Below are 71,172 nucleotides of genomic sequence, written 5' to 3' on the forward strand. Positions count from 1 at the left end.
TAAGCTGGGTCAATTAAAAGGTGTTTCACCAGGTGTACCAGGCCCACAGTAATTGTATCCAGGAGGGTGATTTTCACCCGAATATTTATTCTATGGTATCCCCGTTAACTTTGTTAGTGGAGCCTCGATATCACTGTCCACCTTTTTAACATAAAGGTAGTGAAGCCTCGATATCACTGTCCACCTTTTTAAAAGAAAGGTAAACGTCTCTGCTCCATATCGAAGACAAATAACTGTAATTGCTGCTCGTCCATTACCAGTTTGAACTCGAGTTGAATTTACGGACTTCTTTTATCACAACATCGCACACAATATGAAGAAACGATCGCATCAATGACCTAACTAAAAAAGATATTCACAGAAGCTTTCGGTAAAAGCAAAGATTTCCCGTCATTGTCTTTTCTGCACAAGCAACACCTAAACCGTTCAAGCGTGTCGTAGGCGTTAACGTTGCTATCGTTTATGCAATCATGAATCCTTTGCCATGCTATCGTTTCTCGCGCATGCCACAGATGCACACTTACCAACTGCTGTTTTGGTCCATTTACTTGGCAAATAAATACACAACATGGTCTTATTCTACCAAACCACGTGTTTGTGGCGTTTCAACTTACAAAAAGAGACAACGACCAATACACAGAGTAAGATTACATTTGGCCACTTAGAATTGACTGCGGTTTCGCTGCTGCTAAACGCACCTTACCATCATCCGCAAAAAATCGTCCTACCCTTTAAACCAATGAATCTCACCAGGTAGATCTCAATATGTGGTCGCATATGGACCGGAATCAAAGCATTGACACTGGTTTGCAGATTTCCTAACATGACTTCATGACACCGTACCTAATTTATTACTTTTCACTGGAACACCTGGAGTTGTTCAGGCTATCCATTGTCGACATTTATTTTTATTCGCGAATATATGCAGCTGATGATAATGACAAATGTTATGCTGTGATTCTTTCAGACAAGTCTCTGTTGTTGGAGAGTGCGGTGAACGAATGAAGGTGATTGATGTACCTATGGCAAATTCCTAGAAGAACATCCTCCCCCAAAAATGGAAAAAAACAACGGAAGAATAATTATATTCTTTGAAGAGATCCCGGTATTATTTTCAACAGCGGCTCCAGCAGATGAAAAGGTTGCGCCATTAGGGGCTGTCGGAACAGCAGCAGGAATGGCACTAAAAATGCAGTCGGTGGACGAACATAAAAGGAAAAGACCTTCGGTTTCCAGACATGAGTCGTCAAATACCATCTGTAAGGATGCAAATTTCTGTCGATCTATGAAGAGCACATTAACTTGGGCTAGAGAACAATTATTTAGATTTATGGGTACAGGTGCTTGTTAAATCGCTATACTGCAATGATTTATAATGTCTGTGTCGGGAGAGGAAGTGATTCATATTTAAGCCTTCAATTATTCAATCGTCAGACAGACTACATAAGGGAAGGTTAACTTAGATTTTATATCGGAACTGTCAGAGTTGAGTTTTCCAGAATCATTTGTTTGGAAATCTAGAAGTCAGGCTGACCGCAGTTTTGGCTCCTGTTTATAAAAGGCGGTAGATATATCTAATCCTGATTGGTAACGCTAAATAAGGGGCGAGGTTCCCACACGAAATTTCTTGGGTTTTATATGCCCCAATCGCCAAAAATTGAGTCAGTCTACGTTTTCCTGCAAGGGGAAAAATATATGAGGCACCGAGATTGAATTTGGAAGAAATTCTCTCGTAAAACATTTGTCAAAGGGAGCGGATGTCTGGAAAGTAAACGAACACAATGCTGGCGGTAGAAGCGAACAACGCTTAAAAGCACAAGGTATTAGCGTCAATCTTATGTAATACATTGATACCAATCGGCGGGGTATTTTATCAACTGGCAGCGGATATTAACATCAATAAAAAATTTCTTCCATACTTGTTGATGAATATCTGCGTTAAAGTGGCATTACCAAACCCTCGTATCAACTGTCATATAATTTTGTTAATGGTCAAGTAGAAATTGTCCTTTGGAACCACCCTGATGTATTGCTACCAACTCGTGTCAACTTGAATTCATCGCAAGTGCACGTGAAAACGTCGAAACGTTAACTTAGCAGCAGATACAAAACTTCTCGGGGATTGTTTCTGTAATGGCGAAGTGGCATTCACCGATGTATCCACTCTAGTTACATTCACCTTCGAATATTTTAAACCAACATTGACTTTACTGACAAAAGAAAGATCCAGACTGTTATTTAACATTTGTTCGGGCAGCATTTACTGGGCAAAGTAGATTTTTAGATATAAAAGGTGCAGGCGTAAATCGTGTTTTTAAATGAAAAGGGTGTCAACCACCAGAATAAGCAATCGCTGGAGATTTAAATATTTTCTGAGGCAGAGGATTTTTATCAATGTATGGCGATTATACGAGTAGAAAAGGCGAATTGGCTAGAAGTGCACGAGCGCAATGCGTCTGCGCATGATTTTGAGACCTGACAATGTCTCCCTGTCATGCAATTAATATATCCAATTGTATTATTAATAGAAGAACTGTGATGGACCTTCAATGTTATCGACGTGAAAAAAATAATCGAAGCCGAGAAACACTGCGAGATGAAATTACCAAGAGAAACGCGCTGATTATAAAATACAAAAACATTTGTTTGGTCGTATATGCTATTTGATGTCTTGCTGTGGCAACGACTGTTGGGCTTGGTGTGACTGGAATCTCAACATCAAACATCGAAGGTGCACCAATCGGAATTCGTGTGATTGCTATATCGATAGTAACTGGTGTTTCTTTTGGTGGTTGCAAATTAAATGTGATGAGACTGAATTCACGAGTACACGCCTACTCCGAAATGCTAGCAGCAGCACAAAGTAGTTCAATACGATCAGTAAACTATATTCAGTAGCGATATAGGGTAAAACAATCAGCGCGGATGAGTTTGAGTATGCTGGCAGAAATGGAAAATCAACGACAATTGCGAGCTCAAATTAGAAACAGAGAGAATATACAAACATAAAAGTCAAATTAAAACAATCTTCACTTGCACAGAAGCATGGTTTAACGATCGTTATTGCTGTTGTATAGCCAAGTTGCCTGGGCAATATCGATCGGTGCCTTATACAGCTTCAAAATACGTTGATGCATATTCATATCAAAGCATGTATTAATAGATTGCTATAAGTGCTCTTGGGGGGGGGGGGGGGCTCTTTTGGGTACTGTCATTCGTCGTAGACTCTACGTTCCCAATGACTGGATCACATACGTGGAAACTTAATCGCTGACCATGAATGGGTCGTAAATGGGCTAAAAAAGTCGTGGATGGTAAAAGCTATGACGGTGTCATAGACCCAACCGGGTCACTTTTGATATTACTCCATGGTACACAATATAATCAAAACATTTTCTTCATTCCCTTTAATTTGTCTGCCTACCAGTATTTATCTCTCTCTATTTCTTTCTCTTTCTCTTTTGAACATGTTACACAATGTGATCGAAATCCCTTCTACGTTGCCTTTAATCTCTGTCTCTGTCTGTCTGTCGGTCTCTCTCTCGTACCGTCAGGAACAAAAGACGTGCAAACCTATAGAGTAAGAGATAAAAAGATATTTAGCTGGATCAAACCTTGATCTGAAACTTACACGAAGTAATACAGAGGATGCCGAGTCCTTATGTTGTTATGTGTATACACCCCATGGCATTTTTCTACAGTGTCACACAATGTGTACACACTTCATCGGCTTTTGTACAGTGTCATACGATGTGTACATTTTCCATGGGATTTGTCTACAGTGTCATACAATGTGTAGACACTCCAACGGCTTTTTCTACATTGTCTCACGATGTGTACACTCTCCATGAGATTTTTCTTACAGTGTGAAACGATACTAATGCTTAAAAATCGCAATAGCTTCTCAAGATTAGAAGTCCGTACTGTAGGCGGCACTCAAATGGCTTTGTCTACATTGTATCACGATGTGTACACTCTCCATGGGACTTTTCTTACAATAAGACACGATACTAATGCTTGCAAATTGCAACAGCTTCTCAAGATTAGAAGGCCGTACTGTAGGCGGCACACGTACTGTAATATATTCAATGCTTTACAAGTTTACAGTCTATAATAAGGTTATAAAGCAGATCATTTTTAAATAGTAAAATGTTTTAAAGACTCCATGGTGTTTGATTTATGATCCTGTCTCGTCAGGAGCCCATTGATGTCTAATCAGGCACATCAGGAACCCACTGATGTCTAATCAGGTACATTCAACTAATTTATAAATCATTTCATTAGGAAATTCTATTATCGAGATATGCTTTCCTCTTCAAATATGACTCCAATATAATAATCTTACATATATGATTTCATGTAAGGTTTGAATTAAAATATTATAGGTTGAGGCATGTCTTTTAGATCAGGTTTGAAAGGAATATTTCATTTACATACCAAATGCGTACTGGGCAATTTCCACTTCTATCTTTACTTTAAAAGCTTCAGGGTACATTTATACAGATGAATGAGTCTGACATTTCAGGTAGAACATCCACGTCATTAACATCAATTGCACGCAGAAGAAATTCATATATTCATACATTTTTGTGTCGCCTAGGGTTTTATTTTTTTGGAGGCCGGTAAACATCCTGATCTGAATAATAATGTCAAATTTCTGAGATAACTTAGGTCTACACATTTTTATTGTATCAAACGCTAATAATATCTTACATATAAACACCCACATTTGTTTTTGTTTCTGTGTGTCCCGGCTGCCAAAGAAAATGTCGCGAGTTTGAAATTCGCGGCAGCATCCCACATTTATTAAATACTCTTTTGTATTTTTATGTTCAAACTTTCTTTTGAGGTCGCTCATCCAAAATTTGTTATTTTTTTTGAAAACTTCTTTTAATTTCCCGTCCTAGGAAGGGTAATTAACTAATTATTCGTTATATATTCCTCTGGCTCGATACGAATATTGTACTTTGGTTTCAAGGCATACGTTGGAAAATACACAATCGTAATTATTTATATAGTATTTTTGTTTACCAAAATAAAACTAAGTACTGTTGGTCGTATAATCAGCCCCCCCCCCTCACCTTTCTCTTATGGGTCAGTCAGCTTGTCAGTTGTTTAACCCCACTGGATCTCGCTCATGACTTACCAGATATAAATAACGTGAAAATCTATTGAATTTGATGTAGATGGAAACCTTGAACTGGAAGTTACACCAACTAACCACGAAAAAATCCCAGTATTTAAAATGACAAACATACACTTTCCATGGGATATTCCACAGTGTTACACATTTCCAATGATGCAAAGTTGCAGTAGCCCGTGGAGACGAATAAGTTGTACTGAATATTACGTTGTAATCAATTTTTTAGCTTTCTTGCTTTTCTTTAAAAATCTACAGTAAGGTTAAAGTATATCATTTAGAAATATTAAAATGTATGCAGGCCTCTGTGTATATATATATATATATATATATATATATATATATATATATATATATATATATATATATATATATATATATATATATATATATATATGGGGGGTGCGTGGCCTGGGCCTGACGTCCCGCTTGCCAAAGGAAAGTGAAGCGTCTCTCATAGCCTCTCCTTCCCAGGTGTAGTGATCGCCGCAGGACCACTGTCTCGCTCTGCGGGGCAGGAGGTTACTTGCATATGGCCTCTCCTACACTATTGTGTCCACAGCAGCACCTTCACGCGGTGCCCCCTGTTTTAACAGAGCCTGCTGTGTGGCGCGACCGAGTACCCGGCGGTATAACTGGGTGGGCAGACTGGGCTCATTAGCCTTGGCAGGCAACCTTTCTAAGAGAAGGGAAACTCTGACCCCAAACCCGGGCAGATGAAGCTCGTTAGCCTTGTCAGGCAGTTCATCTAGGAGAAGGAAACTCTGATTCAAAACCAACCAAGTCCCATCCATTGGATTATGGCTCCACTGCCTTGTGGATATCTTCGGGAGAAGGAAAGGCTACGGGAGTAAACCCAGACAGAAAATCAGGAGTGGAGCCCCTAAGGCGGCTGGGGGTCGACTACGACCTCCTTCCGGCAGCTCCTGCGTCCAAACTGGTGCCAAATATCATGCTCAGCATTCCTTTGGACCCCACCAGCAAGGACGAGAGGGGGATCCTGACGTCTGGGCAGCCCAGGATCTCCATATTCCACGCCCAGGCTTGCGCCCTGGAGAGGACACTCCAGTCTCGCTACTGAGTGAGGAAACAACACGGAAGCTGACAGTTTACGGGTTATAAGTCCCACCCGATTGGCGTAGGGAAGGGGCGCCACGGGTCAGCTTTGACGGTGGGAGGGATCATCGTGTCCCACTGGCCAACTATCGCCCGCCTCAAGCCGGGCAGCCCCCGGTCAATAAGGTGTTGACCCGCCATCGTCTGCCTGCTCCAGTGGGTGTCTGGAGCTCAGTGTGTTGTTCAGCATGACAAGCAGACGGTAATTCCACACCAGACAAAAGAAACAAGAAACCAATAAAGAAGACTCCAGCTCTTCGATTTGCAAGCTGGAATGTGCGCACCATGTGTACAGGCATCTCCGACGACCTCAGAGAAGTGGACGACACCAGAAAGACGGCCATCATCGATAGAGAACTCACCAGACTAAATATCAGCATAGCTGCCCTCCAGGAAACCAGGCTCGCCTCTAGTGGCTCCCTCAGAGAGGAAAACTACACCTTCTTCTGGAAGGGTCGAGAACCTGAGGAGCCCCGTCAGCACGGAGTGGGCTTTGCCATCAAAAACAATCTCCTGGCCTCGGTTGAACCTCCAACAGGGGGCACTGAGCGTCTCTTGTCCATCCGCCTCACCACTACTTCAGGTCCTGTCAACATCATCAGTGTCTACGCCCCAACCCTCACGTCATCAGAAGACGTGAAGGATCAGTTCTATGGGCAGCTGGACGAACAGATCAAAGGATGCCCCAAAAATGAACCACTATTCCTCCTCGGCGACTTTAATGCCAGAGTAGGTGCGGACCACGAGTCCTGGCCTACCTGCCTCGGATATCATGGCACTGGAAAGACCAACGAAAACGGCCAGAGACTGCTGGAGCTATGCACCTACCATGGCCTGTGCATCACAAACACCTTCTTCAAGTGGAAGCCACAACACAAAGTGTCATGGAAACACCCCAGATCTCATCACTGGCACCAACTCGACTTGGTCATCACCAGGCGCTCTGCCCTTAACAGCGTCCTCTCCACCAGAACCTACCACAGTGCAGACTGTGACTCCGACCATGCCCTTGTGAGCAGCAGAGTGCGATTACAGCCACATGTGCTACACCGCACAAAACCAAAAGGATGTCCTCGCATAAACACTGCACAGATGTCAGTCCCTGCCAAGGTGGAGGAGTATGTGTCTGCCCTGAACAAGGCTCTCCAGGACCTGCCTGAGTATGACGCTACAGCCAAGTGGAACGCCATGAAGGGTGCCATCTACAGTACAGCTATGTCAACGTTTGGCAAGAAGGAACGACCCAGCCAGGACTGGTTCAATGCACACCTATCAAGGATGGAACCACAAATCGAGGAGAAACGAAAAGCCTTCATAGCTTACAAAAAATGCCCTAATGAACGGACGCTTGCTGCTCTCAGAAGTGCCCGAAGTAACACCCAACGCATTGCTAGACAGTGTGCGAACGAGTACTGGTAACAACTGTGTGAAGGGATCCAGCGAAGTGCCGAGTCCGGACACATCCAAGGCATGTACAGTGGCATCAAGAAGGCTCTAGGCCCTACAGTGAAAGGGGTCGCTCCCCTGAAATCCCTGACGGGAGAGAAGATCACAGACCGTGGGCAACAGATGGCCAGATGGGTGGAGCACTACTCAGAACTATACTCCCGAGAAACGTCAGTCACTGATGCAGCCCTCAGCAGCATAAAGAATCTGCCCACCATGGAAGAGCTCGACAAAGTGCCAACCTTAGAGGAGCTCAGCAAAGCAATCGACTGCCTTCCAAACGACAAAGCACCAGGTAGTGACAGCATCCCACCCGAAGCTATCAAACGTGGAAAACCAGCATTGATTAAACCACTGCACGAGCTACTTTGCCGCTGCTGGGAGGAAGGAGGAGTCCCCCAAGACATGCGTGATGCCACAATTGTGACCCTTTACAAAAACAAGGGCGACCGCAGTGACTGTAATAATTACAGAGGGATCTCGCTCTTGAGTATTGTTGGTAAAGTGTACGCCCGCATCATACTCAACAGGCTGCAGTTGCTGGCAGACCGTGTGTACCCGGAATCACAGTGCGGCTTCAGAGCAGGCAGGTCGACGACAGACATGATCTTCTCCCTACGAAAACTCCAAGAGAAGAGCAGAGAGCAAGGTCAACCACTCTACATGATGTTCATCGACCTCACCAAGGCCTTTGACTTGGTCAGCAGGAAGGGCCTTTTTGAACTTCTGAGTAAGATCGGTTGCCCCCCAAAACTCCTCAGCATGATAATCTCTTTCCATGCAGATATGAAGGGAACAGTCATGTATGATGGATCATCCTCAACTTCCTTCCCAATTAACAGTGGTGTGAAGCAGGGCTGCGTGCTGGCACCAACACTTTTTGGGATCTTCTTCTCCCTGCTCCTGTCCTACGCCTTCGACACGTCCACGGATGGCATATATCTACACACCAGGTCTGATGGGAGCCTGTTCAACCTGGCACGACTGCGCTCAAAGACCAAAGTGAGAGCTGTGCTCATCAGGGAGATGCTTTTTGCAGATGACGCAGCTCTTGTGGCCCACACCGAGGAAGCCCTCCAGAGACTGGGAGACCGTTTTGCTGTTGCCTGCACGCACTTTGGTCTCACAATCAGCTTGGAAAAAACAAATGTCAGCGTGCAAGATACCACCATTGCCCCTTCAATCAAAATCAACGGTGTCACCCTGGAAGCAGTCAACAACTTTACCTACCTAGGGTCAACCATCAGCAACACTCTCTCGATTGATATGGAGCTGGACAGAAGGCTTGGAAAGGCAAACACCATCATGGCTCGATTAACAAAGAGGGTTTGGGAAAACAACGCGCTGACAGAGCACACCAAGGTCCAAGTCTACCAGGCCTGCGTTCTCAGCACCCTTCTATATGGAAGTGAGACGTGGAGTACCTACATGAGGCAAGAACGCCGGCTCAACTCCTTCCATATACGGTGCCTAAAACGCATCCTGAAAATCAGCTGGCAAGACCGTGTTCCACACAGCGAGATCCTGCAGCGTGCAAGAACCCCCAGCATGTACTCCCTGCTAATTAAACGCCGCCTTCGATGGCTGGGTCACGTCCGACGCATGGAGGATGGAAGGCTGCCAAAGGACATCTTATATGGACAGCTGGCCACTGGCATGAGAAGAGTCGGACGCCCCTCACTCCGTTTCAAAGATGTGTGCAAGAGGGACATGAAGGCATGCAACATTTCACCCGATGGCTGGGAAGAGCTGGCTGAGGACCGAGGCACCTGGAGACTGATGGTAAACAATGGCATATCAGTCGCTGATGCAAGGAGAGGCCAGTTGGTGGCAGAGAAACGTAAGAGAAAGAAGAACGCAACAGCAACCACAGTAATGCAGACTTCCCAGTATGTCTGCACCAACTGCAGTAGGGACTGTCACTCACGTATAGGCCTGCACAGACACAGCAGACGTTGCCAGCAGAGACAGGCAACACCCCAAGGGCGCTATTCGCATGGTCTTTCGAGACCGAGTCGCCAATGATGATGATGATATATATATATATATATATATATATATATATATATATATATATATATATATATATATATATATATATATATATATCGTTGTGTAAACATGATGAACAAAACTGACAAAGAGAGAAGGTGACGACACAAATCTTACAGACAGTTTACCCCCCCCCCCCACACACACATATACACACTCTATGTTGGTCTGCCTGAATGTCAGTTTTCTCTCTTTTTCCCCCACCTACGGACCATGGTTGCCAGACGCATTGTCAACAGGGCATACAACGATGTTACTGTACGCATGACCATGAAGCTACTGTACAAATGGAGAGAGAGAGAGAGAGAGAGAGAGAGAGAGAGAGAGAGAGAGAGTAAAATAACATGGCTTTTAAATGTTCTCACAAAGGAATTTGATGCATAAATAATGTTAGTGCAGCGTATGAAACTGAGATATGAGATTCAATAATGGCTTATCAATAAATGTATCCCGTGATCCATCTCGCTGTGGAAACATCATGGTAAAACGAACAAATTCATAGATCAACAAAAAGACAGAGCTGGATGACCCTACCACCACCCCTCGTTTTGTATGCTGGTCTGCAAGCATGTCAGTATTTCCACCCAATGGAACTAAGTATCTTACTTTCTCTCTCTAGACCATCGTTGCAAGCTACGGACGAAATTCCGTAGACCTTTGAATGACAGCAGAATATATATATATATATATATATATATATATATATATATATATATATATATATATATATATATATATATATATATATATATACATATACATATATACATATATATATACACATATATATATATACATATATATATACATAGATATATATATACATAGATATATATATGTGTGTATATATATATATATATATATATATATATATATATATATATATATATATATATATATATATATATATATATATATGTGTGTGTGTGTGTGTGTGTGTGTGTGTGTGTGTTTGTGTGTGTGTGTGTGTGTTCTTCCTATAGTGGCCCAGATTGCTTTGATCTAAATCAAGGCTACCGACATGGAACGGAAACCATGCGTAGCGAAATACGAAGCCTGTAAGCACAGAAACTACAATATATATTGTTACAACTGTAGGGTCATTGATTAAGTTACAGAAAGAAGCAGTACCAACCAGTTTTATATTCCTACAAGGATGAAAAGTTATGAAATGAAAACTTTAGAGAAACTTGCAGTATATTGAATTGAATCCAAACAAATCCCAAACAAAATAATCCAATGTTCCGAATCAATATTAAGTCAACAGCCCTGATATATCACAATATCATTGTCCAGAACTCCTTTGAATAGTTCGCAATAGTCCCTGAATAATTTTATAATCCAATAATTGAGCACTTAGTATTTTTCTTACTGAACAGTCCAAAATAATGTTTTCGTCTGAAATTATAAATAAGTATAACATAAAACATGTCTGCAGACTTGATGTTGCAACATGAGGACAATAAATAAGAAGGACTCATAAACTTAATGAAATCTGATTGCTCAGTTCTCTCTTTTTGTATGCAAATTCAAGAGTCTATATTACAATTCTATGTCGCAACATACCTCACCTGACAGATATAAACTACTCAGTCTATTCAAAATACATATTCATGTGACCTAACGAATCCAATGGAAAGTAACTTAATTGTTCTAAGAAACCACATGATCTAAACCGTCCAACCAATGAAAAAAGCCAAAACTATTTATACATTTTCTGAAGTCAACCATTTCGCCATTGGTTTGGTATGCAGGCTTTCTGCACGTCAGAAAACAGAAGAAAATTTTTACATATCTGGTCACATCACATCACACACACACACACACACACACACACACACACACACACTGTTCAAGTGGAAGAACTACGACAAAAAGAAAACAGCAGTAATTATGGGCGAGTGTGTGAGTAATGATAAACTGAACGAATTATTAATTGAGAAAGAGGTGGCTGTAAAATAGGTACTGATTTTGTTTCTAGAGTCTACATGGGTAAAACATTTTAGTTTCAGTGTCCTAAGGCGGCGTATCCAGTAAGATTCATTTTCTTCTGGTTTCAGAACTCCCATGGCGTTGAAAGCAATTGTAGGTAGGGTTAATAGATGAAGATATATCTATATATATCAATCTATTTATCTATCACTCTCTATATATAACAAAGACACTGACCAAACTACAAACTTTCGTGAGTGAAATGTTTATTTATAATGTCACTGAATGATGAATGAACCCACCACCATAATCGTGCGCATAAAGTCTAAGCATGGATTTAACAGAATGATGAGCACTGAGCTCGACAAATGATATAAATAAATAAAAACTTTTGTAAATGGAACTATTGAGATCATGTAACTTCAAACGGTAATCAAACGAGAATCGAGATATGGTACCCAAATAAACATGACTGATACTTGGGTCTATCAATTTGTAGCAACACTTATTTCTAAAGAAACATCGGTCATTTTTGTAATTTGTGTCTGGCAACTACACTTAAATATGGACATTCAATTCACCCATACCATTTACTTTTGGTTGGGTTTTGTTTTGTTTTATTTTATTTGTTTCAGTATATGATAGGAAGATACTAACTAAATAGTTTGCAGTCAATACTGTGCAAGATAAAGCTCAAGCGTTCGAATCCATTCGCCTTAGCAAAATACTAATAAATTGGAGACTTTCACCACTGAAGACAAATAATTAGCCCGTGAGTTCTGCGTGAAACTCATTGAGTAGATAATAATTCTCAACTAGCCCCTGAGTTCTGCGTAAAACTCATTGAGTAGATAATAATTCTCAACTAGATTTTAACAACCAGATTTCGAAGATCTGCAAGAAAGCAACTGCACAATTGAACGTATTAAAAAGTCTCAATCGTTGATTTTCTATTTATGCTAAATTTCTGAGCATTATATATTTTGTTAAGTCATACTGTAGTTAATCCCACTTAACTGGTATTTCTGTAGTAAATAGTTCTCATGAAATGGAAAGAAAATGCGGTATAGGGCATTATTACTGGATTTCGATTGTTTTTTGTTAAAAGCTCATTGGATTCTCTGTTAAGAAAAGCAAGTTACCCTAATTTATATATTAGCATATTGAGATACGTTTTTGTTGTTGTTGTTCTAGGGTTTAACGTCATTTGTCAGCACAAGATAGGCTATACATGGCGGCCAGTATAACTGGTGGAGGAAGAACCCTGGAAAACCCAGGGAAGAACCACCGACCCAAGAGAAGCTACTGGCAGGCTTTCCCATGTACCCACGCTAGCCGCGCCTTGGACTCGAACCAACGCAGACAGAGGTGAGATGGCAGTGATCCGTAACGGAGAGCGCTTTAGACCACTCGGCCAATCGGGGCTCCCGAGATACTTTTTAACCTATGGATATAGTATTCACAAAAAGACATAATCTTTTAATAATCTCGCAATATTAAGAAAGCGTAAATATAATCAAGGTTACAAATGACAAGGTACACTATGCTTTCTTTTACATTTGAGGCTCCTCTTCTCTGGAAGAGCCTGTCCCCAAAATTTAGGAACAATATATCTTTTTTTTTTGTATATTTAATTTATTTGATTTATTTTAGTTATTATATATAGTTAATATTTAAATCCTTCGCATCGTTATTTTCTGATACCTTAATTAATAATATGTCCTCTGTGTATGCATTTTGCTAACAAAGTTGTCGTACTTTTTACATTATTTGTCACATCTACACATTCTGTGATGAGTCATATCTGTACATATATTTTTATATGTACGCCTTTTGTAATGAACAAAATGAACATGGGCATGCTGTATTATAGTATTGTTTGACTTTGAAACTTTTGTTGGGGGTAGATGAAAAATAAATACTGCAAACCATGGCCTATAAAAAATTTCTTTTAGCTTCAAAGGTGCCTAATCTACTGGAAAATATGAATATGATATGGTTTGGGAATTTGCTAGACAAATTATCTTAGATGGACACGCTTACAGAAAAAAATTATAAGTATTTCATTGACGTCGCACAGTGGCGACAGTCATTTCTCACGTGTGCGTACTGATTTAAGATGCATTGTCTAGTGTATGGCTAAATTATATCAGACTTAAAGAAATGTGATATATTCTGGTAGATTAGACCAGCGGTTCTTAACCATTTTTGGCGGCAAACCAGATTAGGTTTTTGGTGTTAAGTTCTCTACCAACCAAATGGTAAGAAACCACATGGGTAGGAAATTTCAAAATAATAATGTTGATTTCGGCGATCCACTCAAAACAGCATGTCGACCCAATTTTAGGGCTGAAATGATGACAATGGGCCACCAAAATCTAATTTCTATATCACTGGAGAAAGTCTATGAAATATTCGTATACAAATACAGGGTTGTGTTCAAAATCAAAATTATTTTAAAATAATCTGCTTCAATTATAATCAGTTTTAAGCAAACTCCAAAATGTTCGGGCCCCGCTATCTTGCGATCCCGATGCGTTCGCATGTTTCTAAGGTCGATGTTGCCATCTTAAGCCGACTGTTCTGTCAGTGACTAGAAATACCAAACGGTCATTTGTTTTTCATTATTGTTAGGTTGGGAGCTGGTACGAAACTTTGTTTACAATTCACAGTTTGAACAATGCAGATTGTCAGGTACTGAGACAAATAGGAAAATGAAAAGGGTAAATTAAAAAGATTAGTAACTATGAAAAGTGAAATTGCATGTACATACGTCAGCACACAACTAGATAAAAGACATAACTAAATAGCATTCAGGACATAATGCGCTACTTTAAACATGCAGAGTACAATAAACTCATAAATACATATTTACTTATGCTGTTATTAGAATGCATTATAGACATTATACTCTGCAAAATGAAGGATATATTACTAGAAAGACGAGACAATTATACCATTAGTCAAGAGAAGTCCTTGATAAGATGCGGGGAAATAATGGATAGCACCACCTTTCCTGTATCATTGAGATACTAAACATCTGTGCTGATTGAAAATATATGTAAGCTAAAACATAAAAGATCAATTTTAATATTGAGTGAAAAAAGATCAATGTGAACCCAAAGTTGCAGATTGTAAAAATTATTTGTCGATCGGAAAAACTCCGCTTTATACCCTGGATCATGCTGACCTTGGATAGAGCAATAACAGAGATCATAGTAAGATACTGCAAGCCGGAAAGAAACAAAAAATCCAAAGTAGCTGTCATATTGTGCTGTGCGAAAAACACATTCCATCGTTGAATCAGTCCAGGTAACTAAAATACAACATTTACAGTTCACCGATCTCATATAATGTATGTTGTATAGAAATGAAATATCACCTTTCAATTGCAATAATACCTCCAGGATAAATCACATGAAATTTGCATAGGGGCGATCAGTGATACACATCAGGGGCTTGACGTACAATATTTCAGATTATGTTAAGTTGCCAAGGAAACTCCAACTGCTGTAAAACTATTAAAAGTAAACTGATGCAAGGTTCAATTAAAGACAAATACAGATGCTTTAAATCCAGAACATTAGCTCCTTTTATGGAACGCAAAATGGTTTTAGACAACTTGATTGTCGTATCGTGCTGAGTTTCTCTCCTTCAAGCCTACATTGCATCACCTGATGAGTGTTTGGTTTAGCTCTGCTCTAAACTTTAGTACTTGACAGCTAATTCCGATGCAGTACAGTTCTAGCTTTAAAGCTTCTGCATTTTATTGATGACTGATAACTTAGAAATATTTGCTTTAACAGTTTTACAGCGCACGTAGCTACATAGCATTTAAATATCAATTGTCACTTTGCCAAATAAATTAGCGCCATTTGGGTTCGACCATATGCACAATACAGGTATTAATCTTGAATGTGTTCTTTCACATGAAGACAATAGCAACAGTCATAATACTATATATTGTATTGAAAATATTATTGTCACACACACACACGCATATATATATATATATATATATATATATATATATATATATATATATATATATATATAGAGAGAGAGAGAGAGAGAGAGAGAGAGAGAGAGAGGCCTTGGGTTGACGAAAAGACAATCGTCCTTACAGATCACTCAAACATATTACCTGTTCGAACCTCGATTCTAACAACAGGGGTATATGAGAAGGCTTGCCAATATGGTTCCGTAAGTCGTCGGTTTTCTAATGGTATTCCCGGATTCTACATTCACCAAGAAATGGCTGTCATGTGTGGCCTCTAATGTGTAAAATTTGCGTTAAACCCCACAAAACCAAAATCCGATGACATTATCAATCTGGAATGCGTCATCATTGTAGCGTAATCATATTAAAATATTACTGATTTGTTATATTTATTAACTGTAAAATTATAAAAGTCTTTTGTTGTTTGCATCTGTTTTATGCTAGTTGGTAAAAAGACCCCGTGATACGTGTTAGATTAAAAATTGATTGATTTCACTTTTCATTATATGTTCGATATTTATTAAATTTCATGTGTTTAAAGAGATATACTAGTGTCATTTTTATTTTCTTTAAGTCTTGTAGGTTAACAAGAAACTTATTCTTAACAGGTAACATGGAATCTTAGAACAAAACAATTTATAGCAATTTAATTACAATAGTTTCGAGATATTACACTCTTTGTCTCATCAGCACATTTTCCCTACATTATGAGCAAATAACTATGCAAATCAAATAAAATCTAAAGTCTGTATTTGTTAAATTTGCAAATATTTTTGCCATTTCTTTAGTTGTATGAATTTACTCTGATACCCTGGTATTTTCTTGTCTGTATGACTTGTACAGAACTGCTGATGCGCACAATACAAGTTGAGGATCAATGTATTCTCCTAAAATAGTCAATAGTAGAAGTATCAGTTTATTACAGTCTAGGGGCGTTGTCACGTGATTTTGAGGCTATGTATATATGACTATAAATATCGTCAAGTTAATACCTGCAGCTGCTGTGGAACTTGAGATCAGGACTGACTGTTTTGAAACTTAGATAAAGGTAACGCTTTTTACATTTAATCAGGGTCTACATTTTACGATTAACCTTTGCCAATGTGTGAAATTGTCTTGATTGTAGATTGAGAGATGGAGAAAACTTATATACTGGTGCAAAAGTCGTCTAGTTTAGAGGAGAGATCACTAATTCAAGTGTCAAATCAGGGGATTTTAGATGTGTAACATAAATGCTTCCACGATTCTTTTTGTAAGACCATCTTTAAATGACAAAAATGAAACAAATTAGACACAAGCAAACTACAAAAGATTTACAGATTTTATGTGAATTTGAATACAACATTGATTGCAAATGGCACACGCCCTTGAGAATTAGTGGGAGTGGTCCACATGATAATGTTATCAGATTCTTTTTTATGTAAAGAAATTTAATGATGTTGGAATTAGTCATGCTTTACTGGACACGCAACATGTACATACTCACATAATTTACTTGCAAAAAATGACAAAATGTAATAGGAAATGGGTAGAGTTAGTTATACATCATTAACATAGTCAGAAATGTGTAATGTATTAAACTATTATTCGAAGGTATAACTTAATTGACTAAGACTGGTGAAAATCATGAATTGATATTATTTGTTTTTTTATATATTAGAATCAGATCATTACATACCAGCTTCTAAGACCAAAATTAAGACAGGATACGGTCCCTTAACTCGTGTGAACAGCTGAACCGCTATCTGAAACAGCCACGCGACAACAAAGTTGAGCAGACGAAGGGCTCATGGTCAAGACTGCTGACCTTCTGTTCCAGTCAGTTGGTGAGTAGTTTAAGTAATTTTATAGCAGACACATTATTCTCTGAAATGATAGTTTTTGTGGTAACGAACGGCATTTAAATTCAGGAAGGGTGGGATTGAGGTTCCTGTAATTTGGACTGAGTCATATTATTTCCTGATGATGTGCTTGTAAATCACGCATAATAGTGAAGGAATAAAGAAACAAAATCGAAAAGATGACGCACTATGTACAAATATAGTAAATTTTCAACGTATATATAGAAAGCTAGCAACTGCAGTACATTTCTTAGTAATAGAAAGTACAGGTAGATGGTACGGTGAGGGAGAAATTAGCATGCACAATCCTCGACATAATGTAGAAAGATATTGCTAAGTTGGTCGTTGCACGCGTGAATAACTAGCTTGCTCCAACGAGTGCTCGATGAACAGTATCACAAATAGATGTCTTTTATATTGTTATCTCCCCTAATTACTCTGTGCGAAAGAAGACGCGAAATTGCTATTGCTGCTTAGGTGCGCTCTACAGTTTCGTATTTTGCATAGGAGTAGAATTTTAAAGAAAAAGAATTTCCCCAGCTTTCCTCAATGGTTATACTAGCTATTTAAAAAAGACCTTGTATATCTTAGGTATAGTTCAAAGAACCTTTAATTCCCTTTATTTTGGTGTATGATTGATAGGTGTAACATGAGTTATAGAGTACATAGCTTGGCCTTACTCCCGATGTGCACCTTTCAAAAAACGTGCAAGCTCCACTTGGTCACTTTCACTTGAACTTCAGAGATAAATTATATAAACAAAGAGCCCATAACGTTTGTTTACATTTTATATATTTGGTAATTCATTCATTGCACTTTCAGAAGCTGTTACTGTCTAGTCTGGCAAAATTCATTTCCCCTATTTTAATAGCTGCTTTAGACAAATTCAGGCTGATTTTTTGAGCACAAGGGAGCAGTCATTTTAGTTAGCAGAGTGCTTAGATCATTTACAGTTTCCAAAAGTACAATATCCAAAGAAATGTCATCCATATTACATTAATGTAGCATAGAGGTATGCCAACATTCTCTCCATTGTGCATGTTTTAAATGCAAACAACTTCACCTTACATACATCACTCTCTTAAAAGTATATAATAACTGGTGAGTGCCCCCTTAGGAGAGGCCATTGCTCCAATAAATTCCGTTGACTGAACGAGTGAAATGAATGGATACATAAATGAATTATTACATCATTTATTTTAATAAAAGATTTTTTTTTCTGGTGTAAATAAATTTACAAATAATCAGAGTTATAACGGTGTAAGTAGTTCAAGCGAATTAATATTTTTATCTTGCAGCTATGAAATTAAAGTGATATATTTACTTAATCACTTCACAAAAGGTACATATTTTGAAGCCTTCACTTGCATTGTGGAGAGAAACGAAGGTAAATGATTTTTCTTTCCATATAAACGATATTTGATGAAAACGACCATCGGCCATTCATATAAAACTTCTTGTAAATAAAATTTGAATCGAATTATACGTTAGTTATTGTCGTTATTAGTGCACGTGAAATATAAATTGCTAGTTTGTAGTCTTCAGAGCTGGTGTTACGCACTAGCAGGTCTGAACACCTTTAAGACAAATTGTAAGAATGCATCCCAGGAAACTTATAAAAGCAGGCTTAAACGTCCAGAGTCAATAAACACACATTTGTTCACTAACATGTGTGCATTAACACGCAGACGTTCTTATTCAGATGCAATTGTAAAATGTTATGTAAACAAGCTAGGTGTCTGTAAAACATACATATTTAGCACTAGTTGTTTGAAACCTTATTACGAATATATTTATTTTAAAACTGCAAATGTCTTAGCATTGTACCACACAATTACCCTGGGAATATTTACGTTGCATCTCTGAAAAAGTGGCTCTTGTGACAAGCCCATGTGGTTTTACATAACTGATGATAAACTGTGTATTATCTTCATTAATCAATTATGTCATTTATAAATATTTACACCAAATAACACGATACATATTATTTTATATGGATGATAAGACTTCTTATCGGCACAAAGATTAAACATATCCGCTGTAGATTGTTTTAACAAGTCACCATAATGTAATATATTGACCAATTGTTTTAACAAGTCACCAACAAATAATATATAGACCAATTGTTTTAACAAGTCACCAACAAGTAATATAGAGGCCAATTGTTTTAACAAGTCACCAACAAGTAATATAGAGACCAATTGTTTTAACAAGTCACCAACAAATAATATATAGACCAATTGTTTTAACAAGTCACCAACAAGTAATATAGAGGCCAATTGTTTTAACAAGTCACCAACAAGTAATATAGAGACCAACTGTTTTAAAGTCACATTAATGCAATATTGACAGAGACCAATTCTTTTGACAAATAACCATAAAATGTAATATACATATTAAACAAATTTAGCAGATGCAGATGATAATGCAATCAACATTGTAGGTTTGAATGTCAAATATTTCAGTGTCAGATATTTACCAGGAGAAAAGTATGAATACAGATCAGAGACGTATGAAACATCATTGTAAGCTCAGTATATTGGACTAACTTTGTTTTGCTTTTAAAGAACCTTAAGACAAGATGGTGTGCTCCCTCACGGACACTATTCATATTCATAAGCTGGAAAGCACTTTACCCCAAACAAGTTCACAAAATCGTTCCTAAAAGCGACCACAGAAGAAACTTTCATCTTATCGAATTATAGACCCTATATATTTATGAATGTTGAATATTGCCATTACTTTCCTGCCTGCATGACGCGCACGCGATGTCTGCAGCATTTCACGAAACATTACTGTTTCTTGTACAACGTGTGGGTTTTATTTGCATATGGATGGACTGGCATCTCTTTAAAAAAAAAAAGAACCATCAGAATATATATCAGCATTTCCATCAGAAAAGGATATCAGCTTTATGTAGACCTCAAAGGTGTCATCATAACATTCGGATATGTCTCAGCTTTATGCCTGTAAGACTCAAAGGAGGAAATACATAACAGAAAGCCAAGACAAGTCGGTTGAGAAAGTATTGATAATTTAAACATATCGATCTGGTTTCAATGAGTCGTGCAACTGTAATTATTTATTAACATGAAAACAAGCAGGTCAATATTTGGTTGACCATGTAAGTTATACAAGATATCGGTATCTGGCTTCCTTTAAATTTGTTCGCCGAATTGTTTGGAACTATAATCTGCTATGTTATTTCAAACATGTATGTGTTCTGCTAAGAACCGAATTGCTCACACTATGGGCCATTTCCATGTTGTTTCAGCTAGTCCGTTACATTCAACTGACTTTTTTAGTAATGTACCATGCAGCATATGCGTCTTCAATCACAAATTCTGCCTTGTTTCCGGGCAACATTTTTTATATAAATATTTTAATTATATAATGGCTGCGTTCGCTTCAAGGAAGTTTAAGTTTTCTTGTTACTGTTTTGTCCATCCACGACTTTAGGTTTTGGTCTATTACTTCCCAACCACAAGCCTATTCTCAAAGTATAGAAAGATGTATCAGTAACTACATCACTATCAGGACTGCCATTGTTATGTATATTTGATTTGCATTATTTGTTAGCTTTTCTATCCTTTATATGCTATGGATAATTGTATTTTGGATTTGACCTTGTCCAAAATCGAGTTCATTTTCTACTTCATATGAATGGTTGATTTGGGTTTATTATAAAACATGTTGATGATAATCTGAGTCCAGAACATTGGAAATTGCCCATGAAATGCAGAGCCTACCTGGCGTTTACCACATCTTGTATTATATTGTTAGTAACCGACCTTTCAATTATAACTAAGATTTTATCTCGTAATCATTTCGAACCCTCCAGAATAAAATTTTCCACTAAGTAATAGTTTCTTTTAGAAAATGCGAATTGTGAGATGCGTCAGGTAGAGGGCTGTATCATCACGTTTATCTAGAAATCGTTCATTTGTGTTGTAAGATCTGATCGGAATAAAATTGTATTATTGCTGTGTCCAGTATTTTCTCTGGGTTAGCACAGGCACATCAACACTTCCAGCGTTGGAATTAGTTTTGGAATACCATTAAAGTTTTTTCAGAACTTTAATCATGAGGACTTGTGTTAGAAATTTTAGGATATTTTGGGATTTAATTCTGGGATTTAATTCACAATACCTTAATTTATGATGATTGTTTTTCACTTTGTATTCTGGGAAATAATTATGTGTTGAATGTTACAAAGCGTGTTGGTTTTCTCTCTTTTCTATTACTTAGTTTAAGAACATGGAGTTGTAATACCATATGTAATCTTTTATTTTTGTACAACGTACTACATCTAAAAGATGTGGCTTTCCAGAAGTAATTCTCCTGGTTTCATCAAATATTTCCTTTGAAAAAAGGACTATATTGAATAAAGGTCGTTTTTTGCCCCTCTTCAATTTAGCCATATCATCTCTGATACATGCACGAGGTGGTTTGATTTTATTTCTGACATAAATCTTGTGTTCACATGTTGGTTGCAGTGGAGACCGTGTAGTAAGAAAATATCAATTAAGATACACGTTTTTTTTTTTTATCTTTTTCCAAGCTTTTCTCATTTGATGTTATTTATTTATAAACTATTCACTAGTTTAAAAGGACAACAGTGTTTACATTATTTATTTGATCTTACAGTTGCATCAAAAAAGATTTTAATTCGATGCCCCGATTTAGTTATTAAAAACACAGGATTAGTAAATCTAATTTTCAAAACTTAACACAAAACTGTTTGAAGTTCCGATCCAAACATTAGACAAGTACTGATGACATTACAACTGTCTGTTTGAAATATCACTATTTCTGAATGATATGATCAACGGATAAGCATTTCTAGGGGTATTTGTGAGTTTTCTTGTTCACCGAAGTTTTGCTGTTTATTTACTTGCTTGAAGGAATAAAAAAATATTCTTTTGAAGGTTTTTTACTATAGCGGGAAGACATACACACACACACACACACACACACACACACACACACACACACGGAGCGCCTGGTAAATTAAAGTTACTGACACTAGAAAGCATAACTCACGGAAATATATCTACCACTTTTAGAGACTTTTCTTTCCTTTTAACTACGAAAATGTTTCCAGGGTCAAAATTGTGTGAATACTAACCGTAACATTAATTAATGTCGCTGATGTAAAGACTTAAAATGACACCAAATAAAACTAAGATTTCAATATACAAATAAAAGGTGTTTTTGTTTATAAAACATGGATATAATTCCCACCTTTCGAAGTAAACATTCAGAAAAGTTAAAGACCGCTATTGTTTACAAATGTGTACCAGAAGTCATGTTTCGGTCCTTTATGTATGTACGTTATTACGTTATTGCATACTAGCTTTGATGTGAATATTGACTGTTGAACTTCCGCGTTCTAAATCCAGTGGCACAATAAAACATATAAATTACTCCACCTTAATCCTTTTTGTCTAAATTAAGGCTTGTGGATTTTATGGAAGACCATATCGAAGGATTTACAGGACTTGTAACAAATTCTCGGAAGTCCCAATCATCTTAACATACTTGTATTTTTCATATTAGTCCGAGTGTTAGCTAGCGCAGGCACACACACACACACACACACACACACACACACACACACACACATATATATATATATATATATATATATATATATATATATATATATATATATATAAAATTTAATATTATGTACGTATGACAATATTTGTAATCTGCAGAAATAATTTCTGAAATGTAAAATAGTTCATTGTATGGAAATTTTCTGAAGCGCGACAGATGTCAAAGAGTCAAAAGCAATACAGAAAATTGTTTACTGAAATCGAGCTCATTAATATAGTCTGGATTATTAGTTAAACACATCAAACGCTAACAGGTTTTACAATAAAAAAATCATTTTCATCTTTCTTTCGCAGAAACCGCAGCGAATTGCACTAGTATATATTGCCCATGGAACTAGAAATAATAGAGGATATTTTCAGCCTTTAACATTGTTTATGCTTGTCAAATTATTTGTCAACTAATATGCTTCTGGCCTGATGTTGATAATTCCTGAATAGTTTATCATAACTTAATGTTGTTAGTTCATGCACAAACACGTCTCTCTCTCTCTCCTTTTCTCTCTGTCTGTCTGTCTCTCTCTCATGTATACATGGAGGTTCAAAATCGAACAGCTTGATGCCACAGACTTGGCAACCGGTATTTTTCTCAGTATGAAGTTACATGAAAACAAACAAAAATGATCTGAAGGTCGGCTATTTAGTTAAAATCAGTGTCATTATGTAACTCTTGGATTTCAGTCTCAAATAAAACCAATTGGAACGGAACGTCCATAAGCTTGCAAAATTTACAGAAGAATTAATGAAATGAAATAGATTATTAAACGCAGGAACTCGAACATAAATGGCATGGTTACTTAGGTAATTTCGATTATTAATACGTTCACTTTTTACTTTCTGTCCGTATATTAGCAACTGTGATGGCAACTTCAAGATTGCGAAAGAAAAAAATGATACAATTTGGATTTTACTGCTAACTTCGGGGTTTTAGAATGTCGGATATTCAGTCCAAGTATGTTTTGTTGCCTTTTACCAAACGACATGTAGACATAAGTCATTCTTACGGAATCGAACGGTTGACATATACATGAAAGTGCTATTAGATAAACACCTTTACCTTCATCATTGTTATTATTTAGAAGCACCCATATTTAACACTTGTAAGGTACAATCAGGATTGATATCTATATTTTTGTTGCGCTTATTGCCGCTGACTATGTTGACAGTTGCAACCCTTATTGTTTCAGGACCTGGAACTTTGATAGTGAATGGGGAAATAAATAAAGGCCCTGCTACTAACATTATTGCCACTTTAACGTACTGAAGGATGGCAGTGGCAAGTAAAACTGCAGTTGTTGTTTATGAGACGCTGAAAAACATGTCAAGGAAGATGCAGTGTTAACCCTAGATGGTGTAATCCAGAAAGTTATAAAACATTCTAATTAGTACGATGTTATCACTAACTCATTACATTCTATAGATCATATAACTGGAAGCAGTAATTTGGGAAAACAAGATGAGTCACTTTATTCTATGCTGCGGGTCGAGCCACGCTTGTTGCAAATGATATCTATGTTGCCGACGACGCAGATTCCGAGGACTTTGTTATTACGTGCCGCAGCGCTTACTGCGTGAATCTGTGACCATGGCATAGCTGGTAAACACATGGCATATACTAACCTGCATATAATGCATATTTTGTCGGCGCCCCAAATCAGTTTAGTTAAGGTATGCACAATGCATTATAAGGTGGCGGTGTGCAGAGGACAGGCAAAATGCTCACATTGCAAGAAAGTTCTCGTTCCAGCTGTTCTGTTTTCTCTCCACTGTGTCTGTCGTTCCCGCTTCAACTGACACGACACAACTGAACATTGATGCAGGATTTCCAGCGAGGCTTTTCATAATCGCTTAGCGGGTAGATATTCAATGTACGATTAAGTAAGGTGTTTACTTCATGTAGGATTAGTAATGCGACTATTGGCAATGACCTTTTACACTCCGCATTAAATTCTGAAAGCGATCTATTAACAAGCTTTAATAATATGGGCTTGTGGTTGCACGTTTGACAAAGTTAATGACAGCTAGCTAACAAAAACGTACATTTAGGTACAAAAATTGTCAGTGCTGTTTCTACAACTTAGTGGATTTATCTGAGGATTAAGAATGTAAGGTAAATACATCATACATCTGTATGATAAAACCAAATGGCTATATAGGGGTGAGCTTGCTGGAACAAAACAACACTTTAATAGTCAAGGTCAGGAATTCTTGACTTTAATGTAAAATTCGCCTTCGTACTGAAACATTCGTTGAGGGCATTCTGTTCATTGATGTCAAGTACGAATCGAAATGGTTTTCATGAATCAGAACTTTAGCGGTATATGCGTAAGCAACAGATACCAAAAAGCCAGTGGATTTAATTGGTTATTTAAAGAGATTATGATTTTATTTCCTTATATTTTATATGTCAGTGGAACAAAAGAATGTTCGTATATTAAAATGGATAAATGTTATAAATAATTCAACTAATTTATTAACCTTACAATGTATGTAACATTGTTCTCTTCAGATTCATGTGCAATGGAGGGACCATTCATTGTTTTGCAACTACTGCTGATGCTGATAGCGACTGCTTACATTACCTCTGCCTGTTCTTGTTTTGAACGAACGTTTGAGTCTTATTTGTGTGACTCAGAATCATCAGGTTAGTATGATTTGTAACCGACACATATCTAGCATTTCTAAGTCATGTAATCGCCATTATCATCATCATGAACGATAATTTCATTGATAGTATTGACGATACTAACAAGGTCCATGATGATGACCTGTATAAAATTACTTAAACCTCTTTCATATTGTGTAGTTACTTGTGATGCAAATAATCATTCTGCATCTCATAAAATTAGAATCACGTCCACTACAACATGTACGTCAGCGTTGTTAAAGAATGGTATTTCTTTCTACTTAGAGCATCTAAACTTACTTTTAGAAACCACTTCTAGTCCCTGCCTCAGCGTTCCTTATTTCGAGTAGTGTACGGTAAAAAGAAGTGAGCGGCAGAACCTATTGTTTTAGTGATTGTTTGAAAATGCATATAACTTATTAAACTTAAGATCATCACTACAATAAGGCGAAATCATACTTATCTGTTTCGAACGGAAAACGCAAGGTTTCAAATCACCATCGTCTCCTTACAGTATCAGCTCTATTTTTAGTAATAGTGTTCACGCTAATGTTTCAGAACTTTTAGTTAAAGAACTTAAAACTCGACACTGTGTTATTCTCGTATGCATATTATACAGGTCATAACTACCTAAGGAAAGATTCAAATTGAGCAACTGGAGAAACCAGCTACAAAATATAGCCATTTGTTGAAACTATTTTACTATAATAAATTACAGCAAAAGGAAAAAATATGTTGGAATAAAGAACAAAAATTACGATTTTATTTTAAACCTGATCTGCTTTTATGCATTCACCAAGGTAGCACCACAGGGACTAAAAATGAGACAGGACGTAAGCTTTTTAGATCATTTAGTTGGAGAATATTAAAAACGTGGAGTCTCCGAAACAAATACACCAGATAATACAGCTTATTGCAGTATGAACATTGCCTCATTTCTTATTGTTAGACGTCTTTCCAAAACTATCTTGAGTTCGCAGATTTAGAGATCTTACCTTGATTTCATCAACACAAATTAAAAGTAGACTGAAAATTAAGGTTAAGAATCCAGCGATATGATTGGTTGAAATTTACATTTATTTTCAAATGACCAATTAAATGTCGTGTGTCTAAATTATAATTAAGACTTGTGATGATGAAATTGGGTTATGTATTGATAGACTGAAGCTTGGCTTAATTTTATACATTGCAGTGTCTTACGCCTAGACTTAACTTGCAAACTTATGTTGTGACGTGTATCTAGTATGAAAACGAGAGCAGGGATAAACTCTAAGCATCCTTGTGACAACTTGAACTTTAAAACATTTATTTATAGATAATATAAACAATCACATAATTTTTGAATAGTCACTATATATTTCATGAGAGAATCGAAATCTACGAACCAAATACCACCTAAGCAATCCTCAGAATAGATTCAATACGATTCATTTAAAAATGAAATAATTGTAACGGTTAAAGTTGTAAACTTTTATATTTTGTAAATATAGATGATTTTGATAACAACAGATGAATCCAAAGTTCTACTTTGGACTTATAATGAACAGTCATTATCTAGGTTAATGAACATCTTCGATGCTATAAAAATGTAGAGGTCAGTAATTCGAGCTGTCTCGACTCCTTTGGTCATAAGATGTTAAAGCTGTTTCTCAGCCACTGCAAAGATTTCTTTACTACCTGGGTAATACAAATATAGAAGAGAAAATGTTTCCAAATATATGGAAATTAGTTAATGTTGTACGAGACTTTAGAAAGGTGTACAACTATCGTACTAACTACAAACGTAATTTATTCACATGCTGCTCTGGAGTACCGTTCTAAAGGAATGTATTATTGATATGTTTAGAACTTAGTTCATGCAAATAATCTTTATCTGGATAGATATCACTCTGACATTTCACCGTTGATTTCACTTAATTGGGATTTACAATACTTTATGTCTAACAAAAGAACGAAATAAGGATAGCTGTATGATATTCTGTAATAAATTACAAGCTTTTGACAGGGTGCCATCGCGGGCATTTCTTCAGTTATCCGAAACAAAGAATAAATAATGATGTACTTGTCTGCTTTGAAAGTTTTCTTATCGAGAGTGAGAAAACGTTATTATTAAAGATTCATTATCAAGTGTTGATCACAAAATGCAAGAATACCCAAGGTTCAATATTATGCCCTGTAATACTTTGGTTTTATATATTTAAATTGTTTTGCTGAAGCAATGAATTTTCTTACTCGTCTGTGTGTATATGATTCAGCATGATAGTAACCTCATAGTAATAAACATTGAATTGATAATATTTCATAAAAAATGAAGGTATATAAACTTGAACTATTTATAGAGTACGAAAGCGTGCATTTTATTTCTTCTAACTGACACCTTGTTTTGACGATTTAAAAATAATTTAAATTAAAATACATTTTAAAGAAAAGGTAAAATTGTCGATGAAAATAATTATTTGGCAAACGTCTTTCAATCTACATTTAACTTGACCTAGGTATCAATAGAAGGTTCTAGAAAACGTCAATTTCCATGGAAGTTTCCACTAAACATTACAACCATGGCAAAGTTCAGGTAGGCGAGAACTCTATCCATAATCCCTAATGGCAGACACAATACCGCTGCATGTCCTACTCTGTCTGCCTGACATAAACATTTAGTAAGAACTGTTGCAAAGCGGAAGAAAATACAAAATTAATTAAATAAAAAGAAATTGTCTTAAAATGGTAAACTACATACTTTTTCTGTGGTGTCATTCACATATAGTTGTATAATGAAAATCAAAGAGGGAACTATTGTGTCTCTCGCAGAGGACCAACATGTTTTGACCCCTATTATACGTGTTGGTTTGTTGCTATGGAGTTTATAGCCATTTTTCAGCAGATGATACGCCGGCTGTACATGGTGACCAATATAACTAGTTGGGGAAGAACCCGGGAAAATCCCGAGGAGTATAGTTTTCATTTATACATTCGAAGTTGAAAGAGTTTTTGTTGATATGAACTTATTTTGCTTATGCACCGCAGTGATCCGGGCACGTGTCATCAGTGCGGAAATCGTAGACCAGGATGGAAATCCTTTAACCGACGAAGAGAAAAGCGACACTTTTTTCATGGATTACGAGGTCAGGACAAAATACCTGATGCAGCTTCAAAAGACGTTTAAGGTTAGTTAAGAAGCATAAACACATGCTGTAACATGGAAAATGTACAAACCATCAATACTTTCTGTCTTCTGTGTCTCTTGATCTATCGCGAATAGCAGCAGGGAGGGCGAACCATACAAAATTTAGAAGGTTCCAAATGTCGAAATAAACCCTCCACAAGGAGGGGTTTCAACTAGAAATAACGTCGACTACGTTTCAAGAGGAACCCTTGGAGATAAACCTCCTTAGAATGTCTTTCTGAGTTAGTCCAAATGTGGTTTTTGGTTGAAAACCTATTAATGGCGCTTCGATTACAAAAAATGAACCAATTCGTTGTCGTCGCCCTCCCTGCTGCTATGAATTAAAAATTGTTATACCAATAATGGTGCATTCGGAATCTTACACAGCTAGACTAGTTAGAAAGAGAGAGAAGAAGCGCTTAAAAATATATCCCTGTAAAAGATGAGTTAAAAAATACGTGCAATCGCGGCAGGAAGCACAAGTTGAGCACGCAGCGGAAACAGAACAGTTATTTAAGCCGGTCACTGCGGTTACTGGAGAGGTTTTAAATGCTATTAGGGGTCCTAAAAGGGAACCAGTCGAAAAACAAGAAAGTCTTATTCAAGTATTAAAAGAAACTGCTGAAAAAATAGCTGCCGTGCAACCTCAACCTGAAGGTGTTGTTGAAGAACCAAAAAAAAAAAAGAAAAGGATAATTGATCCTAGTGAGAAGTTTACTGAAGCGGGTCTAGAAGAAATTCGAAGTTATAAGACAAAATCCCGTCGTGGTATAGTCAACTTTATTGAGTTTGCTGCCAAAAGATTTAATTCCAGAGGTGATATTTTAAAACCCGAATATACTAAAGTAGAGAGGCACGTGGTATGAATGGTTGTATAAAATACATCGAGGTGATAAATAAAAAAGGATAATGATAATGATTATATATTTATTCGGAGGGGATAACAATTTATAATAGGTTGCAAAAAGAACAACAAGAGGAAGAAAAAGAACAAAATAAAAAGGAAGAGAAATAAAAACAAGAACGGCGACAAATAGCGCTGGCAGACAAAAAGGAATGGCAACGAGAAATACGAGAACAAAAGAAAAAAAGAAAATAAACAAAAGAAAGAACAATCTTTTATTACTGTTCCGCACCGTGAGCCTTCCCCCACCCCTGAAGAAAAGAAGAAGAAAATAAGAAAAAACACCAAGAAGACCACCCCCTTATCAACTTCCTCCGTCTCTGCAACAAAAAGAACGACGAGCATCTCAACTCCGGTCTGAATTACCATCATATGCTGCAGAGATGTTTAATGAACGAGCTCAAAAAAATCTTTCCAATATAGAATTTAATTTGTTAGTCGATATTGCTACGAGATATGAATCTAAACACAAATATTTGAAACCTGAATATGTTGATAGAGTAACACCTGAGTATTGGCCTGCTGCAGTATATTTTAGCTCTGTTAAATCGAATATTAACCTAACCGATTCCGGTTACTTATTATTTATGCAAAGGGTCGAAGAGAGGCAGAAAAATAAACAAAAACAATCTGAAGAAAAAAACACCCGGCGCTACTGGCAGTGGTTTGGGAAGTGGTTTTATTCCCTGCCCTGATAATATTTTCAATGACGTAAGTTCTCATAGGAGGAAAACGAGCTGGAAATAACTCACCAGAAATAATTAATGAAGCAGCAGATATCTGTCGGCGATTATTTCAAGGCGATGTTATGGATGCTAGTATTTACCGAGAGTTTATTGATGAACTCGTTGATGATTACAGCGATTAAACATTAGTAAATAACATAACATGGTCATATACAACAGTCACTATACGCCCATGCAGGTTAGAGTAATAAACTCACGATTACCAATCTATAGAGCAACCTACGGAGACGGACTCGGCGACTTGGTTTAGGGGTTATTTGCGGGGTTAGCACCAAAAGTTGGTCCTCTTGCAAAACAATTATCAATGAAAGCCATTAATGTTGTTGGTGAAAAAGCTCCTGGTACAATTGTTAGTGCTGCTGGTAAGGCGCTCTCGGCAATCAGAGAAAGACTAGCACGATTATTAAGACGAAAATCACCACCGGTAAAATTACCAAGCACCGAATTATGGCCGCGGATGTCAGTAAGGTGATAAATCAAGCTGAAAATCAGAAACTATCAGCGTTGATAGATCAGGAATCTGACGCACAAAGAAATATAACAGCAAATTTGATAGCAGGAACTGGACTTCGTGTGCGACGACGATAATCACCATATGAAAAATAGGCAATTGTATAAAATGTTTAAACGCATAACCGACAAAGCATTTGACATAGATGCGCCGGTCGAGCGAGATGACTCAGTGCGTGATTATCAATTTTATTCCTATTATACGCGACAACCAAATCAACGAGGGCGTATCGAACTTCAAGTTCATGATACAAATATATATTTCTTGCCCTGTGAGGCTTTTATTGAAGTAGAAGGCGAACTTGTAAAGGCGGATAATTCTGCATATGGTGCCAATGACCGAGTTGGTTTTGTCAACAACGGGATTATGGCATTGTTTAGTAGCGCCACCTACATGATTGATGGAAAAATAATTGGTCTAGCAAGATATTCTGACGACTTTACAAGATCATTTGGGCCATCAATGATGTTTGCTAAAGATATTACCAACGACGCTGATTATATTCAATATATCAAATTACTTACGCCAGCAGGTACTGGAAATCTTGATCAGCTAGAGGCTGCCAACCCCGATCGCGAAACTAAACCAGCTGCTAATTTTGATATTATAAAATGTGTTAGCGGGACTTACAACTTAGGATTTGCAACACGCCGAGCAATGTTAAAGTCAAAAGATAAAAACCGTTTTTCGTGCGCGATTCCACTAACTCACATCTTCGGATTTTGCTGAGATGTTAGAAGGGTCATTTTTTGGAGCTAAACACACAGTTGTGCTTTTTAGAAAAATAGTGACAATGATGCGATCTGGCGAGGAGCTGGTGTTGCTGATGCTATTATGGTAAATATAACAAAACTCTCATTGTGGATGCCGGTATTAACTGCATCGGTTACAGAAGAACCGCGATTACTCTCTTTTATGAATCAAGGTGGTAAATCATTGTTATCGTGGTTAACAGTAACCACAGACGCCATCCAAAGTTCCGTCAAAGATGTATTTACTTGGCATATAGCATCACAGCAGGGTGTTTCTGCGCCACGACATATTTTTTATTGCGCTGCAAGATATTCGTCGGGTGAATAACCAAACACAGTCCCATATGATATTTGACAAACTCGACGTTACTGAGGTTTCGTTGAGAATAAACGGACAACAAGAACCGTCTGAAGATATATCGGTAAGCTTTACAAATAATCATGTAGCGCGCGCATATCATCGCTGGCTGACGTTTCTGTCGCGTAACACAAATATAGATACTGGGACGTTAATATCGCAGTTTGATTTTACAAATTTGTACCCGATTTATTACTTTCCGCTTTAGCATCTTGATTTATCCAAACAATATGTCGTTGATATACACTTCCGAGCTCGTGTCGGCACCCTACCAGAAATCGCGGCTGGTCCGCCAATTGTTTATGGTCCTTACAGCGCAATCGCGGTCATACTCAGCGACAAGGAGATGTTACGTGAAGGTGTTAGTGGTCGAATGAGAATCGTTGATGCGCCAGTAGAAAACATGTAGACAATTAGATCAATCTCATTAATAATAAAATATCATATAGTCACGTTAATGTCACTCTGACTACTGGTCAGGCAAAGAAATTACAATCAAAAAACGCGAACTCATGTGGGGCAACGATAACACTAAAAAATAATCAAATTGCTAATGGTGGCCCAAGCAAGTTATCGCTAACTAAAACCCAACTAAAACATTTCAATAAAGCGAAGCAAGCAAGCACCGGTGTTCAACTTGATTTCGCTCCAAAAGCCATCAGCGATATGGTTAAAACCGGTGGTATATTTCCACTTCTCGCAGCAATACCAGCGCTGATAGCTGCTGCTGCGCCAGCTGTCGCAAAAGCAGCCGCGTTAGGAGCTGTTGGAACCGCTGCTGGAATGGCATTAAAGAAAGCAGCTAGAAAAGGATACAAAAAAGGACAGGGTCTAAGACTTCCAGGAACTCTACCTTCATGGTACCCCAAACGCCGCTAAAAGTACGAAGCATTTCACCGATGTCAAATTTTGATTTACTAGATGATGCTAAACAACTTAATATAAAAAGTTTCAGAGGCGTCTTCATGCGAGATCAATTACCACAACAACCGAATAATCCAGAAACTGGAATTATTAATCTCGATAACAGCGATGGTCCAGGAACTCACTGGGTTGCTTACGCGATACATCCACGTGGAATTATTTATTTCGATTCGTATGGGTTAGCACCGCCAGTTGAATTCCTCAAATACGTACATAGAGTACAAAGTACTCCCGCTCCCATTCCAGTCTGGTATTCATCACTACCAACACAAGCACTAACCGATCCACCAATATGTGGCCGTGAAGTAATTAATGTGCTTGCAGCGTTATCAAAATCAACCAAACCACCCCACAAAGTCGTGCACGAGTATACCGCGGGCCGATTTGACATTTTAAACAATCCCTAAAGAATAATGGTTGATATTTACGGAAGATCTCTCATCGAAACAAAGACAAAAAAAAAACAAAAAAAAAAACGCTGTGATATAGATTTATCAAAATATGCGACCAAAGATGAAATCGACAATCTTTTAACTTTATCCGGAATAGACCCAGATGAGGTTGTTAGTTTTCGGGACCGATACAAAAAACTAAAAACCAGCAATATCAAATGGAATGACATAATTCGCAGGGTTCTTGAAGCTACCCCGGATAACATCCCTGTGTTTACTGACAGCGGAAAAATCAGGGACTCAAGTATATCGTTTATAACCATCAGAGATCAAATCGCAGCAAGTGTGACTAATCGCCTAAAAATACCGGAGACACAATGATAGGTGAACTCAACATGAACGGGAACAAAATAGAAGCTGTAACAACTCCAAAATTCGACAACGACGTCGCAAACAAACTATATGTCGACAACGTAGACAGTAAATTATCCACGCTGCGGGCCGAGTATGACGTTCACGTGGGTGCGTTTTCAAGACTTCGTAGAAACTTTCAAAAAATTAATGAAACCGCAGAAGAACTCTTCGGCGCTCCGCACACCGTTGACATAAGACTTGCTGATATCAAAACCAATATTGACACGATCAAACAAACACAGCAAGATATCGTGAGTGGGATTCCCGAGATCGTTAATAAAACCAGTTTGATTAAAATCCCACCTGGAGTAACTCCCGGGCATATCACCAACATAGTATATACGGTATCATCTGAATTTGCAACATGGTCTAAACAATATAATACTATCAAATATACCGCAACAGTAACTGGGGTGTATAGGTTTTCTGTGTTCAGTGCTGCAACATTTGAGATTTTCACAACATATCCCTGGCAACATTCCACCGACAAGTTTTCCGGGGTTGTTGCTATCATATTAAACAAGAGAACCGAAGAAGAGTTTATGCTGGAAGCAGCCGATGAGACATTAAACGCAATATCTTACTAGTGGTGTTTGGAATTTGTAGCTGAAACACCTCAATTGTTTACTGCGTAAAATGATAATGTCAACGACGATAGAGTTAGAGTTGTCCAGCATGATGTTGCACAACATTATAGATACGATCAAGTACTCGAATGGCAATCAGAGTTAAAAACCGTCATCGACAAAGACACAACAAAAGTAGAGAAATAAAAACGACGAGCAGTCATCCTGGATGCTATAGTAAACTCAGTATCTGCGTTAGTTGCATCCACCGGAGTAGTATTATTAGCGCTAACGTCAGCAGCAACTGCAATCGCAGTAACAATATGCGTCTCTTCATCAGCGGCAATTTAAGGTGTTTTTAATTAATCGCGAAAAAAATATCCTCATGCACGGACACAAAATTGCACGATTATGTCATACAACTAAATACAGCAACAGCAGCATACTCAAAATTATCGTCGCTGATATCATTAAGCCTCAACGATGAAATAATATTAGATCCCGAATTCACGAACATAGCAAAGATATACGAAGACACTACCCACCATTTAATAACAACAAAGATAAATAATGACGGAATTACTTCAAAATACAAGCCCCAAAAAATTTAATGATAACAGTAAGCTCGACTAAACCAGAATTTAGTATTAATTTTCCAACTGCGATGTCGATGAAAGAAATCGCACTAGCACAATTACGAGTATACTACAGTTTTCCCAATATCAGATCAAAATCGTTCGGTGGATTACCAGCAAATAATTCGTTTGTGTTTGCACATAAAAACCGACCCGATGGCACACCCGACTGGAACGGCATTGGGTTTCGAACCGGGTCTTATCAAATCGAAGAAATAGATGAGGATTTACAACGTCGAATAAAAGATATCACATGAAAAGAATGCAAGATAAAAATAACCGTTCATGAACCAACTCTGTCTTCTGCAATTGAGATAAACTCTGCAGACTACGCCGTGGATATATATCAGAGTTCGATCAGAACAGTGTTAGGATGGCCTGAAATCCCACCTGAAGCACCACCAATACCACCAGAACCGAAAACGTCTGATTATGTCACGGATAAGACTTCGTATCACGATTGAGCATTATCGTATAAAGATAATATAGATGAACTAAAGAGAGCAAAATTGGATGATTCTTTTACAATTTACGAGAAGGATAATATGAGATGGAATTTTACTTCTGAGATATATTCTACAGGAGAAGGAAGTATTGCGCCTACTTTAAGTCAAAACATTGAATATTTTAAAATTATTAATCAAGAACACAAAACACAACTAAAGCAACTACGGCAAAGTTTCCAAGAACATCTTTTTGATATAACAAGTTCACGCAGCGAAATCATTAAACGCGTAAAAGTATTAAATCAACTTGTATCCGACATGGAATATAATCACCGGCGATTACTTGGGGCAATAATTACTGACAAGCGTATCTCTAAAGAACGATTTTTAATCATATACAAGCTGGCAGAATCTACATGGCCGAATTTTAAGTTTCGCATGTATAACGCAGACGAACTAAAAAAAATCCACCACCAAAATCATTGATGAGTTCTTCCCTGATATACTCGCAGAAAGGAAAAAGAAAACTACCACCGACAACTATTCTCCGGCACAACAATGACCTGAAGGGACAGGCTGACATGTGTCCCCGGAAATCATAAATATAACCCCTGTGGTTGCGGTCAATCTTGTGTGTGATGTCATTGATGGCAGCTACAGCACAGACACGACAGTATCAAATCAAGCCCAGCAGGGATTTGTTCTTTATTCATTCACCCCGAAAGATATACCACCTGGATATCTGATTGTGCAAGAGCCGATCAATCCGGTTTATCTGCGGTGTTATAGTCCGCTGTTATCAAGAATAAATTTCAAACTAACAGACCAATCAGGCCACCTTCTGGATTTAAGGAATTAAACACTAAAGAGTTTCGATCCTAAAAATCTGCGATTAGATTTTCTCAGGTGGATGTTACATTTTTCTCGATTCGGAAAGTAATTACTAGTCAAAGTCATGCACAAAATAAAAAAAAGAAATCTGCAAGTGCACAAAAATATTTATTTTTTACTGACAGACCCTGATTTCTAATTAATCAAGCGAGTATTATATAATGTACCAACATGTGAAGGTTTTCATACACGACAAGCAAGTACTTGAAAACTACATCAAAAAATATTTACACAGTTTCTAGTTGGCCCAGTTGATCTGGTTATTGATGTATACGGTAACGAGTATTTTTTTATTGACACAATCGCAGCTGGATAAACTACAGCGAGAACGTATTTCTTTGGTCACGTGTGATAAAGCTCAGATTCTATATTACGCACATTCTTGCATTAAATCTGATCGACTAAGGGTAATATTATCTAACTCATCAGATGCAGGTCAGATTGATATATGTAAAATTAACTCATCAGATTGATGCAGGTCAGATTGAAACAAGTAAAAAAAATGCAAGTAAAATATATATATATATATATTTTTTTACTTTCGATTTCATTTTCACGTACTTGACTTCATTTCCAAGTAATGAAATCACCTTGATTTCATCACCTTGATAAATCACCTAACTTTCAATCGTGTCACAATCTGACATAATTTATTTTAGTTGCCTTTCGCGAGTATCAATTATTTTTTTATATTCGTATTCTTGAGACAATGCTGATCTAATTTTGTCGATTGCACGAGACAACGAAACAAATTCATTTATTTGTGCTTCTTGTGCCGTAGCTAGCGATTTATAAAACTCCGTTTGGATTTTCTTTATAAATCTGTACTGAGCAGGCCAAATATACCGCCCTTCGCATTTTGCCTCATGTAGTGTTTCAAAATCAGACATGATTTTTTCAGGATTAAATTCATCAGATATATTAATTCCGTTTTCTTCTAATTTTTTAATAGCAACAATTACATCATTGATATTTTCCTAATTCGTTATATGATAATTATATATTTAAAAGAAATATATTTAAAACCAAAAATAAACAGTAGCCACGATGAGCGGTTATCATTTTCATGGGCCCTGCACTGGCCTATGTGTCTCCACGAGGTCGTTTCAGACTTTTGTCTTTTGTCTTACAGAACCTTATGGCTTCTCGGCATCCTCGTGGTCGTTTCTTTTTGGCCGCATTCTTTCTGAACGTTTTGTTTTTGTGGGGCCCATGTGACTTAGAGCTTCTTGCATCCACGGCTACTGTTTATTTTGGGGGCGCGCCACAAACATACCTCCAGCGAATTCTCTAAGCGAAAGTGAAACGAAATGTTAGAATATTCAGAAGGCTGTGTGTGTATTACATTCATGTACATACCCCCAAGATCAAATCCCATTGGTGATCAAAACACCCCCCCCCCCACTATTTGACGTGGGAGAGATATGTACATGGACGGCTTCGGCTGCCGCCCCAATTATAAAACCATATTAATTGGTACCGTCGACAATATGGCCTTTACGAGACTCGAACCACTGGCATTGACAGAGTCGGGGACGAGAGTCAGCCGATCTACAAATGCACCATAGTCTAATCTAATAATATAGGATTTAAAAATTATCATATAGGTAACTATTGACAGACAGTTAACAGTTTGCAGCTGAATTTAAATTTTGAACTGGATTTTAATTCTAAACATTACCGTGAAAATAACACCTACCTGTACTGACAGTTTTTGATTTTTGTCAAACACGGAACTGTTAATGCGGAAATAGACTGCGGCGCTGTCTGTATATAATAAGACGGTTACGCCACGAACTGTATTGGATGTAAAAATAAAATAACTGTATACAGTTCTGCCGCGCTGGATAAATATATTACCTGTAAAGGTAATGACATTGTGTTCCGCAATCTCCTTGATGAAATCACCTTGACGAAATCACCTTGATAAAATCAAGGGGGAGATAATTACATCATTGACTTTTACACAGTTGCTGTAGAGTTATCTCCGTTATCTGCATCTACATAACGAAATAAAATCCAGCTATTAAACTTGTATGAAAACGACGATTTGTACACTTTATCTGCAACATGTTGGACCGAACACTTGTGAATATAAAAATACTTGACAGCCGCGTACATTGACTGAAAAATTCTCTCTTCGCCGGTCGCTATATTTAAAGATTCAACCATCTTAGGCTTTCTGCTCCCCCAGCATTCCCACGTGCAGAATTCTCCCTTTGTGTGATAGCATGTAAATTTTGAAGAGAGTTATTAAGTTTATCTCCGTTAATATGGTCGTTCACAAGATCGTCTTTGATGTTCCCACGAAAAACCTCGAATACAAATCTGTGAATAGAATAATTTTACCCCCAGCAGTAAACCGTAGATAACCAGCATTAGCAACAACACCAGCTGGTTCTTTCAGCCTACAGTGTCTAACTATTCCATTGCGAGACGCTTCCTAATTCTTAATAGTAGGGTGTGGGGCAAATTCCTGATTCATTTATACAATAATGTTATATGTCTAATTTATATTTGCCTGAGAACGTAGTTATATAATCGCGCTCACATTTCAGCGCATCACTGCTATTTGTTTATCATAATATCGCTTAAGTTCACGATATCTTTTTACGACACAACGTGCACATAACTGTGTTTTACCCCTGACTCCAATACCACATCGCAGACAAGGTATTGGTCCCAAACTCCCTTTTCGAATGCTTTGTAAATGTTCCCCGCAGAATTTCTTCTGCATGATTTATTGCAAAAGGTTACAGATCCCACTTTAAACCACTTGCACTGATTGGCTTGAGGCATTATATATATAATATTTCTTATTTAAATGTTTGTCTTAAATATGGAGGAGTTTGAGAGATTATATGCAATTAAGCCATGGAAAGCTTCTAGATTCGATCTTGACAGACTAACCCCTGACTCGCGGAGGCGAGCTCTGACTAATTTGATTGATATTATCAGGGATGCCAAAAAAGAATTTCGTATTGATGGAGCATCTCACGTATTGTCTACATTCAAAATTGTACGTAACGTTGACGAAGTCAACGTCGACTCTGTCATTGATGCTACAATGAGCAATACACGAGCGAAAACGATTATCGTATACCTCTTTGATGATCAAAGTGATCATAAATATTTTTTCAGAGTAAAATTTATCGTGCAAGTAGAAACAGGTGATTGGATTATCCGCGACAAACGTGACCCTGCTCATGCTAATGAAAAAACTGTCATACTAAGTAAAAATTCCAAACCAGGAGCGCTGACTGAGATTGATAAACCATATTACGAACGAGCGTATCCTGTAACGGCGGTTATTTATGGAATCTATCCGATAAAAAAGCCCAACCTTAATGATCTTGCCCCAATGAGATTTTCAGTAACAGAACATTTTATAAATGCGATGCGCGGAACGGTCTAACGGCGTTACGACGTGAAAAAATAAACAAATGGGCTGAACGGGTCAAGGATACAGGAGCTACAATAAACGATGTTGCCGAGTTAGAAAAAAACATTAAGATTCCCCATAACCGTATCAACAATAACAGGGGAAGTATTATACGAATCGAAATATAAATCGCAAGGAGCTCCAATAAATATCATTGATCATAACGCTTATGCTTGGACCAGTGCAATCACAATATTCCCACGAGATCGAACTGTAAGATTTTCCCATCTTCGGAGAATTCCGAGTGGGGAAACTCTGGGAGAAACATGTTTGATTTTATTAAACATAGGTGAAAACGATTCTGTGTCAGTGTGGTTATTTTCGAGTTTAGATAATGAAAAATATGATCAATTTGTACGCGTGAACCGTGAAATATACCGTAAAGAATCTCTTCATGAAACAATGAGAGAACTTGCTCAGAGATATTCAGAAGATACTGACCGATTACTAACTAATTGTTTCACTGTTCCATCAGTTGCAGCCCACGCTGCCAGAGAAAAAGTTCGTGGAAGCCAACCCGAAATGAGTTTCTCGAAGATGTACAATTAAGTTTGTGAGTACGGACACGGCGGATTGTGGAATACCAAATATAATTACAAGGAAATGATATCAGTCGATATGGCTGCGTGTTATCCAGGAAGGTTTCTAGGGATGGGAGAATGCTCTAGATACTTTAAAAGATTTGGACACCCCACAAATTCGATGACTCGAGTGGCAATTAATGGACCATTACCCGATTTTGACCTGACAGGATTCGCTCGTGTATTGTCATTTGAATTCGCTAAGGGTCTTCATGTTATTTGTTATGTTTGGTTTGGTCGGCATTTTAGTGAGAAGATCTGGGCACCAATAGTGTTGTTACGATATATGCTTGACTGTAAAATACTGATATCGCTGAAGGTCAGTGAGGCAATTATATCATATCAGGCACAGACTGAAGTTTGGTTACCAACACCTGAACAATTTGATTGCGAAAGTGATGATTACGATACATTAATCGCCAACCTCGAAGAGAAAAGAAACGCGAAGGATCTTGGAAGAAGAATAATTGGTAAATTTACTCAGGGTGGTGCATATGATCATAAACGACATTATGTACGACTAATTATGGACGAAGCTGAATACAATTTTATAATCGCTGATGCAACTGCGAGAGATATATTTGTAAGTCGAGAAAACGCTTATTTATCTGACGGAACTCGGCTGGGTACGATTGTAAGTTATACTGATGGTGAGTCACCTCAGTATATTCATTTAAGATATTCTATGCTAGCTTATGTTTCCGTCAATTTGCTATCGATGATAAATATATTCCCTGACACTGCAGTTAGAGTTGCAACGGATTCGTTTTACATCATCAAGAAATACCTGAATTCGGTAACTCGTTTTACAACTGATGATGCATCATGGGGTTCGTGGACAATACAAGAAGAAATGATATATGATTATTGTGAGTCCGCAAATGTTGAAATCAAAGACAGTTATTATAAATCAGAATTATCAGAAATGTCAAGTGCACCGTCCGTGTACGATTCAGTATCCAGACACAAGACTGTTTATCTCAATGGGCCGGGGCGGTCTGGTAAGACGACTCGAGCGATTGAATTATTTCGGAATTCAGATATGATCGTGTTAACACCTACACATATACTCGCGCGAGAGCTATAACAACGAGGGGTTAACTCATGCACTTATCACAGCTTTTTCAAATAAAAGGGCGATACATGGTCCCCTGATCGAATGGGAGAGAAATATATTCCAAGGATTATAATTTGGATGAAATATGTACGGTACCGTTAGAAACATTAAAAATATTTCTCGATTGGTTATTAACAAAAAATACAGCTGTGATAAAGTGTGGCTATCATGGCCAGCCACCACCTTTTGTTGATCCATCTCCACATTTGCGGTTAAAAGATTTTTTTGATTATTACGAGGAGATAACTGATGATTATAGAGCGCTAGATGAAGAATTAAACGAGTTTAAGAAATTAATCAGACTACAACCGAATAAAATTCAATGTGAAATAATGCGTAAAATAATTTCAGAGACTTCAATGAGCGACGTTCTGCAAACGTGGAGACCAAACGACTTATTAGTGGCAAGTAGAAAAATAGTCAGAGACACACTTCAACAGCGGTTGTTTCAGGTACACAAAGAGAAGTTTCCGACGTTGCCAGTGCCGTTGTGTCATCGACCAGCTGATACGCGACGGCAAAATATTGACGTTGATATACCAGGACAGACCGAACAACAAATCTCGTATTAAATGATGTTGTTGCAGTTGATATCAATGTTGTTGAAGATGCACTGCGCGCTGATAAATCCCCCTGGACGCTATGATACGCAATGATGATTCATTCGTCTCAAGGACTGTCTATCTCTGATACAGTTGTTTGGATCATTGATGATCGTATCGAGTGATCAAACTTAGTTTACTTGGCTGTGTCCAGAGTCAGAAGAATATATCAACTGCGGAGAATTGTCTTGGACGAGTCAGTGATCGATGACAACGATAAATGTCAAGTCGATATGATAAGAAAAAAAATTAACTGCTTATAAACAGTGACAAAAAATAATAATCAAAATTTGACCTTGATGATGAATTTATCATGACACTGAAACACAGCAGAATAATCACTGTGCAAGCTGTAATTGTATAATGTTGTGGCAGTATTCGAGTAAACATCCAAGGCAATTCACCGTAGATAGAAAAGATAATCGTCTTGGTCATACACGAGAAAATGTGATGCTGACCTGTCTTGAGTGTAATCGGCGTATGGGTGCTAGTTAAGTGATCTGGGCGGTAATTGTGTGTCTTCGGGAATTACTTGTAGTTTTTCTCGCGTAAACCCACGTTGAGGAGCAGTTGAATCCAGTCTGTAAATTACTGGTCTACCAGTAGATCTAGTTATACCAGATATCTTGTGTATCGTGATGCTCCAGATAGGATCAGTCGCTCTTTTTTACCACCTTCAAGTTCAACTGGTTCATATATATATCTCACGGTGATATTACCCAGTATCGATTGTGTTGAAAAATCACATCGTTGTGGTATATGTGTTTTGGTAATTGCAGTAATAGGTTTCATGTTGGTTGTTCGAGTTATTTCATTATTTAATGCAGCTATCACACCTGGCAACCTTGCAACCCATTCACGAGATCTCTTGTCCTGAATGAATTCCTTCGCGTACTGATATCCAAATAACCGCTCAGCAAGAGTTCGATTAAATCGCTCAACAATTGCCTGATCACGATGAATTGCAGTATGTCCTCGTCTGATGGTGACGTTATGTTTTTTCATCAACGATAATACTGCACCCTGAAATTCTTTGCCAGGATCAACTTGTAGCAGCTGTGGCCATCGTAGACCACCTCGTTGATAAATTCGTTCAAACGCAGAAGCATCCTCAGTTGCTGTTTTAGTCGTTAACGGTTCTGCATCTTTGTATCTACCTGCAACATCAACTACAGTTAACGCGTGTTTATATGTTATTTGACGTTTTTGGATTTTAACGGTATCATGTGGTGGAATTAATATATCAGCTTGGTGAACTTCATTAGGAACACTAACGTCAAAATGGGCAAAGTGAATTTGTTTAGGCGGTGGTTGGTAAATTTGCCATATTGTCTGTTTGGATAACCACTTTTTAGCAGTAACGCGCGTAACCTTTACTGCTTCAGCGAATTTACTAATTGCTGCGCTACCCTTCCAGTATCCTCTTGGGGAATAATACATCGACTCCATTCATAATCAATTACCAGCACCTAGCGCTAATTTACCTCTCAAGCGGATTTTATTAACCAACTAGCTAATCTTTCCTTGAAAGATTTATCAGTGATGGAATTTAGCGCGTGAATTAATTTCACATCTGCTAGATGCCTATCTTGTAGATTTTTACTTTTATAAGCTACAGCATGAGCATGACACGCCTTATCAATAGCATTTATCGGATACTCACCTGGTTTTGGTTGATCTTGGTCATCAAGTCTGATATCAAGTCGGGTTCCTGGGCCACAGTAATTATATCCGGGGAGGTGTTTTTCTCCTGGATATTTAGCCCACGGAGTACCCGGGTAGTTTTCTTAATTTTGCTGCAATATCACCCCCGTGATGCTTTTTTTTTTACTTGACTTTGGCTTTGACTTTGGCTTTGGTTTTGGCTTTTGCTTTGGTTTTTCACCTGACTGCGTGGAGATAAATTTAAATTTCTTTGTACCGCATCGTTCACACTTGCCGGTAACCGCAGATATGTTATGTTTTGTTGTAATGGTTGTTAGATCACTTGTTGGCATTTCACACAATATAAATCCATATTTATTTTATATTATTCTGCTACAAGAAAACGAGAACCAATTAAGCATCATGCTGCGCTACTAAATTCTGATTATTATAGGTCCATCTGGAAGCGGTAAGACGCAGTTGTTACTTAATTTAATAATGAAGTGGGATAAGTTGTATTTGGTAGCCCGTCAGTTGATGATCAACGACGCTACGAAGTGTTAAAACATTTTAATGAAAGTGCAAAATCGTTAAAAGAGAACGGAGACGATGTTGTTGAATTTATTACTGATGTTAATGAAGCACCAAGTATCGATGATATTGATGGAAAGTTAATAAATTTAGTTGTTTACGATGATGTAATGTTGGATAAGCAGTCCAATCCTGACAGGATATTTTCCAGAGGCAGACTCAAAAACGCAGATGTGATTTTTTTTTAACCCAGCGGTATACACAAATTCCTAAAGTGATCAGAAATAACTGTAATATTCTTACTGTCTTTAACGGAGTTGATACTCACACGTTACGAAATATTCATCAGACCTGGTGCAGCGCTGATATGGACATGAATAAATTTAAAACTTTCTCTAGTCGTGCTCAGTTAAACCCGCACGGATTCATAACAATAAATTTACACGATCCTAGAACAAGGTAACGAATCGAGTTAGATAAGTCATAGCAGCAGGGAGGGCGACGACAATGAATTGGTTTATTTTTTGTAATCGAAGCGCCATGAGTAGGTTTTCAACCAGAAACCACATTTGGACTAACTCAGGAGGACATTCTAAGGAGGTTTATCTCCAAGGGTTCCTCTAAACGTAGTCGACGTTATTTCTAGTTGAAACCCCTCCTTGTGGAGGGTTTATTTCGACATTTGGAACCTTCTATATTTTGTATGGTTTGCCCTCCCTGCTGCTCGAATACTTCCTGATTAGCGCTGCTCTTACGAAAGTAGCTTGTTTCTTATTTTGGTTTGTTTCTTTGTATATTTCTGACTGAAAATACATGTTTCGAATAAAATATCAGAAGAGAAATGTTTCTATTTCTAATTGATTTGATGCTGACATTGATGGTCTTTGAATGTTTAGAAAATATAATTTGTTGATGGCACCAGGCACATGTTCATGTTAGGAGAAAACTATTAAGATGAAGATGGTAGAAACGGAACAGTTACATTAATAAATTGATGTATGTCCCTTGTTTTATGACAATGGACAGATTATTCTATTCTATTGAACGTCGATTGTTAAGTAATACATTGAAGCTCTAGCATGCACTCTCCATGACTGTGATGAGGGAATATGCAGTCTAATAGGTGAATGACCCAACAAACTAGGAGAAAACGTCGATATTTGGAGCCCACTTACCAGTAAACCTGATTTAAACGAAGTTTCATGTAAGCGCAATGCGAACGTGGTACAATACAATATTTTACACTCACGTTAGTGCCTCGGAAAGGTTCATTGCTTTTCTAAATAGGCGAATTTTTTTCTCGAGGCAGAAGCTTTCATACGAATCATATAGCATAGCTGAAATATCGTAGATTATGTCAAATAATTGATAAAGATATGATCCACATGACACCATCCCTTATTTTATATAATGTTCTGCTTTTGTGTACTATACTACTTGAAATTACTTTAATTTCTGTTGTCTATTGTATCGTTGGCTTGATGTAGGTTCCAACATTTCACTCACATACCATATTTAGATATGTTTGCCTTATTCAACCGCAATGCTTTCATTTCATCTATATCGAACAGTTGGATTCTCTATTGCTAAATGAGACATTGGATATATCATAATCGAAATCAATGATTTCAGTTTGCAGACAAATATTTTGGTCAACGGTCCTTAGTATGATAATTTGTTATTTTTTCAGACGGGATCTAATCAAATATCCACTGACGATTCTTTTTTTAAAACGACTGCAATCCGGGCAGATTCGCTCTGCGGCTTCGTGTTGGACACAAACACCGATTATCTCCTTGTTGGTACGTATGTATATATATGTATGTAGTTATTGTTTCGACTCCATGGTCTTATACTAAGTAACGGAGAGAAGCAGAACCAACAAGATTTGGAAAACATAATAAAGTATGTATTACTCTAAGTTATCAAATAAATATTTAAGATAAATTTACATTATTATAAATTAAATCCAGACTAATGCTAAAGTTTTATCACGTGTCCAAAAGGATTGAATGTTCATAACGAATTTACTGTCGTAAATGCCAGCAATCTTGATGTATCACAATGTCATTGTCCATAATGTATTTGAATGAATTCACAACAATCTCAAAATAACATTTTAGTCCAAAGTCAATGAGCACCTTTTAATTTCAGTGAATAATCCAAACAAATGATGCCTCTCAAATTAAATCTGAACTCACCATTTGATGCATCTGCAGACTGTTTTTTAAAAAAAGAAACAACAAAATAAAAAATATCAACCAGGAATGAATTTATTGTTATATTCCTCGTCCGCATATACGTCTCCAAAACTCTGTTGCAATTGCAATACCACGCATGTCACTCATATCTCAACACAACCTACTTGATTTATGTCGCAACACAACCGACCTGACTTATTCATCCAACGGAAAATTACCACAGACTATAATCATATTTAATATATATATATATATATATATATATATATATATATATATATATATATATATATATATATATATATATATATATCAATAATACTTTTATTGTCAAGCTTTAAAGTAAAAATCCTATATTCTGAGAGATGAGGATGAATATGTTCATATCCACGATGACGTGATAGTGTTTCATATGCCATTTTCATGATTATATCTTATAGGCCAGTTTTTACATCCATTATATAGCTCTGAAGTTACATAATATATTTGGGACACTGTATATATACTAATAATTAATAACTAGAATGTTTGTTACATAACTCGTTCCATGTCATTTTTTAAAGTCAATGTTAAGCCATGATGCAGTTTTAGGTAGGCCAATATTAAGTTTTTAATATTAAGTTAGGGCATTGTATATCCATCTGTCCGTCTGTCCATCATATAGGTTATGTATGACTTCAAACGCATGGTAATGGTCAGCCACGAGTATACGTAATTTTCCTTTATCATTGTACATGATAACATTTGAATCAATACAAATATCATCATAAACTTTACTGTTTTGTATCTTGATTCGACATTGTCTTGCGAGTTCAGTTATACACCTTACACAAAAGGTCAAGGCGAAAACAATGGATATTGTAAATCATGTTTTTTTTTAATAAATATCAGGTTATGACTTTAACCTCTTAAACTTTGATGACCTTTAACCCAATTCCACGCCTTAGTGTCGGCAGGCTTCAGTCCAAAAATCACACTAATTGATAGGACAAAGGTCCCAAGACGGATATATAATGCTCTGTGCAGTACTCCTACTTGAAGACGCAAAGCTTTGTCACTGTTTGGGTGCCACCTACAAGATCAAAGTACACATTGAGTTGGTATACTAGAGGTTCGTATTTGCTGACGCACATAATGATAGGGCCATCAACCCATGTGTAATCAATCTGAAATGTTCTGTGCTTTGAGTATGTGTGCCTAGCCGCCTTTTGTCGTGAAATTATCATCAAAGTTATGTGCATGGTGATATATTGTTATGGGGTTAAGAATGCATACAAGAGAACATCATGCAGACATGCTGCTTTTCCGAAGATTTCTGCCTTAAAATATATTTTTATAGCTCAATGTTACACAAACGTGTCGAGCCGCATTTTAGACCACTTCGTCTATTGGGTGTGTATCATACATCAACACGGATCTGCATTTTAGCCCATTTCGTCTATTGGCTGAGTGTCATACGTCAACACGGAGCCGCATTTTAGACCACTTCGTCTATTGGTTGTGTGTCATACATCAACAAAGAGCCGCATTTTAGACAACTTCGTCTATTGGCTGTGTGTGTCATATATCAACATGGAGTCTTTGTGAAATACTATTTTTTAAATCAAAAATTGGTAACAGTTATTTCGTGTCTCGAATTCCAATCTCAATTCTCTGATTGTTATAGAAACATTAAATTTACACTTAGAATGCATCTTAGAATTTAAATTTCGAGGATTGAAAACACTACTTAAAGATAATATCAGTGGTCAACTTACAACACTGGTTAGCCCGAGAATTATACTAATATGCGGCTTAGAATGAAAACATGTCACATTAGAACTTGGTAGCTATCATTTATTTTCCAGGATTTTGAAGACATACAAATGCTATATTAGAGACCTTAACTATTACAAATGTATTCTACAGTGATTTATCTCATAAAATATTAATATAATATTCAAGCAATGATGAAAATGTATATTAATATAAGCTGGTTAAATATCAACATTAATGATAAGAATGGAAAAGTAATATATTTTTTTATTGGCATGATACTTACATGTATTTTTGGAAGATTAGGTTTGATTAGCATAGATCATATAATTTGCATACATTATGTAAACTGGCATTCAGTACTTAAGTCACAACTCATACAAATTTACATAAACGGCAAATATCTTTAAGTAGTCCTGGTGTTTTTAATATAAAAAAGAAAGATAAAGCCTAATGAATCACTGAGTCAATCAACAATATCAGTATTACACACTTAACAGATGGTGAAAGTACATCCTTATTTATGGTGATTTTATGTATTTCGTGATTGTAGGACCTAATTAAATTCTTGCCTTGGTGATTTATAATTTGGTTACATAAGCAATACGTATACGTATCCGATTTTGAATTCGTTTATGAACAATTTCATAGTATATTTGTTTTTCACCAATGTTTTGAGTTCTAAACGCACATAGCTTATTTTTAAGAGCACAACATATATGTATTGATACTTCTTTCTATTCATATTTGATTAATTAAAACGTTTTCGTTTTAGCTAATGATATTCCACATGTCATTATCGCTTGTGTCTTAAAGCTGCACATTTTATTTCAGAGAATTTTATGGTTATCTTGTACAAACTTAATACACAGAGAATCTTTATCGGTCATTTAAAGTTTCATTTTGTCACCATGCTAGTTATTTTAGCTTGCTGAATGAGTCATACATTGGACACTTACTTCTAGCAGTGTCAAACCGCCATCATTTGGTTTCATAAGCTTTATTGCCTTGCTTTTTTCAAACAAACTATTATCATATCATTTTGTATCATTTCTCTCCCTGCTTATGAAATACCATTTAGAAGTTTAAAAAGATTTGTTTCGTCTGTAGATATTTTTAGATTCATTCTCGTTCTTAAAGTTTCCATTTGTTTTAAGAAAACAGAATTATTCATCAACTGAAAAAGTCTTTTCCAAATTAATTTTGTTGCTCTTTGTCTCAAAGATGTGATCAGTGCCCTTTGCCACGGCTGATGATTGAACATTACTATTCTATTTATCTCGAATAAACATTAACCCAAGAAAGAGTGAAAACAACAAGCTTTGAAAAATGTAACAAATAATTTATTTCCCTAGAAAATACTGAGAAAATAAAAAATAAGAACTTACGGTTTCAAGAATTAGAACCAAAAATAATCCAAGAATAATCCACGAATAAAATTTTAGAAGTCCTTATAATAAAATGTTCTAATGATTTCAAGTTCGAGCCAAGACGAAGAATCCATGATGGAAGGCGATGATGATATCCTGTTTAGTGTTGTGGTTTACATTTCCTTGTAGAAACACAAGAAATAATCCTCCGGTTTTGGAAATCCAAATACAATTTTTAAGAAATGTCTTTATTCAAGAATTCTCTATGAGCACAAAAATATTTCCAGAGAAGGGAATTAATCTATTAGAATCCAAATATTCTGAAGAAAATTAACATAAAACTCGAAAGCTGTCTAAAAGAGAAGGAAAGGACATCAAACGCTTTTAAGCCCAGAATGTGAGATCTCTTTCTAAGCATCACTATTAAAACTAGGTAATGCGCAATTTTAGAAATGTCTTATTGCAAAATAGTGGATCACGTGATCATGTTTACATATAAAATATCACGAAGCCCCTGTATGTCCTTGATAAGAACTAATCATTTTACTCCGAGAAGAAAAGTTGTTTACTTCACTCAAACCTATTTACAAGTTGAGGATCACGAATCCAAAAAGCCTCAATCTCATCCTTATTATTCCCACAATAAAAATAAATTAAAAACAACTTGTTTACGTTTCTGTTACGAATCTTGAATTAAGGTCGAGAACCAGGTCAGTCTTATGCTTACAAAATGAACAGTCAAGTTCACACTATTTTCTGGAAAAAAGTATGAGTTCCTAATAAACAGAACTTCATTTATTTTACATATAATGAAATTGAAAAATATCAAGATTTTAAAACTTACAAACAATTAAATCAGATACACGTATCATAGTATTATATTAAAAAAAAATACCACGGCATTTTTTAATAATATTATGGCAAAATCGTCACTGATTGATGCACTTGGAAATGATTTATGAGCGTATCTAATGCGGGAATCATACGAAATGACAGTTTTCTACCGTCACAGAAAATATTAAATTGCCTTTCCGCTGAAATATTTCGTATAGAGTCGTTAAAGAGGCTCAAATGATGTTAAATGATTTTCCAAATAATAGCCAGATTCTCTTGATAAAAATAATCTAGTTAGGAATTGTACTGAGACAACAAAAATGGCTTGGCCAAACTTATAACTAATAAATCAGAGTTGTTTGGAATTGTACAATAAAACTTCAAGACGCTGACTTTGAATAGGCCACCAAATGGAGATTGTGGAATTAGTAGCGAATACTCCAGTTATACCATTTAAACAATTTGTGAAAACAGTAGCGGCAGCGAGGATCACCAAAATAAATTAATTAGAGGGATACCTTTAACATTATATCCGAAAAAATCAGAAACATGTTTACATAGATGAATATCTGCTTCATAGTCATGTTTCCAAACCTTCGTGAATACGCTGAAGTACAATCTAATGAAGGGGAATTTTTATGCACAACTGCCATCTGAAATTCAGCTTGGATTCAAAGCATTAGCGTGCGAAATTTCCAGGCAAAATAATTTGTCAACGTCGGGCGTAAAATCAGCCAAAGATTGTTTCTATACTATGAATAATGCTCATCGTGAGAGGCACAAAGCAAAATCCTGATATGATTTTTAAATGAAATCCCCGGAACGTACAATCATCGGAGACAAAAATCCATCGGAACGTATTTTTTTATGATTTCACGGCGGTTGTATCGGTGAAGAGAAATGCTATGTTGGAAGTGCCTGTGCGTGTTGTAGCTGAACAAGGCTAGCGTGTAAAGCAATCGGTTTCCGCGACGAATGTATTATTAGTTGAACTGTTTTGCCCTCACATTTATCGAAGCGGAACAACAGTTGCGAGATGAAATCCCAAAGAGAACAGCGCTACTTGTGAAATATAATAACTGAACCGTGTAATATACATTTACTAGTTGTACAATGTGTATGAGCACGAACAGTGAAATACACTTCGCATGTGTGTATATGAACTGATTTATTACACAGTAAGTTCTTTTTCCGCAAGCATGATTGTGTGCGATTTTGAATAAAATAGTCACGCTCATACATGAATATGCGTACAGCAAGAATAATCATACTGGTTTATAAAATATTCATACACTGTTTATTGTTTCTGATTAGAATCTATAATTCAATTCAGCTTGCCGATTCAGCTACAAATATTTTCGACATGAAAGAGGCAATATTCTATCCAATAGCATAGAGTCAGTTACCAAAGAACTTATTTTCTGTAAAGTTAGAATAAATTCCGAAATAATTAAGGAGTTTTATCTGATGCAAAGGATAGCAAGAAAGAATTGCATATTAGACGTCCACACGGCTCTAATTCCAAAGTCTCTTCCGTAAAGTGAACAGTTCCCTGAGAAGATTCCATCTTAACGCTAGATACAAAGATAGCACTGTGTGTACTTTGACGTATTCACCTCCGTAGAAAGCGGGGTAAATCGGCGCCCACTGCTGGCATATTGCATGTGCTGCAAAAAGTGAATAAAACTCGTTTTTTTGTATCTGTACAACTAAAATCAATAACAGTGTGTGTGTCAACAAAACAAAATCTTTTTGTTTCTGTATAATACATATGTATTTTAGAGCTCACAGTTCCGTTTCAAAGTTCTCAGATGAAAAGAATACACTTCGAATATACTATTGCAAAACATCATTGAAGCCTAAATCAGCTATATATATATATATCGATAGAGAATTTAGGTTGTTCAAGTGCATACATTTACAGGTACCAGAATACTCCATGTCTTTGCTCTCTTTGCTGTTAATACAATAGGCTGATGCACTTTAGTTTAATTGTAGCTAGTTTAATTTCTTTTCAAAGTTGATTGATATTTGCGTTGTTATGTATAGCCATATTTTCTCTTTAACATTTAGTCCATGATGATTAATTATATTTTTATATAATGAGCTATGAAAAGGTTTACTTAGGTTCTATATATTAAACCTACTTACAGTGTTTGGGGTAAGTTCTCATTGGATGATTAAATCAAGTTTGTTGTGTTGCGACATAAGTCACATGGGAGGTATTGCGACTTACAGTCGTAATAAAGTCATGGATATGTATTCCAAAAAAGACTTGAACAATAATTCTTACTCCTACTTTCCAGTATTGGTCTTATTATAATATCAGTGTGCAGATGTATTTAATAGTGTGTTTATAGTTAAGTTTAGAGAAATCATTTGTTTGGATTATTTATTAGAATTACAAAGTTTTCATTGACTTTTCATCTCGATATTATGTTGGAATTATTTTGAATTTATTCAATGACAACCTATAGAATGCCATTGTGATAAATCAAAATTGAGTGATTTCGGCACATTCAAGGCCTAGAATCCATTCGGAATTCTCTATTCTTTTAGACTTGTGATAGTACTTTTATGATAAGTTTGGATTTTATTTATAATAATGTACGTTTCTATTAAATTTAAGTTGTATAACTTAGAGATTTATATTATTCAAGTTTTACAAAACTCGTTTTTGCTGCTTTCTATTACTTTGTTCAAGACCATAAAGTCGAAACAGTGTAATGTGTAGGACGTTTGGGACTTATCAAAGTTACTTAAATGCATGCATATCCCCTCCAAATAAATGGTATTACACCATGCAAAGGATGCCTTTTGCTTCCGAAACTATCTTTCAGCGTTATCAACAACCCAAGAACATCGATCTACGACGGGCACTTTCATTTGCAAATTAATTTACATTTAATCTATAGATTTCAATACTGTTGTACCTCTCTCTCTGATATGTGTGTGTGTGTGTGTGTGTGTGTGTGTGTGTGTATTCTGGCAATGGTATAAAGAACAAAATATATTTTATTTCAGTGCTCCGATAAAATAAATCAACGCTATGAAAAAAGTAATATTGTCTTTGCAATGAGAAAAGGTGGCATACCTTTCAGTACCTAATTTGAGATGAAAAAGACATACCAATCGTTTTTTACTTACTACTCAAATTAATTCTGCATGGGAAAAACTCCGTAACTGATATTGTTGTGACGCTTTTATGATTTTCTTCATTTAATGTATCCTGTCAGACAGTCTAAAACTCACTGTTTTGATTCACATCTGACTCGAAAGAACTGGTAGATCATTAAATAATTTCTCTTGACGCAGAGTTTAGAAAAGCTCCTAAGTCTTTTGTTGTTTGTGTCATATTGATTCTTTTATATCTGTAGAGACACATGATACAATAGATACTATTGGACAACAATTATACATCGGCACTTATCTGTAAGTTATTTATGGTTAGAACATTTTTGTATTTACTCACTCGCACATGGAACCTCTCTTCTCCTATTATTGGTTCAGTAATAATGCTTCAATATTCTTACTGTTTACATAATTTCAATCTCCAGGTCTTTCATTCTATATAAACAATATTAATGACTATCGAGAAGCATTACCATTGTAAATATATATGTTCGCTGCTATAGCAGAGATCGACCGACACTGTTAATTGCTAAAAATAGCACGCCTCTTTACAGCTCGCAGACACAGCTGCAGACTGTAGGACAAATAAACCGGTTTTTCTAACTACAATATAAATGGACGAACACACTGAAGAGATTGCATCTATCCCTGAAAGGCGAAAAAATCGCGGTGCTTCAAGACATCGTTGCTTTGGACTTTGTAACACCGATAGTAGATATTCAGATCGTGAACATATGACGTGTGTATTTTGGATTCCATTTCCGAAAACGAAAACAAATCTCGAGAAGTGCAGGCGTTAGGTGCGTGCTTGTGGAAGGGGAACTTTTATTACTGACAAAATCACAAGACGGACATATATCTGCTAAAACATTTCAAAGGTGGGAATAGATCGAGGACAGATCATTCCGACCCTATCCCAGCAACACTTACACCAAATCGGGTTCGTCATTTGCATCTATTTAGAAACTAGAACATGTTTGATTAACAACGGGGGTGTGGGAGGTATAGATGTGCTAGTAATGCAAAGCATTTCAGTTCCGTGATACAAGGGCGGATCCTCGACTGAAACAGAGGGGTCTAGATAAATAAATAATAAAAAAGTACTCAGGAGCTCAAACTTTAAAGAGTATATATATATATATATATATATATATATATATATATATATATATATATATATATATATATATACACACAGACAAATATACGACAGAAATAAGAAAACACTTAAGATTTATTGAAGCGAGTGCTCAGTGCAAGGGGGAGGGTACTTAGGGTCCCACCATCAACTCAGATATCAGAAGAAAAAATATTTTAACAATGAATATTCAAATGTTATCCTTGCAGGTGTCTAAATAATGGTAGAATACTGCAGGCTTGATATACAAAACTGTACAAAGATGTTTATATGCAAAAAAATAAACTAGTAGGGGGACCCATGCGGCATACTTTATGTATTATCAAAATTTGCAGTTTATATATTACATAGTAAGACAATGTTACTGTTCAAATGGCAGCTTATTTAATATGTAGGAACCTTTATTCAGATATTTCTTTTATGTGTAAAAATAAAAACACGAGTTAACAAACTTATCAATTTCACACATTCAAAATTCAACTGTGATATGTAACATATTTACTTATGTCTTCTGATTCGTTTTGAAGATACCAGAAGAGGCCATTATGTATAGAGCAATCCCAGTTTGTGATGCTAGGGCACAAACTACCTAATTTGCAGTGATGTGGTTGCCAATAAAAATATAAAGCAAGCAATGATTCCAAAACGGTGGAAACTTTCTTAAAAAATAAAAGTTGCAAAATTAAAATGATTCATGAATATTTCAGGAATGCATGTTATTTACTAAATGATAAACATTTCTACATTGTCATCAGTTTTAAAACTTCTTGTTTGTACAAGTGTATTATCACTAAAAGAATATACAGCTTTATTATTTTGAAATGATACACGTAGATTAACTCTTCAAAATGTTCATAAAAACATGATTTAAAACTATCTTAAATATAGACTAAATCAAAACAGAGAATCATGTCAATTACTGCATTACAATTATATCTTTATTTCTGTCATATATATATATATATATATATATATATATATATATATATATATATATATATATATATATATATATATATATATATATATATATATATATATATATATATATATATATATATATATATATATATATATATATATATATATATATACTATGGATATCAATTTTCCATATTTGTAGGCTGTAAGATAAAAGCAGCAATAAAAATGCAGTTCCATACCATTGTTTTGTACTTCCTTACACATGCTATATTATCAGCCGCTGTCATTGTTTGTCCCTCATGTTCACTTTTGTGTATCACGTGATACGCATAACACATTTACATGAGCTGTCGCCGATCTCTGCTATAAATGCATTTGTCCACCCTGACGATGCACAAGTTTGTAAACGTTTTCTGTCTTTTTTCTTAGGAAATACGGACTTGAACGGGAAATTTAGTACCAATATGTGTAACGTAATAGTCCGCTGGGATGAAGTTCCCGTGTCCAAGTTGGATCTTTTGGAGCGCCGACGTGCACCCAATTGTAAAAATGTCTCCGGTTATCCGTTTGATTTCTAAGCCAGATACATATTATGATGAAAGGTTTACAAAGTATAACACTCATCACGATGGAGGCAGGTTGCGTGGTGTGGAAGGGAATTATATAATGATACGAAAGAAGCGTGATGTTATTTTATTTCAGCTTAATACAGCAACTAGTAATTTCACTCCACTTGGGACACCTTTAGTCCTTATTGCCCGCCTCAGTTTTGTTTGAATCGGAAATGTTATTAGGGATTCGTTTCTTTTCTTTTCGTATTTTATATTTTTAAAAAAACAAAAACAACATTGTGATATGATTTTAATTGTTTTCGATACTAGTAAAAGTTTATTGAAGTGCTCAAGAAAACAGATTTTCCTGCACAGTAGAACATTTTAGTAGAGAAAAGACATATTTTTCGCTTAATCAACGCACATCTATCAAACAGTAAAATGCGGACAGTGACTTTTTAAAAACCGATTTATTATTATTATTATTATTATTAGTATTTGCTATTCGAGTTATCTTTGTGTTTGTTTATCTTTAGTTTATTATTCTTTTCTATGTTGTAATAAAATGCTCTATTATGTAATTTATATCATCTTTAACTCTCTTGATTTTATCATGAATGTATTTATGTCTCTAGGCTTTGCCTCATATTATTTTAGTATGAATTTCAGTTTTATTTCCTTTATGTATTAAAGTGCTCGTACTATGTGATTTGTACAGTCGCTTCTTTCTTTACTTTAGATGTGCTTTTGACGATAAATATTGCCTTTTTGTATTCTTTTGTGCCATTTGTGTTTTTAATGCCGGTCGGAGTGTACTTATGAAAACATGTGTAGAAAATAACATTATATTCTAAATAAATTCAAAATGAGTATCGAAGTAGATTTTCTTACACGGATACGAATGTAAAAAACATACTGCGCCTGTAGTAGCAGAGAAGGTGAATCCGACAAGATTTCGGAAAAGTCGTTTTCAAAAAATAAAACCACCTACGAGAACAAAAATAAAAAATAAAAAACAAATACAAGCGTCGATAACGCCAAACCGAATCCTCTAATTGATCAAGAATTTCTCTAATTGGGTTGTTTTGTTTTATTTTTCCATAATTGTTAATTTTGAAATGTACATAATACTAGGGATATTAAAATGCCATCATAAGGATCTAAAAGAAATATATCAAGAACATATTATGAAAAGACTTCAACTGGGCCAGCTAAGCCGGCTAAAACAGTCGCACCTGGAATGGAAACCACTTACTTTAGCTGAAGAATATCAAAATCACATAGAAATATTAAAGAGATTTAATGAGAGTAATAAGCGATTTAAGGAAAGAGTAGAACAAGCTAGGCGTGAAGAAGCTGAAAAGCAGGCTAAAACAGAAGAACAAATTCAAATATATGCAGAAGCACTTAGACGCGCATTATTAAGAACTGGCTGCGCAGAATAATTAGTAAATTTTTTATTTTTTTCTAGTCATCTCTGCAGGGATTTGGTTGATTGTGGACTGTTCAAAATTTTGTCTGATTCGCAAAATCTCCAAGATGAAATTGATTTAATAATTTGGACAAACACATTTTATATAAATATCAAACTAGTAAGATTGCTGAACAGAAAAACATAGCTATCTGACCCAATGTTGTTCGGACATGTCGATAACTCTTTTTTTTTTTCCTTAACTATTATTCATTGATCTGAATAAATATAAATTCGTCCAATCCTTTCGTAGATGTAAACTTACAGTTCCGCCAGTATAATTCTGTGTAATTGAAATATTCTTCTAATACGAGACACTGCGAGATAAACTGAGTTGGACCAATCGATACTGTAGTATTTAAAACATTTGATAACAATAAATGGACTGTTATTTTCTTAAAATACCTTTGACCATTTGGATTATATTATTCTCTCACAATTAGTAAACTAAAGAAGCTTATAATGGTTCATAACATTACCCATCCAGTAAGCAAGACATTACGAGTCAAGTATCATATTCATGTATGTGGTGTCATGCAGATCGGTTAGCGACAATATTTTACAAGGTCAAATGGGTTGGAATTGTAATTATAGGTAATTCTCTCATAACTCTTATAACTAATAACTACGGGGCCCCCAAACTATGACAATGAATAATCAATATTACACGGATATTTTATACTACATAAAATAAAGGACCATTTTCGTCATACCCAGTCAATTAGGTCTGACGTATATTGTTTAAATTCGTAAATTGGTTTCTTTTTCACATGATATGGATATATGAAATGATAAAGAATCAGTGTAAACCCCTCCTTCTATCAATTAATTTGGCAGATTCAAAGAACTATTGCAGTATGAAAAAAGGGTTGAAAAGCCACATTACCATATTTGAAAACGAAACAATTACAAATGCAATCATAATCACGTCAGAACATGCAATGAATCTTCACATGTCTATAAACTAACAATTACTAAAGTAGAACGATTCAGAATATTGGGAATATATGGAAGAACAAGAAGTAACCCCCAGGTATGGTATGCCTCGTGTTTTGAATAATATTATGTCTTACTAACTTGATATCTTTGCAAATTTGTTTCAATACGAAAGAAGCAGTGGGACTAGTGATAACAAATTTTCAATCGCCTTCATGTCAGGACGAATACATATAAATCATACACCTTTAAATGGGTAGGAACTGTGATCGAATGCATAAGAAATAAAATGCATAAGATTAAAGTAAATATGACGATTAATACTAAAAGGATATATATATATATATATATATATATATATATATATATATATATATATATATATATATATATATATATATATATATATATATATATATATATCAGTAAGTAAAACATTATGGATAATTCTATATTTCATATGCAGTGCAACAGGACGGTATACGTTAAGGCAATACGTGCTAATAAAGAGAATTAGTAATAACAAAAGGTATTTTGTAAATTAGTAATAACAAATCTTTAATCGTCTTAAGGCCAGGACGAATACACATGAATTATACACTGTACAGATTTTACATGGGCAGGAAGAGTGATCGAATGCATAAATAAATACATAAGATTAAAGTAAATATGTCGACGAATACCAAACCGATCGATATATATATTTACAATGACTAAAGCATAATGCATAATTCTATATTTTAAGAGCTGTGCACCTGTACGGTGTACTTTTATACAATATGTGAAAATAGAGAGAATTAGTAATACTAAAAGAATCTCTCTTATTAATATCTGTTCATTTATCAATTATATAAGTAAGAGTGTCCTCATCAAAAAACATATCAATAAATGTGTCAGCTAAATTAATAACATTCTGTTCACCATCATTATTCTCAAGATCTATTTTGTCAAAGCTTTAGTAACTGCACATAACTGGTGTACATCAGGGATGTAGATTTCAACAGGGTCAATTTTGATCCAGACAAGGATTGTCAATCATAAATAGATCACCCACAATATTGTCTCCAAATAGATCATTATCTAATGATAAATGAATATCCGCAATGGGGAAATCATTTAATGATAAGACAGTTGTGGCTCACAAAACAAAGACTAACGTCACATTTGCAAAATGGAAAGGATCATTAACAAAGGCTTACTCAACGTCCTAAATAATGACTGTACAAGAAGTACACTTTACAGACAAAGGTGACGTGATCTAAACTGCTCATGTGCCCCTTAATATTTTAACAGGGGTAAGCTTCGCAGAATTATCATTAAGACTTCTATAACCTTTCCATATGAATCGTGGATAATTCTCTGTAAAAGTTGCCAAATTGTTCGTTTGACCTACCCAATGTAGAACTTTCAAGACAAGAATGCGACCCTGACCTTTCAGAATTATGTGCATTTGGAATATTTTTCAACACTTTGCAATCAAAATTAATGTGATGTTTCTTCTTACAAAAATTTAAATAGAAGGAGATATAGACATTTCATCAGTGTTATCAGAAATTTTGAATCCTATATAGTGTGACAGATTGACATTTGGACGTTCGTGCTTGAGATTTGGAATACCTAACAAATGCTGAGAGGAAAAGTCATTGGCAAATGAATCTTTGTGAGTCAAATCTTATTGATAGGCTATTAGAGCAGTATCTTGCAAACTTTCTAGCCTTTGCTCATCAACAAAGGTCCTAGCATCACTAACGATTAAATCTTTTAACTCTTCAAGTAAGATCTTTTGTCTGAAGTTATCAAAATGTACACAAACCTTCTTGGCAAAGTGGCACATATAAAATAGTTATATATTTCCCTTGCAGATTCAACATAATTTGTCCAGTGTATTTTCAACAATACCAAAACCTTTTGTCGATATATCTCAGGTTCCAGATCATATTCTTTCAAGAGACATTCATTAAGTACATTGTCATGACAACTTTGATGTACCGACAGATAAGTGTAAACGTTATCAGCTTTGGCGTCAAGTACACATTGTCTTGGTCATTTGAAGTTTTCAGCAATTTTCTCAAAGTGAAGAAAGTATAGTTCTACTTTCTCTTTACAATTTTATTTTTACTAAACTATGTGACAATTGCAATTACTAAAAGTGTCTAAACTAGCTGGAAGCGTATTCTGCTTTCCAGTTATAATGCTTTTAATTTCAAATGCATTTCTCCTTCTTCTCTCTGCATGTGCCTCTGTTTTCCTCTTTAGGCAGTTTTATTGCTCTTTCTACAATACCTTTGCTTCCAACTTTGCATTTCTCTTATTCTTTATCACTCTGCTATTTTATTTTTATCTTCTCTTTCCCTCTGTACTTGTATTTATTGATCTTTTTATCTCTACCTCTCACTTCTCTATCTCTTTACTTATACGTCTCTCTTCTTTTTCTATTTCTTGATTTTTATTACCATGATCTTTTCTGACGCCGCAGCTTTCTTAGCTTTAATTGTATGTAGTTCTGAATCGTAATTCTAGAATGTTTCTTTAAATAAAGCAGATTTACTAATCTTACCCAATTCACTTTATCCTAAAATAAGTTTTCCACCAAATACTGCATCAATACATTATTCATCTCTTGTTTCATTAAAAGGCCTTCATTAGAGAAATATCAACTAGTCTTTTTTATAAAGACTCTAACCATTTAGGAATAAGATTAAACAAAGTTCTCCTCTTTAGATTACATTGTCTACACTTGTTGGTTTCGTTAAAGAGGTTTGAAATATGTGAAATTAAAGTCTTGACAAAGACAATGAAATTTGCGAAACAAACTAAAGAAAATGTTTATCGTGGGGGGATAAATCATCTCGCGGACGAGCCCTCACTTTTTATTACTGCTCTATATCCTTAAGCTATCAATCAGTAATGCAACTCTATGGTCATATTTTAATAAAAGAAAGAAGAAAAAGCATCACGTTCTCTAAATCATTAAAATGTTATGAAAGTTATAATATGAAAATTTAAAAGGAACGTATGATATTATGAAATAAAGCCAAAATTATCTTAAACATCTATACTCAAATCAGTACGAATCGAATGTTCCGAGCGAATTTCCAGCAGTCCTGCTGAATCAAAACGACATTGTCCAAAACTCCTTTGAATAAATACACCATAGTCCTAAGATAATATTTTAGTCCGATTAGCACTTTATAATTCCAGCCAATTACTTAAGCAAATGTTTCCGCTCAAACTGTAACTAAACATAACATTAAATACATCTGCAGAATGATGTAACAACACGACCATGGGTGATAGGAATCCCAGAGAATAATAAATTCGAATTAGGAATAAATTAGTTCCTTCGTGCGCTCGTTATATACACACATATGGGCCTAAGAAGCAATTTCCCCATGTCACTACGTAATATTTTCCAATAACTCACATCGTAAAAAAAACACGTCACGATTACCATCTTAATGTGATCGACACAAACAGTGAGAAATAACACGGGGATGGTAAACAGTTTTTAAAATAAAATCAATGTTATCATTAATGATAGTAAATATCTATTTATATATCTATATATATATATTGACATATTATCTTTTTGGTATTCTGGTATTCTTCGGCATATCTACTTTAATATTATGTGTTTACTTATGCTTTCTATAACTCCTCTTGCCTATGTAAAATATGTACTGTGTATAAAATTAGAAAGATTTGCTATTATTCAGAACAAGCTGCATGCCATCCCTGGCTAAGAAACACTCTAAATATTGTAAGAGTTTCGACTCACTTCCTATTCTTCAGTGGATACGCTCACAACGTTGAGACTATTTTCTACTATATTAGTTGGTAGTTTATTGATTTGTATCATCAATTGTTGCTTGAGAAATATTGTTATGAGATTAAGGACAGCATTTTCAGAAGAAAAGAGAGGACGTGTGCAAGCCATAGTCATAGTGACTGATGGAAAATTGATTAGCACCTCGATTTATGCCTTGACATAGACGTCTTAAACTAATGAACTGGAGGTCATTTATTTCAATGAAAAAGAACACTACATGGCTCACGAAAATGTGATGTTAAACATAACGAGAATGAGATTCTGAAATGGCAGATATTTCATGTTCAATGTTCAGTAATAGCCTTATTTCATCATTAGTGTCAATCCTCAACGGAAAGCCGTACAACGCATTATGCTCTGTGACTGTTTGGGTTTTAGAAACGCAATAAGAAAACAGCTTGCCAACTTTTCAACCTAATGAATTTCTATGTCTGAGTAAAAAACAGCTTTCATTCCTGACACATAACACGAAAGCCGACAACAAAACCATTTGCCGTATATGTGATTGAATCACGGTGACTATAATCAAAAGAGTTAGAAAATAGACAGAATCAGTAGGTATCTACGTATGTTACTGTGTATGTTCATGCCTGAGTTTAGGCATAGTAGTGTTTCAAAAGTGCTTAGAGTAAATTTTTAGCTCGAGTTTAAATTCGTTTCTGGGTTACCAAGCTCTCATAAAGTTAGAAACTGAATTGGCAAATTTATATATCTTACCACCAATAATGAACTCTTGGCCTTGTTCCAAAACTTGGCCACAAAGATTTCCAGTAGGTGGGAATTGCAGAACGAAAGTACCATCGTGTACGCCTAATGGATAAGTCCCATTCTGAAAAGACAAGGGGAACTAGCACTACAGTTCGAAAGTTTGCATTGAAGTGAATATGAAAAAAATAAATTTGCAATTGTCAATGATATTACCAATTTTGTTTAATGAATAACTTCTTCATATTCAAGATTGGAATTATTCAGTTATAACTGTAATATTTCAATCAATTAATAAGACTAAATGGAATCGATATTCTCTTAAAATATTTTTGAGGATTGGGTTATGTTTTACTCTGATAATTAATAAAACTAAGAAGCTTATAATGGTTCACAATAGTATCTATTCAATGACGAATATATTGTTAATCATTCATTATATTGTGGTGTATGGTGTCGTGCAGATCGGTCAGCGAGAACATTTTACCCGTCAAATGGGTTGTAATTGTAAATACAGGTAATTCTCTCATAACTCTTATAACTAATAACTACGAGGCCCCCAATAAATGACAATGAATAATCAACGTTACACGGATATTTTATACTACATAAAATAAATGACCATTTTCGTCATACCCAGTCAATTAGGGCTGACCTATATTGTTTAAAGGAGGCGGATGCTCTAACCACTAGGTCATTGGAGTTGACCAGTGTCCATATGAGAAAGAAAGCTTAATTGATGGGACTAATTTAAGCTAGATTATAAGTAGATTTATTTACTCACCTTATATATGTGTACCAGACTCATACTGTATCTTCCGCCAAAAGCCAAATATTCATCTTCAGATACACCTCCTTCTGCGTTCAACAGTTGCACACTTTTCACTCTTCCTTCGACCACTTTGATACAGATAGTTATAATATAGTAAGGTTGTCTCAATTGCCTTGAATAATTGCGAATCTGTATTCAAATTTATGTATGTATGTATGTATGTATGTATGTATGTATGTATGTATGCATGTATGTATGTATGTATGTATGTATGTATGTATGTATGTATGTATGTATGTATGTATGTGTGTGTATGTATGCTTGTATGTATGTATGTATGGTTGTAATTTGACAATATTAAGTTAAATTTGAACAAAAATGTGTACTAGGGGCTGTCTTTATCAACTTTCTGAATGCTCTATTCTATCATTTTCAGGCTGCAAAGAACCTATTTATTATCGTAATTCTATATTTCTTGTGCTGAATTTAGCTAAATTAACAAAACCTTGATCACCAATATTCGTACTTACATTTTGCGATTACAAAACTTCGACATAGCTAATTTGTCAAATGATTCCATATTATTAAGTTGGAAGGATGATAATTTATTTCTATTATTTACCTCAGGAAAGCTGCTATACAAATGACCAATATTCTCTCTGTTATATTGTTCCGTAGTCCTAAATACGATGAACATTCTCGGTAATATACTCCTTCATATGCATATTGTTTTATTTATTTCCTTGTAATGGCTACAATAATATCCTAATCTGTTTTGTTTTAACACGTCGAGGATTCACATCTTGGTAGAGGTGTGAAACTAGATTTTGTATGAAAACCTGTAGTAGTTAATAATCAATATATGTAATATAAGATTATATTGTATGATATGAAATGATATATGATATGATATATGATATGAAACACAAATGGGAAACGTTTATTGTCACTTTCATCAACCTGTTTTATTATATTGAGGACACATTATTAACTCCCACTGAGATTGGTGGCTGCACTGGCACGCATAAGTCATTTGTATAGCCATCACTAGTCCCAACAGAGATTGTACGAACATTACTGTCTTCTCCATGATGCAGATACCTTAACAAAAGAATGATTGGATGATGATTCTATGAATGTAGAGAAAAACATGATGTATATAAACGGTACATACAAATAAGCATCTTTACATCTTAGGCAGCTATATTAAATTGTACCAGACAATGCACGACACAATATTAAACGTATGTATTTTGCCCATAAAGATCAAACTATAAAGGCGATCAAAAGTTTGAAAACAAATTAAACGATAGAAATAAAGCACTATTAGCATATTAACTATAAAGTTTACCTTTTCTCAGTTCCCGAATATTACGACTGCCTGTAAACTCGACTTTAACAGTAGTGAACCCTGTGCTGATATTATTTGCTAAAGAAACAACTGGGCTCTCTTTTATACTCAACATACGATATTGGTGAACTTTAATATAAGGTTCCAATGATTATAATCCTTTGTAGAGCTTTTGTTACGCAAGTTATGACGTCCTGTTTACCTTAATAGATCACCGACCAAACTCCACCTTGTTTTCGTCCGTCATGAACGGTACATGTAGGTTTGTTTGCTAGGTTTGAAAGTTGAAAATCCTCCAAGTCGTGAAACAAGTGATGATTTATGTTGCACTAATGTAAACGGGGAAATTGTAATAATATTAATTTTATCGTGTACAATAAATTATAGTCTACTTTATATAAATACAAAAATATTCCGTTTTTTAAGCCTTTGAAAATATAAAGCTGAAATTTGGATAATCCGCCGAGAGAATGAGATAGAAGGAGAGTGAGAAAGGCGGGATAGAATTTCCTCGACATCAACCTGTAAAACTTATATTATTATATAAGTGCTGTGTAACAGTTGCTTGTTGAATACAGAGATATTCGTCTGCTGCGATTGGAGATTCATTGCATTTGTTGTCGTGATTATGATTTTAGTTTGGAATTATTTCGTTTTCAAATATGGTAATGTTTCTTTTCAAACCATTTCTTCGCATTGCAATAGTTTTTCGAATCTACTTAATTAATTGATAGGAGGAGAGGTTTACACCTATTCGTGATCATTTACTATATCAATATCATGTGTAAAGGAAAGCAATTTACGAACTTGAAACATTATATATAGGTCAAATCTAATTGACTGGGTATGGCGAAAATAGTTCCTTATTTTATAGTATAAAATATCCATGCATGATGGATTATTCATTGCCATAAAATGGGTGACCCGTAGTTATTAGTTATTGGAGTTACGAGAGAATTTCTTATAATTGCATTTCCTACCCATTTGACGAGTACAGTATTGTCGCTTTACGATCTGCATAACACCACTCACCAGGAATATGATACTTGACTCGTAATGTCTTGCTCACTGGATGGGAAATGTTATGAATCATTATAAACTTCTTTGGTTGACTAAGTGTGAGAGAAAAACAGACCAAATGTTCAAAGACATTTTCGAAAATATCAATTCCATTCAGTATTATGAGTTGTTTGAAATATTATAATTATAACTGCTTAATTCTAATCCTGAGATTGAATAATAATCACTGCCCACTACCGACGCAAGCTATTATGTATAAAGAAATTGTAATATGATTGAAAATGGCGAGCTTAATTTTGTAACATTCACAGGAACACATACTTGGCGAACCGTAATGATAGTTCCCTTTGTTTTTCAGAATGGGACTTATCCATTAGGCGTACAGGCTTGTACTTTCGTTCTGCGTTTCCCACGTACTGGAATCTTTGTGGCCACGGTTTGCATCAAGGCAAAGAGTACATTATTGGCAGTAAGATAGATAAGTTCAATTTCTACTTGTTTGAGACCTTGGTAACCCAGAAACGAACTCAAACTCGAACTAAAGATTTGTCTCCATGCACTTTTAAAGCACTACTATGCTTACACTCACGCATTAACATACACAGAGGGATAATCAGGTACCTACTGATTCTGTCGATTTTCTAACTCCTTTGATTATAGTCACCGTGATTCAATAATATACACATGTCTTTTTTGTCGACTTTCGTTTTATGTGTCAGTTGTGAAAGCTGTTTATTACTCATAGAAATTTATTAGAAACGCGCACAGTCACAGAGCATAATGCGTTTTACAGCTTTCCGTTGAGGATTGACACTAGTGATGAAATATGGCTATCATCGGCATTGAACATGAAATATATACCATTGCAGAATCTCATTCTGTTTAACATCATGTTTCCGTGTGACTTGTAGTTGCCTTTCTCATTAAAATAAATAACCACCAAATTTGAAGTTTAAGATATCACTCTTAAGGCATACATCGATGTGCTAATGAATTTTCTTCAGTCAATATGACAATTAATTGTACATGTCCTCTCATTTCTTCTCAAAATGTAGTTCCTAATCTCATAACAACATGTTTCAAACATTAATTGATGATACATGTCAGGTAAATAACAATTACTATATCAGAAACGATTCAGAATATTGGGAATATATCCATCGAAGAATAAAAATTAACTCCCAAAGCTTACTATATTTAGAGTGTTTCTTAGACACGGATGGTATGCCGCGTGGATTGATTAATATTATATCTTACTAACTTGATACGTTTGATAATTCCAATATAATAATAATAATAGTAATACTAATGATGACTTTGTATTTGGCCTAATCTTTAGAAGCTCTAAGCGCACTACAACATTAGACAACACATATAAGATAAAAAACATATAATGATATGATTACAAAAACAGACACCATGAAATTAGAAAGCATAAAAAAACATGCTGTTAATATTTATGGTACGAAACATTATTAGGTCTTTAAGTTTGTTCTTGCAGTCGAAATAAGTGAGTTTTGAGAGCAATTTTGAATGGGATGAATGTGTCTTTGCGTCTAAGTTCAGTGTGCAATTCATTTCAAGTTGCTGGGCCCTGGTATGCAAAAGAGCGCTGTCCATATGACTTTGTTTTCATAGTGGGAATAATGAGTATACGATTGTCAGAATAGTAGGGTAAGTATCTTGCTGGTGTGTACACATGGATGAGGTCGGATTGTTATGTTGGACTAGAGTCCGACAGTGAAACGTAACACAGAGAAAATTGTTTTGTGTTTGATTCTGGATCGAATGGATAGCCAGTGTAGGGTACAGAGCAGCGGGGAGGTGTGATCTGATCGTGGTACTCTAAATATGATCCGAGCAGCTGTGTTTTGAACTTTTTGAGGTATCTGGAGCAGATATTGAGATAAACCAGACAAAATTGAGTTACTATAGTCCAGTCTTGAAAGTACTAATGAACACACAAGTGTTTTAGAGGCATCACCTGAAAGATATTTGCGAATTGAGGTGATGCGTCGCAGTTCAATATATGCCGCCTTGCATATGTTCATGACATGTTGGTGCAATGTGAGAGTACTGTTCAGAGTAACACCTAGGTTTCGTACTGATTGTGTGAATTTAATGTTGGTGTTGCTGATATTTATTGTTTGAAGTAAAGGATGTGAATGAGAAAGTCTTTGTGTTGTGATCAGAATGGCCTCAGTTTTATCATCATTCATCTGCAGCTTGTTACATGTCATCCATGATTTCACATCAGAAATGCACCTCTCTACACCTTGGACGGTAGCATCAACTTCAGTTGGGTGGCTAGATTTGTATATTTGGGTGTCATCAGCGTACAATTGGTGAGACACTGGATGATGATCAATGACGCTTGAGAGCGAATGAGTGTATAGAATGAAGAGAACAGGTCCAAGAACAGACCCCTGTGGAACACCACAACATAGATCAGCTGGGCTGGAGTGTATTTCATTTGCAGATACAAGTTGTGTCCTGTTGACCAAGTAGGACTTGAACCAATGTAAAGCTGTATCATGAATGCCAAATACATGCTGGAGACGGTGAAGTAATATATCATGGTCTGTTGTGTCAAATGCTGCAGACAAATCAAGGAGGGTGAGGACTGTAATCTTTCCGCTATCCAACGCATAGAGAATGTCATTAACTACTTTTAGAAGAGTAGTTTCAGTCCTGTGGCAAAGGCGATATGCAGACTGTACATTGCTAAAAAAGACTGTTAGAATTCAGATGAGATACAGGATGGGATAAAACAACCCTTTCTAAGATATTTGATACGAATGGGAGATTAGAAACTGGGCGGTAGTTCTTTAAATCGCTGTGATCTAGTGTTGGTTTCTTCAGCAGAGGCTTTACAATGGCAGTTTGGAAAAATGATGGGAATTTCCCGGATGAGACAGAGGTATTAATAACATCAGTTAATGAAAGCAATAATGGATCTAAGCACTCAAGCAGCAGTGATGTTGGAATTGGATCAAGTTCACATGACTTTGGTGCACTCTTCGTCAGGCTTGTACGTACGAAATCCATAGAGACAGGTTCAAATGCTGCTAATCATTGCCGTTCAAATTCTGTATCCCAACTGTTTGCTGACGACGAGTCAAATGAAATTGTGGTGTCACGCTTATCTCTAATAGTTTGTACTTTGTCACGGACGCAGTTTGCTAAAATGTCTGGAAGCTGGAACTTTCCGTGGTCTTCGTAGTGTAGTGAGCTGATTTCGCTGCATGGACTATAATTGTGACATTCTTCTTAGCGACTTCATAGATTAGCTTATGAATAGTGAGTCTGGTGGAAAGCAATCTTTACGGCTGTCTATTTTAGCCTCGCGAAGCTGGTCCCTAACACTGCTATACCATGGAGAACACTTTTGAATTGATACTCTGCACTTGGTAGCTAGGGCATGTTTGTCCAAGAATGAACGTAGGAAGTTATTGGGTTGGTCTGATATAGAAGGCAAGCAGGTTGTTAGGCTTGCTTGGATGTCGTGCATTAGTTTGGTTCTATTTTTCATACTGAGGTTTCTCTTAGTAGCAGATAATGGTGGATGGTTAGGGACTGATACGTCAAGATGGCATAAAATGCAGAGGCGATCTGATGCAAGGTCATGTGATACCAGGGAGGAGCGTATAATGTTATCATCAGGTCTATGAAGAATTCAGTCTAAAAATGTGACCATGTTTATGGGTGGGTTGGTTAACTGACTGTTTGAGGTTGAAAACATTAATGGAATCTATGAGTTTTGATGTGTTTGGGTTTCCGGGACAGTCAAAGTGAAAGCTGAAGGAGATTCGGAAACTCCTCCAAAAAAAGAGTCAGCCAGCATGTTTTTTCTACTAGGAGGAGGGCGGTATAGGCAGAAAAAATGAACTGAGTTTTGCTCGAGTGTGAGTGTGGTATGGACTAGTTCAAACGATGTGTGGTCGCATATGAACGAAGCAATGGGATTAGTAATAACTAATCTTTAATCGTCTTCATGCCAGGATGAATACACATGAATTATGCACTGTATATATTTTACATGGGCAGGAAGAGTGATCGAATGCATAAATAAATACATAAGATTAAAGTAAATATGCCAAGGAATACCAAACAGATCGATAAATATATTTACAATGACTAAAGCATAATGCATAATTCAATATTTTAAGAGATGTGCACCTGGACGGTATACTTTTAGGCAATACGTGCCAGTAAAGAGAATTAGTAATAATTAAAGAATCTCTCTGATAAATATCTGTTCATTTATCAATTGTATAAGTAAGAGTCTCCTCATCAAAAGACATATTAATAAATGTGTCAGCTAAATTAATAACATTCTGATCACCATCATTATTCTCAAGATCTATTTTGTCAAAGCTTTAGTAACTGCACATAACTGGTGTACGTTATACATGTAGGTTTTAGCAGGGTCAACTTTGATCCAGACAAGGCTTGTCAATCATAAATAGATCAACCACAATCTTGTCTGCTACTAGGTCATTATCTGATAACAAATGAATATCCGTAATGGGTAAAGAATTTACTGATCCGACAGTCGTGGCTCCCTAAGTAAAGTCTAATGTCACATTTACAAAATGGAGAGGATCATTAACATAGGCTTACTCAACTTCCTGAATAATAACAATTTTACAAGAAGTAGACTTTACAGACAAAGGCAACGTGATTTATAATGCTCATGTGCTCATTAATATTTGAACAGGGGTAGGCTGTTCAGAATTACCATAAAGTCTTCTAGAACCTTTCCACATGATTCGTTGATAATTCTCTGTTAA

The 71,172-nt window shown here is 36.0% G+C and overlaps 1 protein-coding gene across 2 annotated transcripts; it reads left to right on the top strand.

Moving 5' to 3' along the window:
• Positions 1-16,596: 16,596 nt before the first annotated feature.
• Positions 16,597-57,068, top strand: LOC149796255 (metalloproteinase inhibitor 2-like). 2 transcript variants are annotated; one of them, XM_089960894.1, is made up of 6 exons: positions 16,597-16,734; positions 17,347-17,512; positions 25,655-25,789; positions 28,796-28,935; positions 46,081-46,192; positions 56,174-57,068. In XM_089960894.1, the coding sequence occupies exons 2-6, from the start codon at positions 17,476-17,478 to the stop codon at positions 56,320-56,322; spliced, it is 573 nt and encodes a 190-aa protein (XP_089817020.1). In that variant the 5' UTR covers positions 16,597-16,734; positions 17,347-17,475; the 3' UTR covers positions 56,323-57,068. The 2 variants fall into 2 exon arrangements, with proteins under 2 accessions (XP_089817020.1, XP_089817021.1); XM_089960895.1 differs by lacking the exons at positions 16,597-16,734; positions 17,347-17,512 and adding an exon at positions 25,106-25,255.
• The last annotated feature ends 14,104 nt before the right edge of the window (positions 57,069-71,172 follow it).

This window comes from Sinohyriopsis cumingii, chromosome 6, assembly GCF_028554795.1.
Source record: "Sinohyriopsis cumingii isolate HCF-2022 chromosome 6, ASM2855479v2, whole genome shotgun sequence".
NCBI classification, from domain to species: Eukaryota; Metazoa; Mollusca; class Bivalvia; order Unionida; family Unionidae; genus Sinohyriopsis; species Sinohyriopsis cumingii.

Bases quoted from the DNA above. Each gene is read 5' to 3' on its own strand.
- LOC149796255 (XM_089960894.1), top strand. From the start codon at position 17,476: ATGGTCAAGACTGCTGACCTTCTGTTCCAGTCAGTTG. The intron at 17,513-25,654 runs GTGAGTAGTTTA...TGTTCTCTTCAG, and splicing joins CCTTCTGTTCCAGTCAGTTG to ATTCATGTGCAATGGAGGGA. The intron at 28,936-46,080 runs GTTAGTTAAGAA...TTATTTTTTCAG, and splicing joins AGCTTCAAAAGACGTTTAAG to ACGGGATCTAATCAAATATC.